The sequence below is a fragment of the Juglans regia genome, chromosome 16 (genome assembly GCF_001411555.2).
Source record: "Juglans regia cultivar Chandler chromosome 16, Walnut 2.0, whole genome shotgun sequence".
Lineage (NCBI taxonomy): Eukaryota > Viridiplantae > Streptophyta > Magnoliopsida > Fagales > Juglandaceae > Juglans > Juglans regia.
The window spans coordinates 17,967,046-18,039,134 of NC_049916.1; the positions used below are offsets into that span (position 1 = coordinate 17,967,046).

The 72,089-nt window shown below is 37.1% G+C and overlaps 1 protein-coding gene and 1 pseudogene across 2 annotated transcripts; both read right to left on the bottom strand.

Moving 5' to 3' along the window:
* Positions 1 to 18,085: 18,085 nt before the first annotated feature.
* Positions 18,086 to 23,450, bottom strand: LOC109019614 (annotated as a pseudogene).
* Positions 23,451 to 46,198: 22,748 nt separating this feature from the next.
* On the bottom strand, positions 46,199 to 51,009 carry LOC109018422 (aldehyde dehydrogenase family 2 member B7, mitochondrial-like). 2 transcript variants are annotated; one of them, XM_019000577.2, is made up of 11 exons: positions 50,846 to 51,009; positions 49,472 to 49,609; positions 49,198 to 49,340; positions 48,957 to 49,110; positions 48,619 to 48,848; positions 47,932 to 48,021; positions 47,552 to 47,725; positions 47,322 to 47,459; positions 46,882 to 47,019; positions 46,734 to 46,795; positions 46,199 to 46,629 (listed from the first exon to the last, which is right to left on the bottom strand). In XM_019000577.2, exons 1-11 carry the CDS (start codon positions 50,922 to 50,924, stop codon positions 46,356 to 46,358), a joined length of 1,620 nt encoding a protein of 539 aa, XP_018856122.1. In that variant the 5' UTR covers positions 50,925 to 51,009; the 3' UTR covers positions 46,199 to 46,355. The 2 variants fall into 2 exon arrangements, with proteins under 2 accessions (XP_018856122.1, XP_018856121.1); XM_019000576.2 differs by having other exon boundaries at positions 50,843 to 51,009.
* Between the last annotated feature and the right edge of the window lie 21,080 nt (positions 51,010 to 72,089).

Below are 72,089 nucleotides of genomic sequence, written 5' to 3' on the forward strand. Positions count from 1 at the left end.
TAGGAGGCCAAGACAATTAATTAATTTGAATTCAAGTTTTTAACAAATTATATATATTTATATAAATTATTTATATAAATATAAAAGATAATTTTTTATTTTTATTTTTGGGATCGTGCGGGGCGGTCAGCCCGCCCGCGCCCCCCCATCCCCCCCCCCCCTCGCTATGGGTCCTTCATGCTGACAGGGCCAGGGTAGCGAGGGGCGGGCCCCTGCTGCCCACCCCTAATCTTGGCTAGCAATGGGCCGCCCTGGGTGGCCTAATCTGGCCTAATATATATATATATATATATTAACTTTTACATCAAAATATATCTTCAATAGATTGCATTACTTTACAAAACCTCATTAAAATCTCCTGTCAAAATTTTTTCACTGCTAATGAATATTTTTACATTATTAGTGAAAATTTCGAGACGGAGCCAACTCTGGGTCCGCTCCACTCAATTGATTTCGGGACGGAGTTGATGTTTGGAGTAGGGATTTTTGTCCATTTTCTCGCACAACTATATTTTCTCAACATCCAAACAAAAAACAAGAATTTCTACGCTATTGAACAACCAAGATTTCATAGATTTGTGGAACAAACACAACAACATATTCACGGCAAGAATTAAACTATATCTTGTCTATCATTATTGTCACATTTTCGCTATTTTTAAACGATGTGGTTTTGAGTATTAATTGGTGAAAAAAGATGGAAACATTCAAACAAATGGTGCATGCTCGACCTCATTAAAGAATGAAAGACCAATTAAAGAATGAAAGACCAATCAACCGACTGGACTGCTCATGCGGTTATTTATATAACAAGTTTTTATTATTTAAATCGGAGTTTAGTTGTTTTTTGAAATTCCAACCAATTTCGAATTTTAACTTTGATGTAACAATCCGCTAGAAATTTAACGGAGAAATTTTTTTAAGCTTTAGGAACCTCATGAAAACTCTGAAATTTTTCACGATTCGGCTAATCGCATAGGTTTTAGTCTATCAGCATAGTCTGTTACAACTCACTATAGTGCCAGAAATGCGATTTTATTTATTTGAGGTACTTAGAATATTAGAATGAAAAACGGATTGCACTATTAGACTCAAATGATTATTTAAGATTTTATGGTGTAATAAAATAATTTTCGATTTTCGGAATAACGCTTGTTCGAAAATGTGTTTTGAGTTTTTCAAAGCACTTCGGAGTTGAATTTTGATAAATGATTTTCACTTTAAGGTTAGTATGATTATGTAGGATTTTTAGTGCAAAGTTTATTTTTCACTTTTTCAGAGTGAATAGTAGCCTCAATGTTAGCACCTAGACCAGTGTTTTCAAAATCATAGTATGAAATATCCAAATTAGGTTATAGAAGTTTTATTTGGACACTTGGCAAGATTTTAGCCACACTTGCTGAATAGTATTGGACACTTGGCATCAAGACGAACCATGAGATGAAAATGTGAAGGAAATCAAGGTTTGTGATCATTCCATCTAAGCAAAACTCTATTCCATTCAACCATCCAATTTGTACCAAACCGAAGAGGGTTTTAACTCTAGTGCAACCCTAAGCAATTAGAATCCAATTGAGATCTCAAAATCTTGGTAAAAATCGAAACCCCAAATGGTTTTCCCAAACTCCAAAAGTTTGCCCCCAAACCCTAATTGAATCTAGTTTTAGCTTAGTGTTTAATCACTTGATTAAATCACTTTCACATACTATTAACCACTCAAATTCATGTTATTATATCATTATTTATTCTTTTAAACCTTGGTAATTTTATTGAGCTAAGAAAAATTAGATTTGGGCTTGATAGTAAACCAAACCCCATTGAAACCCTAAATTGAAAGCCCACGAAATTGAGCCACTAAGGCAAAGCTTGTGGAGGAAGTTTCTCCTTGTCATGACAGTCCTTTCACTACCCAAGTCAGCCACAAATAGTGGTTGATAGGAAGGCCAAGAGCCACCTCACCCCTTCCTCTCACACTGTAGCAGTAGGCAGAAAACCATGGACAACAACATTTGGTTTTGGCTGACACCCCATCACTTAAAGTATCTTTCACACACCTCCTATCACCCCTCCAGATGCTTAAGTGTCGTCCTTGTCCATTACCTTTGCATTTGGTCACTTTTCAAGCCTTTTCTTGGAGAGAAAACCAAAGGAGCTCTTTGATAGTTTTTCTGGCCGAACTTGCTCAACTTGTTGGAAGCTGTTTTAAGTGTTTTCGTACAAAGTATCATTCACATATTGTTTTCCGCTTTGAGTCTAGTTTCTGTTAGTATGTTGTGTGTCAATTTTTATGGTCATTTGATGGGTGAAAAGTTGGTTTAAGAATGAAGAGGTCATTCTAGGCGATAGTTTGGACATTGTGTGATATTTTGATGATTTTGACCAAGTTATTGGCTAGATCTTGGTTTGATTTCTTTATGGTTTATATTTAACATGCTAATATAGAGGTTTAATGAAGATTCATTGCATGTTATAAGTTTTTGATGAGAAGGTTTGCAAAGATCTAAAAAGTTGAAAACTGGGAGGTTGAAAATAGATTCTGTTTTAACTAAGTTTGAATCTTTTGTTGTCAAAGCATGCTCCAATGGCTTTAATATTTACATATGATGTTCTTAAGACTTTGATTTACATGTTAGGATATTATTTTGAGGATTTATGGTGTTGGTTTTAAAGATGCGAATTTTTATGCATGCAAAGGTTCAGATAGGTCTTGTATTTGAGGTTTCCGAGTAGATCTATGTTTGATGCAAATTTTTCCATGTGATATTAGGTTTGATGCTTAGATATATTCTAGGACTTTATTATTAACCACATGATGTTGTTCATTCGCGATTTATTTCATGAAATGTTTCAATCTAATGGTTCGATCAAAACCAAACCACATAGTTTTTGATTTTGGTGAAAGTGTGAAAGCCGAATGTTTAAGTTGGATTTTGTGACTTTTTGTGGTTTTGACTTGATGATTCAAAGCATGATAGCTCTTAGGAATGCGTTATGAATGTATTGAGACTATGTTATTGAACTTCTGGAGTTCTTGGAGTTGTTTGAAAAGAGATAAAACCTTGACCATCTACTTAAGGTTAAAAACTTGAAGTTTTGTATTGAAGAAATTTGTGGTTTTTGTGATGTGAGTTTTATTGGTTGTTCTAGTATGTTATTTGAGCATAGGATATGATTTTTTTTTTTTTTTTTATATGTTGCATATTTCAGTTTAAGCATGAGAAATGAGGTTGGATAGAATTGCAACAAAATTTAGAGTTTTGGCCTATGCATGTTTGACCTAATTGTGATGTGTTTTAAAATTTTCTAATTAGATATTTAGATTTAGGACAAAATTTGTGAGGAATATAAATTTTGGTAAGTTTTGAAGTTTGTATGTGAAATCATTAAGTTAGGGATAAAAATGTTATTTTCCACATCTAGAGGGGTAAAATGGTCGTTTTACTCTTAATAAGTATTTTTATGTTTCTAAAATGTTAGTGAGGAGTTTTTGAAGTTTAGAAATATTTTTTTACAGTTTCTTGTAATTTATGAGTTTAACTCGTCACGCTACGCTCACTGTAAGTTAGCCTCTAACTTACTGTCAGGATATTGTGCATGCGTATTCATAAGAGAACAGTTGTTCATGTTCTTATATATGTCATGCTATTCCATGTCACAACATGTAACGCCCCAACCCCGAAGGTCCAAGGAGTTAACTCCTGTCACTTGATAATCAACTCCAACAATACTAACATATTTCCAAATCCAAAAATATATTTTTTCAAAACTCCAAATCAAAAGTAAACACTCCAAATTTAATAAACTACTCATACTCACGTATCAGATCCTCAATACAACAACCCAAATAAAAATATCAACTTCTCTTAATGTCTCAATTAATAAAATAGAATTGACATAAGTCTTCATAAATCGTCTAAACGTATTGAAATCAACCTATTAAATAAATAAATCCACCAACATCACTAGTACTACGAGGTACCCAATAACTATCTACAGCTAATCTTGCCCACAAACTCTAATACTGATCCTCAGCTGAACCATCAATGTCATCTGAAAAATATTATGAAGATTAAGGGGTGAGTTATCAACAACTCAGTAAGCAAAGAACATATACTAGTATATAAACATGAACATTTACAAAGTTCGGTATGCATAACAAAACATTTACTTTTAGAAACATAAACAACATATTTACTATCAGAATGCATAAACTGAAACACATTATCAAAAAGTCAGAGCGAAACTTTTATAAAAACTTTCTTATTTCAAAAATATCCCTTGGCATTTTACAGATTGAAACCTCATCTTTGTAGCATATCAGAGTATCACATTAGGACAAATACCATGTTTGACCCCCGTGGTAGGGTTATAAACCACCATTATACATGTGGCTGAGCCGTATACCATATTTCATATCGTGGTAGGGTTATAAACCATCATTATACCCGTTACTGGGCCATATACCATGTTTGACCCCCGTGGTGGGGTTATAAACTACTATTATACTCGTGGCTGGGCCTTAACAGAAACAGAACAGAGCATCATCGGAACTAGATCATATTCAGATACAAAATCAGAAGTTCATGCAAGATTTTTAGATCCCACATCATATCAAAACTGAATACTAAACACTTTTTGATAGACAAAAATTTTTTTCATTTAATCAAAGCAAAACTTTTGGGATCTTATATTCGCACTTTTTCAGAGTTCAGAAATAGAATGTTAAAATCAGCTCATGTCTGCACCAGTCATGAGAAAAATATTTTCTCTTATATAGGATTTATGCATATGCAGAACAAACATTTGAGGTTGTTTTTCAGATTTCTTTTCAAAAATAAACATGCATATTTTTAAAATCAACATCATTTCTTTTCTTTTGTGCAAAGCTAGTATAGGAACCTTACTTACCTGACTTCCGTGAATTATCTACGCCTTGATTTGGAACTCTAGCAGTAATACCACATAAACAAAACATATACCCAACATTTAATGAACCAATCCAGTAAGCTACTATTTATTGAGTAATAATCCAAAACAGCCAATTTTTACCTCAATGTCTATCATAAAATTGAACCCAAAAAGTCCCCTCCTCAAACCATTAACATTTAAACCCCAACACAACCATTGAAATCTCCACACAGTAGCCAAACACAACTCATACAACTTACCTCTTACCAACATGCATTTAATCAAAGACAACCAACACCAAAAACACCACTCCACCCTTGGCCACCGCTATTCCAAACCAGCTATGTAATTATAAATCCCCACATCCACCACATCAATTTTATATTATCCACATTTCAATCCAACCAAGTGATTCCAAAAATATCACACTCACTACACAACTAAACATAAAAGTCTTCACATAAAAACTAAAATACATATCATAATATCAAGTGTGTATACATATAAAAAATATATTATTGCTATAGATTAACTTACCTAAATTCACAAGTTTAGTACGATGAAAACAAAAGCGAGTGGACGTTGCCTAAAGATTATGTTAATGCCCTGTGACACAACGTCGCAGTGTTACTTGTGATTTACACTTGCAGTTAATGAACATCACTGTCAAATGTTTCGAAAGGGCATTACCTAATAAAGTCTCAAACGACTTTGCACAACCCCGATTCAAAGCAACCCACTGAATTCTAAGCCAAAAACTCACTGAAATCTAGTGAAAGAGATAGTGATATGCACAATAAGGGATTGAGGCTTCTAAGTGTGTGCATGACAAACCAAAACAAAGAGGGTGTGTGTGTGAAAAAATAAATAGAGGAAAATAATAATAATAAGGAGACTGAAGTCGGACGGTGGGAGAAGAGATTTTTACCAATGCTAGCACTTCCTATGCGAGGCTCGATGGCCACACTAGAATCTTGAGACCCATGAGCGGACTGTACATACGCCTAAGGAAAATTCATGAAAATGTCGGAAAGGTAAGAAAAGGAGAACAAACAAATTGAGAGGGAGAGAAAGAGAGGCTCACCATGTGGAACCAGTCAATGGCCACGAACTCAGCAGCCCAAACAATGATGAAGAAGAAAAAAAATCGTAGAGGGGTAGTTTGAGAGCAGTTAGATCTTGTTGAGAGGGAAAAACTTGACAGAAGAAAATAAACTGAAGAAAAACGTGGGGAGATGGCCATCGGAATGGAGAAGTTTTCGGAAAGCAGAAAATAGGAAAAGAAAATCGTCGGGGAAGATAGAATTCAAAATGGGAAGGAGACTCACCGAAACGACGCCGTTTGTGATGGGTCTTCCGGGCTGGGCTTCATTTGGACCTGGGCCTTGGGCCCGAGTTTTACACAACATGTATGTCTATTACACATTTATCATATCATAAACTATTTATCTGTTACATATTTTATCATGTCATGAAATGTTTATCTGTTATACATTTTATTATGTCACAAAATTTTTATTTGTTACACATTATGCCATGTCACAAAATGTTCATCTGTTAGATGCTATTTCATGTTACAAAATGCCATCTGTTACATGCTATGTTATGTCATGAAATGTTCATCTGTTCCATGTTATGCCATGTCACTTATCTCACATCCATGTCACGTTATGTTACGTCAGGTCATCTGTTCTTTCATTTCATGTCACGTCATGTCTCAAGTATAAAGTGTGTCTTGAAAACCATTTTTTCACGTAAAGTCAAGTCTGTTTATATTTATCACGACCCTAAGTAGAATTCCTTTGTTCATGTTGGAGTGTCTAAATTAGTGTAAAGTTTTATAGGTTGACAAAGTATTGATGCACACCCAAACTGATATGAGGTATCCAGGTCTAAATTTTACGTTGATTGCACTGAACTACCTTAAAAAGGTGAATTTGTGCAAATACGACAAGAAAAGCTTAATCTTCCTTGGATTGGGGCAATATCAGTTTTTTTTTTTTTTTCCCAAATCTTCTATTTACGTTCACTTTTGTATTCTTAGAAAATATTTCGTTTTAAGTTTTGGAAGTGATTATGATTTCAATTTTGCCCAAATGTTTAGTAGGATTTTTGTTTACTTACGTAGTTAATTTTCATGCAATAATATGGACTTTTCATTTCTAGAAAAATCTCCATAATTTCGAATTTTGCAACTATTTAGCCTGGCTTGTGGGCTTTATTTATTAATTTCAAATTTTATCATTAGTGAATATATTTAAGAGTTTTTCTCTATTTTAGTGTTTTGCAACTTTTTTCAATCTCAATCCCTAGTTTTGTTGATTAACTAGCCGTTAGGGTAATCATCATTATTCTGTCTAGCGTCAGTTGACATCAGAGCTTTAGTGTTTTCCTGGGGTGATTTATCATCAACTTTCATGGTTGGTGGTATAAGTCGTGGTTGGAGTGGGTAGGTTCCGACTTAGGAAGCCTGTCACTTTGATCATAACTTACTGGACATGATGATTGCAGATTTGCAGAAGCAGATATCAGAATTAACCCAACATCTAGAGGCGCAAAACTTGGAGGGTCAAATGTATGATCATGATTCTAACTCCAGTTTTGAAATCTTGTATCACAATCGTGCTCTATTTCAAGAGTACAATGTTTGGGAGGAACAACACGAAGACTAGGAGCATTCTTCCGTAGAGTGGAACTCTCCACCTTTCTACTATACCTATACCTATCCCAACGAAGATGATCTAGTTGAGGAGGTAACTATTTTTTTTAGAACATAAAAAATTTTGAAAAAGAAAATGGTGATGAAGTTTTGAAGTTTGAAGATGAAACAACTTTTGATACAATTAATTATGTTGATTTTCTTGGAGTTGAGGATTTTTTTTCAAATTCTCATATAAAAAATATTGTTTTTGGATTTTAGATGTTGGAAAGAAACTTGATTTTGGAGTATGAGATGTTCAATATTATTTTATTTCGAGCTAGTCAAATCAATTTTAATTTTGTCTTGATCTTTGAGATGGGACTACAAAAGAAAAGAAAGATGAGTTTAGTTGGACATCCAAAAAACAAAGGCAAAAAACTTTAGAATTCGAGGACGAGTTGTTTCCAACTTGGTAAGAATGATGCACACCCAAAATGATATGGGGTATCCAGGTCCTGATTTTACGTTGATTACAGTGAACTATCTTAAGAAGGTGAATTTGTGCAAATATGACAAGAAAAGCTTAATCTTCCTTGGATTGGGGCAATATCAATTATTTTTTTCCCAAATCTTATATTTATGTTTTCTTTTGTTTCTTAGGAAATATCTCATTTTAAGTTTCGGAAATGATTTAAATTTCAATTTTGCCCAAATTTCTGGCAAGATTCTTGTTTACTTAGTTAATTTTCATGCAATAATATGAAATTTCCCTTTTTGAAAAAATATTCATAATTTCAAATTTTACAGCTATTTAGCTTGGCTTGTGGGATTTATTTATTAATTTCGAATTTTATCATTAGTGAATACATTTTAGAGGTTTTTCTCTATTTCAGTGTCTTGCATCTTTTCTCAATCTCAATCCCTAGTTTTGTTGATTAACTAGCCGTTAGGATACTCATCCTTATTCTGTCCGGCATCAAGTACCTTCAACAGGCTTTGAATGAGGCTTAATTAACTAGTCATCGGAGTGAAGTTAGGCACTAACGCCGATGGTGCCTCCCACACTTTCAATTTTATGTTACACATACTTGTGCTGGTGCAGATACCTAACACGAGATACACACATTATATTTTTTTATAACAGGTATAGATACCTGTGTTGTAATGCGGTATCGGCAGGGACACATGGCTCAAGGGGAACCGTGTAATACCCATATGTTTACTTTTATTAATCATGTTTAATTATTGATCAGGATTCTTAATTCATATATTTCACGTTCACGTTCACATTATTTCAATTTCAATTTCAGTTTCAAGTTTAGTCCATGTTTAAGTGTAATTCATGTCAATCCAAGTCATGTCAGCACATGCCATGCTATTTATACGTCAAGCTTATTTATGATCATGTTATGCATTTATGCTTTTACTGGCATGCATGCATCTTTAAACTGTCAGTTTAAGTTCTTTGTTAACTAACTGAGATTTGTAATTAAATCTCAAAGTGGTAGTCCCAACTACCATCCCCCTGGAATGGTAGACCATGCGTCAGGACTAGGAGACGAACCAGAGGCATGACACGGAGCTCATAGTGTCCACAGTTCGATTTATCGATAGTATTATGGCATCCCTAATTGAGTTGCGCGAGCTACTCGATAGATTAGCCTAGTAGATATTTTATCCTACGCTTGCATTTAAGGAGCCCTTTCTCCCATACTCTTGTGTTTACAAACCTTTTAGACTTATGCTGTAATCTTGAACGCCTATCACTTTTAGTTTATGAATTATGTTTCAATGTTTTAGGGATATATCTCATTTGGTGCATAGTATTGCTTAAGGAAAAAAATTATCCACTGTAAATTTTGCATATTACTAGATGCATGTTAGGTGTATTGCATATTTAATTATCATAAACGAGGGCATGTAACCTTGTGTTACATATCTCGATGCTTCAAAGTCCGTTTGATCCCAAGCAGAATCTGGGGGCGTCACACATTCGACTACGTCAATTTTGGAGGGCCAAAGTTCCAACTCCAACTTCGATTATGATTTTTCCAATTTTGATTAGAATGGAGTCGGAGTTACCAAGTTTTTTTATCAACCCTAGCCACCATAGAAACATCCTTAGTGTGATATTTTTTTTTAAGGGTACCATACTTTGAAATGGGTAATGCAGATGTTATATTATAAAAGAAATAAAAATTCTAATTTAGTGAGTAGATTGAGAATTCAATTTTTGAAAGTGAATATAATCCTTGTGTGTTTGAAAGGAGGAAAAGAGAAGGTATGAAAGGCCCCTGCTCTTGTCCTTGTCAATGTTTGCTAAGAAAAAAAGATTCATCTCTTTTCTTATCATCCTCTCATCATCTCATGATGTGACATTAGATGATAGGCTCACAAATAAAATATAATAAATAGTCTCCAATCATCTAATACCACATCTTGAAATGATAAGAGGATGATGTGAATTTGAATGACGAGTAGAAAAACCCTTTTGCAAATATTGAGGAAAAAGTAAAGAAAAAAAAAATACAGTGAAGACACCAAGTCACAATGAAGACACCGATAAGGTAGACTACCTTCACCCTCACTTACGGCCACGAGGTGATGCCGCCAGTAGAGATCGGGATCTCCACCTACGAAGTTTAGTACTTTGAGCAAGAATCCAATGATTGACGACTAGAGAAACAACTTGATTTGTTGGAAGAGGTCAGACAGGAGGCAGAGATAAGAACCACCACCAACAAAAGGAGGGTCGAGTGATGCTTCAACAAACAGGTGCACCCAAGAGTATTCAAGGTTGGAGATCTTGTACTTAAAGAGACAGGAACAACAATGTGAGACGAGGGAAAGCTGGGCCCTCGGTGGGAAGGCCTCTACGTGGTCACCGCCACCAACCTCTTGGGCTTCTACCAGCTCCGAGACTCCCAAGAAAATGAGCTGCCTCACCCCTAGAATGCCAAACATCTACAAAAATTTTATTGCTAAACTAACTCAATTATTGTAAATTCATGTTTTCGTGCATATACTACAAATCCTAATGAAAAAAGTGTTGTATTTCAACTTCAAATTTTAGGGACACAACAAAGTCTCCATTAATGTAATCTTCATCAACGAAATATCCATCAACGTAATCTCCATCAGCAACTTACCTCCTCGCGAGATGAAAGGGATGAGTGTAATGCTTAAAGCTACTCTATAACTCTCGTGGAGGAGTGCGGGTCAGCCGTCGGGCACCCAAAGACAAAAACTTACCTTCCTCGTGAGCGACAACAGGCGGGAGCAGTTCTAGTTACAGACTGTCCGAATAACATACCTTGTGCGGGGCCAAAATGGTGGGATGAGCCAAAGGCCACATTGTCCCTCTCACGACGGAGAGCGAGTCAATCCCTGAGGCTAGCCAAAAATCTTACCCCGACTTCCGCCATGACATAGTGTGGGATCAGCACTAGCCTGACCCAAATTTACCCTGACCCCATTGCGGTGAATGAGTGGACCAACCACTTCGTTGTCTGAATTACCTCCCTGTAGGGTACCAAATGGACGAGTGTAATGCCTAAGGCTACTTTATCCTTTTTGCGGTGGAGTGTGAGTCAGTCCTCATCTACACGAAGGAAAAGACTTACCTTTCTCATAAGCGTCAACAGGCGGGAACGGGTCCATTAGTAGGCTACCCGAACAACCTACCTCCCCGTGGACCAAGGAGACTGGTTGAGCCAAAGGCTGCCTTGTCTCCCCATGGCGAAGAGCGGGACCAGCCCCACAACTACTAGAATAACTTACCTCGACCTCCACTGTGGCGAAGTGTGGGATTAGTACTAGCCTAACCCAAGCTTACCATTCCCTACGGTGTCAATGGGCGGGAGCGGATCTAGTAGTAGACTGCCTGAACAACCTACCTCCCGCAAGGAACAAAGTGAAGGGTTGAGCCAAAGGCTGCCTTGTTCCTCCTACGAAGGAGAATGGGTCTAGCCCCGAGGCTGCCCGAATAATTACCCCGACCCTTATCGTGGTGAAAGAGCAGACTGGCCACATCGCTATCCGAATTACCTATTCGGGGGGCAAAGGGGCGGTTTGGTTTGAGGCATTCCGACCCCTCATTGATGGAGTGCGGGTAGTCTTCAACTACTCAAAGACAAAAACTTACCTTCCTTGTAAGCGTCAACAGGTGGGAGTGGGTCCAGTAGCGACTGTCCGAACAACCTACCTTCCAGCGGACCAAGGAGACGTGTCAAGCCAAAGGCAGCCTTGTCTCCTTGCGGTGGAGAGTGGGACCAACCTCACGACTACTCAAATAACCTACCCTAACCTCCAATATGGCAAAGTGTGGGATCAGCGCTAGCTTGACCAAAACTTATCATTCCCTACGGAGTCAACAGATGGGAGTAAGTCCAGTAGCAAACTGTCCGAACAACCTACCTCCTGCGGGAAGAAAATGGAAGGGTTGTGCCAAAGACTGCCTTGTCCCTGCCGCGAGGGAGAATGGATCCAACCCCGAGGCTGCCCGAATTCTTACCCCGACCCCCTATTGAGGTGAAGGAGCGGACCAGCCACATCGCAGTCCAAATTACCTCCTCGGGGGACAAATAGGTGGTTCGGTGTGAGGCATTTCAACCTCTCCCCGACGGAGAATGAGTTGCGTCCTTCGACCATCCGAATACTATACCAAGGAACGTGAGCATCAACAATCTGGCAAAAGGAGTAGACAAATAGCTTCATAGACCAGAGGGCCCGGGTTTGCAAAGTCTAACTCCTACAAAGCTAAGGATAAAATTATGATGGCATTCTTATCTTCCAATTAGGGATCAAATGCACAATGCCAATGAGCAGGAGCGAGTCTAGTTCCAAACTACCCAGACAACCTACCTTCTCGCAGACCAAGGAGATAGGTATAGCCAAAGGCAGCCTTGTCTTTCCGAGGCGGAGAGCAGGATCAACCCCACCACCAGGATGCATTGCGGTCACACCACACTAGCGCACATCAAAATGAGCCCTCAGAAATCCCCTTAACATGTGAGCTAGAAAAACTAGCACAGTTTGAGCCCCAAGCACAGCTGGCCACTCCTTTTTCAGGCATTGCCTCAAGTACTTAAACGGAAACCACTACCACCTTTACTTGGAAGCAGAAACAGAAACCACCCCCAATAGCCAAAACAACTCTGGTCAAGCTTCACGAGTTGCTGCCATGCCAACCACCATCATCAAAGCCCAAAGCCCCACAGTGCGCCACTCACTACCTTCCACCAAAGTGCACTACGTTGAACCAGCACCACCTTCACTCCCTCCCATAAATTGCAGCCACCCAAACACATGGCAACAAGCCACCAGCTCGGCATCCTTTGAACCATACTCCTCTACAGCGGTACCTAGACAGGTCGAGAGAAAAGAAAGCCACTCACCCCAAAGCTTCCGATCACGGCCAAATTAGAAGCCCCCATGTCTCACGACGTCGCACCCTCACGGACTTCCCTCCGCCCTTGTCGCAAGGAACAGCAGCAGGCTGCTGTAGAGTGAGAAGACCCCACTGCTGCAATCCATTCCAGATGGTAGAACAATCCCACCGTGAGCCTCTGCCTCCACAAACAACCGACACTGCCCAGTTCCTCCAAGCATCAATGCCGACGACATGCCCTATTTTTTTCAACAAAAATAGAGCAAGTTAGGGCTCTAACAGGAACCCACGCTTGCTCACCGCTACTCGTCGGAAAGCAAGCCTCCACCATTGGACACCGCCCAATTGACATCCAACACCACTGCCCGTGAGCCTCTCTTCTTCCACGACCATGTTTGAGAACTAACCAACGTGGAAGAGAAGCTTGGTGATCCAGTCAGCCTTCCTCGTTATACCAGTATTGGAGACCCGTGACAGAGGCTCCTCCACTGTTGACCTAAAGCTAGCCACTACACCCCAGTTGCCAATGACGAGAGCTCCACCACTTTTCTAGGACTCACCCTCTCGGTTCCACCCTCTCTCTCTAGGTTAAAGTAACAAACAACTCTCCCTCTCTCTCTCTCTCTCTCTCTCTCTCTCTCTCTCTCTCTCTCTCTCTCTCTCTCCAGAGTTTCTCCACTATGCATGTGGGAAGCGGAGTGTGCCACCGTGATTTTTGGCTCATTCCACTATCCCTAGGCACAATGTCATTTCTCTCTCGGTAACCTCTGTTGCCAGCACTTTTTATTTTGTTTCTTCCTCGCCTGTGTTGCTCTCAAATAAAAAGGGGCTTATAAAACTTATTTTTAGAAAGGGTAAGGTAAACTTTGAAGTTTTAATTATCTTGCTCACTTAGCCGATTTCTTTTACTGGGCTGTTCACATGGGCTTTTGGTTTTAGGCTAGATGTAATATTGGACTTTTGTTTGAGTTGCATTTTATGGTAAGAGATTATTAAGTTAGGGCATATACTTTTAAGTTGGGCTTGGTTTTATATTATTTCTATATATCTTAAGTCGGTTGATTTTTTTGGTGGGTTATAATTTTAAGTTGGATTAATTTTAATTATGGCAGAACACCACTATAATATTTTGTAGAATTTAAGTGTGAATACCTTAAATAGGCAATGTTCGGAAAGTCACTTTGTCGTTTAGTAGTAGTTGGGTTAGAAGAATTGGAACTATGAAAATTAGTTTCGTGGAGATGTTTAATTGTGTTGTTTATTTTAGATGTGTCAATTTATTTGGGTTACTAGTTTGTATTAATTATGTTTAGGTGACGATCAATTTTGCTTGACACTATTGTGAAGAGTTTTAGAAAAAAAATTGAAGAGTCAGGTAAGTGGGGTTCCTATGCTAGATTTGCATAAAAATAAAAATGAAATGAGATTGGTTTGTAAAATGTGCATGTTATGTCTTAAAAGAAAATGTGAAAACAACATCAGTTATATGTTCTGCATTCACTCATGAAATCTGTATGAAAGAGAAAAATATTTTTTGACATGAATAATGTAGACATGATTAATATTTGACATATTTATGAAATGTGCAAAAGAGTGAATATGAAATCTGAGAATTTTTGTATATATTATGAGAAAATGTTTTGAATCTGGTTTTGGTCATACGAAAATGATATGAATATGTTGATTACTTTGTTTGATATGATATGCATCTAAAAAACCTTTGGCATGACTTTCTGTTTCTATTCTGATTCTGGTTTTGGTTCTGATATGATACTTCTAATTCTGTTATATGGTTGGTACCAACACTTCTGATATGATATGAGTGCAGCCACTTTGGAAATCAAGTGGTTTTTCTGGTGTTATTTCCCATGTGCACACTCAAGACTCGATAATGAATAAGGAAAAGTTTCACAGTTTGATACTGTCTAGTTTGGCCACCGGGGATAGCACAAACCTACCACGGGGGTTAAACATGGTATATAATATAATATGATATGATACGATATGATATGGAATGATATGATTAAATGAAGATGTTCAATTATATTATGCCAAATGGTATTTGAATATGAACAGTTTGAAATGTTACTCTGATATTTTGATGACATATTTTTTGGATATACATTATGAAAATGAAATGTTTTGTTTCCACATACTAAACTCTCTGAAAAAGCTCATGTTTATATACTAACATATGTTATTTGCTTATTGAATTGTTAATAACTCACCCATTATCTCCACAATATTTTTAGATATTTTGGATGTTTCAGCTGAGGATCAAGAACAGAAAGCATGGGTAAGACTGTATGAGCATAGCAGATTAAGTACAGAGAGGGTATTTTGATTATTGGAGAGTTTATTTAGTAGTTTTGTTTTGTTCTGTCGATTTGATATTCTGAAAGGTTGACGTTTATTTTAAGGCTTGGTGGTGTTATGTGTAATTGAGAAATTGGAGTTTACATTTGTATTGTGAGATATGATTTTTAGTGAAAAGTAGTAACTCTCTGACCACCGGGACTGGGGCATTACACAACACCATAGATAAGGACTCACCATCCCTGAACCTCTCAACCCAGCCACTAGGAACCACTAGGTGCCAGCCTAGCACTGCCACTTTTTAGGAACACACAGCCATAGATACGTTGCATGCCCTTCCCATAAGGCCTTTGATTTTTTTTACAATTTAAACTTGCGTGATCTTAATATGTAGAAATTACATAATTACCCCCATCAATAAGTGTTGTTCATAAAATTTATATTTTACCATATGATTGATACAAGAGAAATTAGGTGTTTGAAGGTGGAAAACAATTTAAATTTTTTATTATTTTTGTTGAAGATATTTGATGGATGTTGATTAATTTGGAGAGTGATGATATTTGAGGGTTACAAAAAGTTTATATTTTTAGAAAAATATGTTATTTTAGTATTTCAAGCTTGAATATCGAAATAAGTATTTAATTGGAGATTTAAGTAAGTTACGTGTCTATTTTATAGGTAATGATTACGATACTATTGTGAAAAAATTTAGAAAATATAAAAAGTCTAGGTAAGTGGGGTTCATATGCTAGACTTTACATAAAAGAAATGACTGGAGTTGATTTTATGAAAAACGTGCATGATATGTTTTGAAAAGAAATGTGAAACAACCTCACTCATATGTTCTGCATTACTAATGAAACTTTGTATAAGAATGAAGTATTTTCTGTCATGACAAATGTAGACATGAGCTTATTTTAACATTTTGGTTCTGAACTGTGAAAAAGAGCGAATATCAGATCTAAAAAGTTTTGCGTTGATTAAGTGAAGATGCTTTGAATCTATTTGGAATACGTGAAATGATCTGAATCTATTCAGTACTCTGTTTTGATATGATATGGCATTTGAAAACTTTTGGCATGACTTTCTAATTCTGTATTTGTATTTGTATCTGATTCTGTTATGTTTATGATTTGTCTCGTTAAGGCCTGCCACGGGTATAATAGTGGTATATAGTCTCCTCATGGATATAACGGTGGTTTATAACCCTACTACGGAGGTTAAACATGGTCTCTAACCTGATGTGATGTTCTGATATGATATGAAGATGACATTTCAGATTGTGATATGCCAAATTATTTTTGAATAAGAATATTTCTGAAAGTTTCGCTCTGATATTTTGATAACATGTTTTGATTCTATATACTGAAAGCAAATGTTCTAATTTTGCATTCTGAAAGTAAATTTTTGTTCTGCATTCTGAACTTTATAAATGCTTATGTTTACATACTAGTATATGTTCTCTACTTATTGATTTGTTGATAACTCACCCATTATCTTCACAATATATATTTTTTTAGATGTTTTAGTTGTTTCAATTGATGTTCAAGAATAGAGAGCATGGGTAAGACTATGTGAGCACAGTGGATTAAATATAAAGATAGTACTTTGATGATTGAAGAACTTTATTAAGTAGTTTTGTTTTGCTGTGTTGACCGAGTATTTTGGAAGGTTGACATTTATTTTGAGACTTTGTAGTGTTCTTAGTTAATTATTTTTAGAGTAGTTGGTTTAAAACAATGAGATCTGTGTTATTGAGAAATTAGAATCTATATATGTACTGTGAGATATGATTTTAAATGACAATAAGTAACTCTCCGATCCATTCGGAACTAGGGCATTACAAAGATAGGTAGAAGAACAGTAATCCCCCCCTAAATCAAAGATGACAATAATGGTGTCCATAAATAGTGTGGGTCGAGAATCTCATAGGAAAAAGCACCTACAACCACTCAAAAAAGTTGCGGAAAAATGAGCTAGTGACCAAGTGTAAAAATTAAGGTTGTGTTTAGATATTGGGATAATCTAAGATGATATGTGAATATTAATATAATATTTTGTGAGTTTCATTGAGATGTATTTGAATATAAATAAGTTGAGATATGTATTTGAATGTATGAAATAAGACGAGATAAATTAAACTTTTTTATGTGAAGTTGAAAAATTAGTTAGTCCTATCAATGATTAGTTTGGAATGAATTGAGCTCACTCCAACGACCAAAGACAACCTTAAGTGTCATGAGACTCACCAATGTACATAGTGCGTTCATTTTTGCACATGGATCACGACTTTTATGGAATCTTGTAGGACCTAGATTTGCACATATCTCTTCAAAATTCATTATAGAGTTTGAAAAAAGAACTATAAGAAATTACTAAAATTAATACACTATATATATAAAAAAAGAAAATAGAACAATAATATTAGAATATGCAAGCTGCCTTTAACAAGTGTATTATTATGGCAATAATAATAATAATAATGTGAACGAATGACCGATTTCATTCTTGTAAGAGCTTTACATTTACGGGAGATATATACTTACAGAAGTAAAGTTAGGATCATGTACAAGCTGCGCATTCATTTTGAAAAGAAGTCAAGTGCATTGTGCAAGATAAATGAGCATCAATTCCCATTTTTAAGGAGAATTTTCCAGCCAACAAACATGACCATTTTCCATCACCAGAGTCCAAATTACTTGCCTAGCTATCTGATTCTCTATTGTCTACATATAGCATGTTACCACATCAAAAGAAAATCAATTACAACAAGTTACCAACAAAATGCAATTCTTGTCCAAAAGCGAAATGAACACAGGGAGAAATAATAGTCATGCACATATATATGAGAGTTTACAACATAATTCATGAGGAGTACTACTGCATCAAACCATTACGTACAATGTTGAATTGTTTTTATTTTATTGGCATTCTTTCATGCATATATAGAACTTAGAAGCCACATATAATATAATAGATCAAGCAAGTACCATTAATCAAATATATATGTTTTATTTCACTAACAATTAACGGGAATATTGAAAGCTCTGGCCTGCCCGCCCAATTGACTTCAAAGGATTGAAAGAAACGTGATTATTGGTTCCACAAAGTCTACGTTGGAAAGCAACATGATTCCAGCTTCTGCATACTATGGCTGATGATTTTCTTCTTCGTCAGAATTCTCAACCTGGCTTCACAGATGATAAAAGCATCAAACATTATTAATGTATCAGTACTAAGGATGCTAGCTAGCTTTTCATAAAAGAATTATAGAAACAAAGGGTATTTGCATGCATATCTTTCTACACCACAAACTTATTACGATGAGAAGCTGGATTGAAAATTCTTTTTCTCTATTGATTAAGATCGAAGCCATATGCATATGATCTCTATACCAATAGTAGCTGTAATTGTTTACTACAGATACAATAATAGTTTCATTATCACCATTAATTTTGATTTGGCAAAATTTGATCTTTATCTTGCAGCTTCAGCTTGCCCTTATCTTTAATTTTTATCTGGGTGTGCATCGCTTTCTATATGCTTTAATAGTGTTTACTAGCAAATTAGTTCAGAATAGTAATATACTGATCATAAGATGTTACATGGTGTATATATATATGATATGGTTGTGTGGGAAATTGTGAATACGCTCGCTTACCTTTTGCGTAAATAACAATCGGGTATCGTAATCTGCCTCCCAAAGCCAATGTATGGTGGTATTAAGGTCATGCTCCCAATGCAAATCATCTTCATCTTCTGTTGCTTGTATGCCTTTCAGTTTTGGTGTGCTTAAGACTCCATGACAGAAAGTGTTCATCTCGGTGCAACATCTTATAACTACTTTCTCCAATGATGGAAACATTACAAAGGAATAACCTCCAGAGCAAAAGTTTGTCAGGTTTGGCAAGCGATCAAGTTCCAAGTATGTTAAGTTGTTGAAAGTAATCGTCACATTTGCTTCACCATCCTCCTCCATTGCTACTATTTCTGTAATCCCTTTGCATTCGCTTATAGTCATTTCCTTGAGTTGCACCAGAGTTTTGGCTGTTGAGGATGTTACTAAATCGATCAATCCGTGACAATTCGATATTTTCAGATTTGTCAAATTTTGAAGAGATGCCGAATGTGGCATTAAACTTTTCAATTTGGAGCATTGTGACACTTGAAGAATGTCCAGAGTATGAAAGATTGGGCATGGCTCATGTGCGTCTCCTTTCCACAAATGTGTTAACATAGGTAGACAATGGAGCTCGAGTTTTCTTAGTCGTGGGGCTAATTTCTCTCGAACAAGAAGTTCATTCGGGAATATTTCTTCCCATCCACTATAATATACTTGCAGTTCCAACAGATTTTGTAATCTTGCAAGAAAGGATGGTGCAAATCCTGAAAACTTTCTAGGCCAGACGGTACTTAGTTTGAAGTTCAATATCAAAACCTCCAAGTCTGGGAACGTAACCTATAAAAGAATCAGAACATTAATAAACAAATTAAAGAGAAGATGAGTAGTTAGTATTCCTAGAATTTATTGTTAAAATATGTATAAATAATTAAATATATATCTTCGCTTGAATTTTTTTAGACAAGTCGTGATTTTACATGCTATAAAAACTGAGGTCCTAAGTTCGAATGTCAAGCCCAAAGTTAAGTAGAGATTGACATTTTTTCCATATTGTAGAATTAATGATTGGGTAGAAAAACTCAATCATTCAGGGATTCTTGCTAGAGTAGTTGATTGGATTGTTACCTCCTCAACTACAAAAATTGGATGTTGTTGAATGCGAGTCTCAAGTTGGTTGATCCGATGACTTGTTTCCAAACATTTTGAAGCAAAAAAGTTAGCTTTATCACATCCCAAAACTACCAATTTTTTCAAAGACGGAAATTCCAAAGTATGCAGGACCCCTTCCAAAAACCACTTGAGTTTTGGCAAATCAGATAGAGTCATATCAGTAAGATGCTCCAATTGCGTGAGACTTGTAGCCACTGAGGCTGTTAAAGCTGCATCATGTCGTTCAAGTATAGCTTCCAACGAACCACAATCCATTATATGTAGAGAAGTTAGCCTTTGGAATGTTGTAAGCAGATTAGATTGAAAGATGTGCAAAAGATTTTCACAACCAATAACCATTAATTGATGAGTATTGGAAAAGGAACTCGCAGCGACTTGATCATGCCATAAAAATTCCAACTTATCCATTTTCATAAGATGCAATGTCTCCAAGCTCCGAAATGACATCTGTAAAATTCATGTAGTTAAGAAATACCACATCCCATTATAACAACATGACATGTTTAATTATTAGAATCTAACGCAATACATGATGGATTAAGATACGGTTTATAAATTTATTTTTATAATATCTTTTTGTAGACCAAGATGACAACTTCATTTTAGTATTATATTCTGTTGTTATAAAAAATATATATTTATAAATTAATCTCGTACCTCATCCACCAAGAAAAGGGGTTGTTTAATGCACATCTCAGGCGGGCTTTCTTGAACTGTTTCTTGAAAGCTCACAAGTCCAGAAGCCAATATCTCAACTTTCTCACATCCAATGACCAACAACGTTTCCAGCATTGGCAATTCTGAAATATGCATTCCTTGACAAAACCACTTGAGTCTCGATAATTGCATAAGATGCAGACAAGTTACTCGAGGAAAAACCAACGACCTTTCTACTGCTTGATCTCCTCCTCCTTCGACTGCCACTATTTCCTCCACCCCACAGTCAACAATCATAATTTCCTTCAATTGCTTGAGATATCTAACGATGGAGGCTGGAAATAAACTTTTCAAACTCTCACATTTCCAAGCATTTACTACTTGTAAATTTTGAAACATGGAAATTATTTGGGAGTCTTTACTCCATAGGTGCTTTATTTTGGGTAGACCATCTAGATGCAGTGTTTTGAGATTACGGAAGGCAACCTGCAGGATTAATGTCATGTCATGTATCAACCAACAACCCCAAAGATCTCTATGCTTAGAATTTGAAAACACGCATGCAAGACTAAACAGGGGAATAGTACAAAAATAGCACTAATTTGGAAACAATGATCCACTCAAAAAATCAATGTATATATATAATGAGGTGCAGTTGGAGGGTGCCTTTCGTATCTTTCGTATCTTTATAGAGTCCTAGTTCAAGTACTGATGTTGGCTTATAATTCGATTCGTATGCTCTTCTTTTCCCATGTTGAAATGAGTGCACCCAGAAATATTCATTATTTTCTTTTGGGTACAGAAGCTTTATGGTAAAGACTGAAAAATATGTCAAATTTCATAATTTCAAAATTATCCTTCCAAAAGTTCCCATATTATTTAACTTTTAAGTCAACTATTTTGTGACTTTGAAATTAACTGTCTAATGTAGTACCTGATCATGTAGAAGTGGGATGTCAGGATCATGGCTGATTTCTCCACCATCCCTCATGAATGAATTATTTGTGCTCAAGAAGCTCACAAGCTTTGGAACGTTTTCTAGCACTAAGAATTTTGAAATGTTTGTAGATTTCTAAGGAGAAAAAGAGACGAAGGAAGTGATGAAAGTTGCATTTTCGTCAAATCTAAAACTTCGAGCTTGTCCATCCCTTGAAAAAAAGTGTCTGGTATCTGCAAAGAACGATCTTCTAAATGAACATGAAAGAATCTTAATTCGGGACATTCCATTTCATTGGGAAGTTGATGGATATCTCCACCAAGAATAGAGAAAGCTTCACATCTTTTGAGTGAATCTCCATCCGGCCAAGTTTTTGGCCCACCATCGTCTCTGATGACAAACATATTACGATCCTCTGATGCAATAATTGTAGCAACATCACGAACAACATCATGCATTCGAAACATTCCATGATTGGAACTTTCTAGCAGCAGACAAGAGTCTATTAGTTTACCAAGTAGTGAATCTAGCATGTTTCTTGCTTCTTCCAATGTATCAGACAGTTGAGCACAGAGCAAAAGGAGGGATTTAAGCTGCTGAGACTCGAGATTCTTATAACTCAACTCTATAGGAGAATATACTGTTTTTAGCATTTCTGTGACGTGTCTGGGAGCCAGTCTTCTTAGCTGGCGCAGGGCATCCTTCCATTCACCTAAACTCTTATTTTTTAATGCCGTTGAAACTGTTACGAGTGCAATAGGAAGACCTGCACACTCTTTAGCTACCTCAGTTGCTATGCCTCTTACGCTAGGATCTTTGACAGACTCACCCGCCATCTTCTCAAATAAGTCCCATGCTTCTTCTTTCAATAAAGTATGAACTTCAAAATCTTTTTGGGTGCCCATTCTGCAAGTTAATACATCTCGATTTCTAGATGTCAGTACTATTTTGCATCTTTCAGAAGGAATAATTCCTATTTCCACCAAATCAAGTTGTTTCCATATATCATCCAGGATAACAAGTATCTTCTTGTCTTTCGATAGCCTGCTTCGTAGATGACTTGCTCTCCCTTTTTCAGTCTCTTGATCAAACTTTAGACCGAGCATGTCCGCAATCTCTCCTTGAATTCGCCTTAAATCTGGACTGTCCGACACGATTGCCATAGCCACCTCATCGAATAACTTTTCTTCATTAACTTTCCTGGCAATTTCTCTCATCAATGTACTTTTTCCAACTCCAGGCATCCCCCATACACCAATCTTGTTGATATTAGCATCTCCCAATGCCTCCATAATTCCCTTTGCAACTGACATTCTCGACTGCAAGTTCACGTAATCCATGTATCTTGTAGTCACCGACGTTCCAGCTTCTAAAGCAGGACGATAAGAAACTCTGTTGAAGTCTCGATTCTTAAGAAGTTCAGCAATATTTTCCACTATATTCTTTGCTTCTTGGCTTAACTGATGTCGTTGCTTCAAGTTCAGGCATGCCGCAATATTAGACCTCCTCGTCTCTACTTCTTCTTCTTCGCCTTCATGAATTTTCGTGGTGGCCAATTCTGTAATCGCACTCGCCTTCATCAGCCACGTTTTGACATCATCTTCAATTTCCTCACCATTTCTTATAGCAGCATAAATGGAGTGTTGCACCTTATTTTTAGCATCCTGCAAACACTTTACCTGATTCTTCAGATCCTCCATGTTGTTGCCATAGCGGCATGAATAACATAGCCACTTTCCAACTGGTCCAACAGTGTACTCTACGATTGCCGATGCAATTGCGCCAACGACCTCCATTTTTGTTTCAGTGTTTTTTTTTTTTTTTTTGGAATTCAAAAGAAAAAAAAAAAAAAAAAAAGAACTTCAAAGAATTTTGCGCGAGTAGACAAACTCAAAACCAAGGAAGATAGAAGTTGACACTAGGATGACAAGAAAGCACATGGAAATACAAGGAAATAAATTCTTGCAGAAAGGAACATATCAGAAATGATGATGTGGTCAAGCACGGTGGGTTACTCTATCGATCATTCTGTACTCAATACATAGCTTTCGATCTTCATCAGGCCCGACCTCCAGTTACGCCTTGTGCTGAACATTCAAATGTGTAAACATGAGGTGGTAAGATAATTACTAGAATATGTTGTGAAAACCGCATCGGAGATGGACACAAGAAGCGAGCGACTACGAACCTCTGTTTTAGCGACATCATGATCATGAGCATTTCTGCAGTGAAACATTAACAGAGTGCGGCGGAGAAGGCAATATGACTGACTTTATGTGGTGTAAATTACAGTGAATGATGGAGGGAATTAAAAGCAGTAATTAGAGCAATCAATCACAATGGAAAAAAGAAAGAAGCATATAGAGAAAGCAACATTCTTGTAATGCAATCGAACATGGTCTAAAAAGTTCAAGTTGCTGATATTAATGCTTAAGCCATAAGCTAATTCTGTCGATGCCTAGCCATGATTGAGACTTGATGAGATATTCGAACATGATGCCTCTTTTTGAGATCGAACGAACATGGTCTAAAAAGTGCAGCCTCTTCATGCTTAAGCACTAAGCTATTTCTGCATGATGCACGACGTTACACTCGCGGTTGGTGTCAGTGGAATTTATGGTTGTTGCTGTTTACAAATTCTAAAAAATAACCACGAAATTTCTTATTCACATTGGGCTTTTTGAATTTAGCTAAACTTTTAAAATTCTTCCTTATGTATATTTGGGTCAATAGTGACGAAAAAACAGCAAATACATTTTGTTGGGGGATAGCTGGGTCAACCCGTTGAGATTTTACACCCTCCAGACTTTAAAAAATTAGTTTGGATGAAATTTAAGGGTCTAGATTTTCTGACTTTAAGCCATAATTATTTTTAAAATCTAAGGTTATAGACTTTGCAGATATTAGGCAATTGATTGTATTGGATATGGGATTATAAGTTCAACAGGTTTTAAGAAATGATTCTTTTCAATTTTAAAGTTATTTGTTGCAGCTGAGAATGAAAGAGAGTATTTAAGAGTACAATTGAGTGTGTATGGATTTGAGAGACAAGAAGTCGGATTGCTATCAAAGTTTGATAAGAGTCATTTTGGTAGGTATTGAAATGGAATAGACTCCTAGTTTAGACATCTTGGCAAAGTTATGAGTGCGCAACGGAAGCGTGGATTTTAGTTGTATAATGGTTTGAAAGTAAACTTGGTGAGGGTTTAGAAATTAATAGTTTATTTTTACTATTCATATGACGTTAATATCTATGTTGAGAGTGTTTTATTTACTATTTCATATGGGGTTAAACTAAGAATTTGTGTGAAATTATTATTAAGCTTTTTACCAAGCACGCAGTGGAAGTTTACACCTTGAATTGGATTGGACATCTAAGTGTATGATAATCGATACAATGTGCGCAAGAGTTTATGTCTAGGGGGAAATATGTGAAGCACGAGGCTAAAATATTGGAGGGTTAAGATTTTGGAACATTAGGATGGGGATTGTAACAACTCACTATTTTAGACTTTGCTTTTGGAGCAGCAAATTTCGAGGACAAAATTTGTTTAAGGGGGGAATGATGTAACACCCGGGCCTAGCACCATGCTTAGACAAAGCCGCGATCTATAAACTTTTTTTAGGTTGTTATTTATGGGAAGCTCATTTGATATTTATTGGGTAATTTTTTAATAAGTCATGGATCCAAAATATTATTACAATTGAATTTGAATTTTATTGGACTTGATAATTAGGTTAAAGCTCATTTACTATTTATGGACCAAGTGAGCCCTAAATAATTAAAAATTGACCTAAGAAATTCTTCTAGAGGCTCGAAGATATTATTGGAGGATGGTTTTATTTTGGACATGAAGATTAAGGCCAATTTAAATATTTGTGTTCAATTTCAAACCGAGTAGGGTTACAATTCTAAAGTCTCATTCTCATTAAAATTCTTAAATCGACTACTGATATATATATATATATATATATATATATATATATTTAGCTCCATACATCGTAGGTGGATCTTATTGTTCTTCAAAACCCTAGTTTAGTTTTCTAGTTACTTCACCCAAATTCACCACTCCAGCAACACGATTCTCTCCCACGTTGAAAACTTGGGCTACCCGAACAACTTACAACTCCACGACCACAGTGCTACTCGGAGGGGCATAGAGACGGGTTAGCAAGATGCTTCCTGACCTCTCCCCCAAGGAGGCAACATGAATTCCCATGACACGGCTTAACTCTTAGGGGGGATTTCCATCCCCCCAAGCCGACGGCTGCGGATGCAAGCCAACGAACACTGACAACACTTCTCTTCTTTTTCTTTCAATCACATGCCAAAACAAAGCACAACAACGTAGAATGGAAGAACCAAAAGAACTAGACAAGATAAAGTGCTTTCAAGAATATAAGCTAATCTCATTAATGATCACAAGTTACAAAACGAACCTGCGGAGTTACAACATGAAGTCGTTGAGTTACAAAGAACAAGTTATAACACGTAGCCATAGGGTTACAAATGTAAAGCAGTGAATTACAATGACCTACAACATAAGTCAACTAAGTACGATAGAAAGTTGTGAAGGTGCCTCAAACCAAAGACTGATCAGATCATATCCCAGTAGAAGTGGCAGACAGATATCTCGATCACTACAATATGCCGAGAACGCCTGAGGTTACCTCTAAGAAAATCAACAGGGATGTAATGAGGCAATTAATTGAGTCGTATGGTGACAGAAACTGCCAAGATGCCGCCACGGGCCGCTCGCCTACCCAGGAGTGTTTTATGCTGGAGTGTGGGAAAATGAAGGCGGAAGGCAAGGTTGGGAAGCAGGACAGAGGTCACCTTGAAGACGAGCTCAGATGCAGGATATGAAGAAAGAGAATGCATTTTTGTATGAACAAGATGAGGTTGAGCTTTGGAAGAGGAGATTTGAAGCCAAAGTCTCGAATAGTAGAGAAGAGTAAGACCCATCAGAGGAGCCGCATGGAGTGCAGCCGAGGAGAAGCAACCATCAGCGGGCAAGATTGTTCCCGGCAGGGTAACCCTTAAGGGCGCTCGAGATTAAATCCCTCCTAAGGAGAGCTGCCCGCTCCTTGGACACTTTATGCGGGGAAGCTCCCGCACACCCAGAACTCGCAGATCACATTGGAGATTCCAGAGGATATGTGTTTTCATCCGTTCCAATAGGGGTGAAAACCGACCCCTTTGGTTATGTTTTTGGGAAAAATCGACACCGACCGATGCTTAATTTTTGGGGGACAAAACCAGGCGAAACCGGTCAAAGGGGAGGAGAAACACTGGCCAAAACCGATGCTTCATTTCTTTGGCAGTTCACAGTCGATTCTCAGATCGAGCTTTGTCTGAGAGAAAATGTTGAAGAGGAGAGAGAGAGAGAGGATGAGAACTGGGAAGACGACACCAGGAAGAAGATGACTTTATTTCGAAATGACTTCCGTTGTACTTAATTTTTTTTTAATATGTTATGAATTGAAAGACACATTTTGGTTTAATACCAAACGGGGTCATTTTAGTTGTGTTTAAAACACAATTATAGGTTTAAAATGATGCCGTTCCACTTCAACTTAAGTAGAACGATGCATTTTGAGTACAGAATATATAAAAAATAATAATTTCTTTAGTCGGCCGGTTCAACAGTTTGAACCAGGTTCGAACCGATGTCGAACTAGCCGATATTGGTTTTCTCTATTTACTGCTGCACATCGACCAGTTCTCCACCAGTTTCGGCCTGTTTTGAGCTCCGACATCCAGTCTGAGTTGGTCTAGGTCGGTTTCTTGGTTTTTTGTACAGCCTAATGTTCCAAGTCGTCGTTGTAACCGAGGTACCAGGCTTTATTCCAAACACCACGGACATATGACAGCTCCTCCTGCAGACCACAGATGGTAGCATCATAGGGCTCTAAAGCGCGCTTTGCCTCTGCCTGATCAGCTTTCAAGTCCTTCCTCTGCTTCCTCTCCTCTTCCAGGGCCTTTCTCTTGTCTATCAGAGACTAGGAAGCCCCCTCGAACTCTTTGTCATCCACTTGTACGACCGACTGTCAAAGTCTTGTCGCTTGCGCAACTCCCTATTTTCGGCTCGCAACCACTCAAGTTCCTGTTGATAGTCGTCGAGACTTCTGCAGCACCTCCCTTGCCTTGGAAGCAAGTGCTGCCTCAAGGCGAAGAATGCCAACCTCATCCTGGGACCTCGACATGTCAACGAAGGCCTCCTCAACCTCTTATCTCTTCTTCTGCTCCACCATGGCACAACATAAAGCCAGCTATGAGAGCGAACATAGTGCTCTATTCTCGCTAGCCATCTCCTCTCGGCCGTCCAGAATGAAAGCTGCCAGACGCTCCAAGCCCTGCCACATAATTCCAGGTCAAAATCAAATAAGGAAATGAACAAGAAGTGCGAAGAGTTTGCAAGCAAAGATCTTACCCCATCAAAGAGCCTCTTGAGCAGGCTATCTATCTTATGCATGCGGTCGGCACGGCTCGCTGCAGCCGTCGGCCGAAAGTCCGCTGGGAGCTCGTCAACAACCTCCTCACCAACAATCTCCTTGACCAGAGCAATGACGACTACCACTTCATTGCCAGCCAAAGTGACCTCGACCTCAGGAGAATGTAGTGGATGGGACTCCAAGATGGCAACCCGCTCAGGGGACCCCTTGTCCTGAGCAAAATGCTCCACGGGTAGGGGTGAAAGTGCCCGCTCGAGAGCCATGCCAAGGGGTTGAGCGACTACTAAAGTCCCTCTCGCTATGAAAGGGCCAGACGGGGTCGTAAGGATGGTTTCAACAACAGACTTGCAAGTCAGCGTCTCAGGTTCAACATCCGTGACAACTCCTCCAGCTAGTAGCACAGCACGCGAAAAGTTCACGATCATCATCATCTTCTTGGACAACGACTGCTCAGGCCGAATAACAAGCACCTCCGCAGAAGGACCTCCAAGAGGAAAGGAAGACCTTCGGAGTCATATCTGACTGGGAGATCATTCGAAGCTTTTTCCCTTTCCCCTCTACCGATGGGCTAGGAGAGCGGCTGCGGGCCCGGGCCATGACCTCCCTTAGCGAAAAGCCTACGTCAGAGAGTAAATTGGTCGCTGGGGGGGTGGGGAAAATATCGACGAAGGCTGTCCTCGGCCAACAAAGCCTCTGAAGAAATGTCTTCTGGATGGGCCTTCAGCAAGGCACGGACAACCTCGATCCTAAGCATCTCGTCCGGGGTCGCGGTGGGACAACGACCCTTTTCACTGCCCACGGCCCTCCATATGGCATGAACAGGGAATAGGCACCAATTGGCCTGGCCGATAAGAAACTCCCATCCCTCACTAGACAGAAAGAAGAATTGATAATCCCATCCCTCACAGTAGTATTCTGCGGCTCCAGTCGAGCCAACGTCTGGACTGGTCTGAAGGCATAGGTGTGACGACCTCTCCTCAGAATATTGTGGGTGAGGAGAAACTCGCACGTCGTAAGATCTAGGTAGTCAACCCTGGCCTCCTCCAAAGCGCGGCACCAGATGATGCAACACAACACAATAATCCTCCCCACACTAGGAGGGGGCTGAGCAGATGCCAACTAGAAGAAACCCAACACTTATCGCACTGGACGATAGAAGGGCATCCTGAGGCCACAAGAGAACATGGCGGGGTACATCGCAACCTTGGTGGCATAACCTTCAGAATCTACCTCCCCTTTGGTAGGAAGAGGCACCACGAGTTCCACCATCTGAGGAACCTTATAGTTCTCCTTCAACAACTCTAACTTAGCAGAAGTCACTTCCAAAGACTCGTAAGAAAGGAATTGGCGGGGTAACTATAAGGGGATTTTTCCCACTTCACAAGCCCACTGGGCTTCAACTCGATACCCGACCCCAAGGCCCAAGGTTACCCATGAACCAAGGCATCCACAAGAAAAGGCAAACAATGATGGCTGATGGGATGAGCAGACCTAACATAGCTCAGCCACGCTCCGCTCATGGGAACTTGTACAGGGCAGAACGAGAAAAATGGAGAACCCTTGATCCTCTGACAGGGGGACATCGACAAACCACCAAAGATAAATCAAATCAGGGAACCACGCTGCATTAATGACACCACTACCTGAGCTACACACCATATTAATGACGTCGTCGTAGAGCCACGCTGCATTAAATGAGTCTGACAAAAGGAATAGTACGAAGGATACAGACGCCATGGGAGTAGACACGATCTATCTTCTCTCTAAGATTGTTCATCCGGGTCGCGTTTTTTCCCTGCCCGATCCAGAACCAAAAAAACAGGGTTCCGGTTCCGGGTTTCGGCCTAGATCAAACCCGGGCCATAACCCGTTTGAAAAACCCAGACCAACCTTGTCCGGGTATGGGTTTTAAACCTGGGTACCCGGGTCTTTTTTTAAAAAAAAAATAGGTATCAAAAGGACGTGGTTTTGACACCGGTTATTAGTTATGGACTTCCCCCCTCCCCTTCATGCTCTCTCGCTCTCTCTCTCTCTCTCTCGTTCTCTCTCTCTGTCTCGTTACATTGCTGCTAGAGAAAACTAAGAAACCCTAAGTCCCTACCTCCATCATCATGGCCTAGTGAGTCGTGACCCCATCACTGTCGCCGCATCATCATCCCCCATCTCCATCACCACATCTTCGTTACTACATCTCCATTGCTACATCTCTGTCATCATTGGCATTTCCCTCTAGGCGTTATTCACTTATTTGGGTACTCTCTCTCTCTCTCTATCTCTCTCACTCTCTCCTGTAGCTATGATTCTATCGTGAGGAATGGATGGGGTAATCAATTGGTTTGGGTTGTTTATGGATTCTGTATTGGTTGATAATCGGAGTTAATTGGTGTTGGTTTTCGTGGCTTGTGAACTCTAAGCCTTTGCTTTTCCTTTTGGATTTGTGTTGTTTTGTATATTTTTTATTTGTTGTTGAGTATAGTATTGGACCTCTATTGGATTTCTGGATTTGGCTTTGCTGGTTTGGATTTCTGGACCTCCATATGTGTATTTGCTTGATTTTAGAATGCAAAAAAGTTTGTTTCATGACTTATGTTTAATTTCCTCTATTCTGGGCATCATAACAGTACTGTACTGAAGAAGATCAGAGAAGAAAATCGGCTCAACAGTTGTAAATAAATGAAAGGGTGTCAAATGCATTGTTTATTTTTATTTTTCTTGGCCTGGATTTTGTTCTACATGACCACATGAACTGCAGGTGCATGACATTAGGCCATGACCCATCAACATGATATATTCAAATTTGATTTGGAAAACTTGCTCGATATATTATGATCAAAACTATAGTGTAAGAGCATCTTTAAACAGAAATATTTCTTTAGTGGTTTTTCTTTTTCAAGTTGGTGAAGCCAGTTAGGGAACGTTTCTGGTTTGTGTTTTTTTTAAAGGGTTTTGGTTTCATTTTTTTTTTTTTTTTCATCATGGAACCCAGTGATCTCATGAATTCATGAATACATAAATATTTTTTTATATGAAAAATACATGAATATCTATAGATTGTGAGCATTGTTTGACAGCCTGGATGTTGAATTTGTATAATGTCAGTCCAACCCAAGGGATTGGTGGTGACTCCTCGTCTATTCCAGTGGATGTGGAGGAGTGTGGGAGTCTTCCAACCTTTTCATCCACATATACAAAACAGCCTACCCATTCCATCTCACCTTTATCAAGCAATAAAAAAAAAACACCTACTAACCAATCAGTGGTTTGGGAACAATTTACTAAAGTGCAACCTATTGACCATAATAACCCAGAAGCTCAGTGCAATTATTACGCTAAGCTATATAGTTGCCACTACAATAATGGCACTTCATCTATGATACACCACCTCCAGAATGCATGTAAAATTTTCTCTCTTAGATTTAAAGGAGTTAGAAAAAGTCAGTCATCTAGTGTTAAGAGAGATGCAGAGGGAAGAGTGTGTAGCCCACAAAGTCTAGTGAATCATGATGCAGAAAAAGTTAGGGTGTCAACCGCTAAGTTTTTTATTAGGTGTGAATTTCCTTTTAGGCTTGTGGAGAATGAAGGGTTTGTTGAGTACGTGGCTGATTTAGAGTCTCGATTTACTTTTCCATCACAAATCACTTTAAAAATGGATTGCATTAAGCTGTATAACAAAGAGAAGATACAGCTAAAAAAATTCTTGGATGGTCAAAGAATCTCTCCAACCACCGATACCTGGACATCGGTGCAAAATATGAACCACATGTGCAGTAATGCACATTTTATTGATTGCAACTGAAAATTGCACAAAAAAATAATAAAGTTTTGCCAAATTCCCAACCATAGGAGCGAAACTATTGGGAGGGTATTAGACTTGGGATTGCATGATTGGGAGATTAATAAGATCTTGACCATCACAGTTGATAACGCCCCCTCCTCTAATGATGTTGTTGATTACATGAGGAGGAGAATAAAGGATAGTGATTGTACTATATAACGGGGTGAGTTTCTTCACATGCAGTGTGCTGCCCATATATTGAATTTGATTGTTATGGACGGCTTGAGAGATGTGTAAGAGTTTGTAACAAGGATTAAAGATGCCGTCAGATATGTGAAGTCTTCACTGTCGAGGTTTGCTAAGTTCAAGGCTTGTGCAGTAAAGAAAAATATTAGTGGGAGGATGATTTGCTTGGATGTTCCTACTAGATGGAACTCCACATATTTGATGTTGAGTACCGCTGAAAAACACAAACAAGCCTTTGAACACTATTATATTTGCGTGGATAGTGAATTCATGAACCCCACTATTGATGATTGGAAAAAGACACATATTTTTATAGAGTTGCTGAAATTATTTTATGATGTTACATTGAACATTTATGGTTCTTGGTATGTGACGGCTAATGTATATTTTCAAAAACTCTGCACAATTAAAAATACATTAAATGATATGTGCAATAGTCATGATATTATCACTAGCACCAGGGGCATAAATATGAAAAGTAAGTATGAAAAGTATTGGAGTAGCACAGATAGGTTCAACTTGATGATATATGTTGCTTTTGTACTTGATCCACGATATAAAATGATAGCAATGAAGTTTTGGTTGAAATAGTACAAAGGGGTTGGCGGATAGGATAGAAGCCAACATTAAACTCTTGTTAAGCTGCTTGATTGAGAAGTATAACAAATTTCGTGTGGGTAGTGGGGGGAGTTCTAATGCGGCTCAAGGGAGGCCAAGCACCACTTCTACTTCTACTTCTACTACCATCTTGACTAAATTTGATATCAAGTTAGATAAATATCTTCAGGAGCAAAGGTTTATGAAGTTTAGATCAGAATTAGATCGGTATTTGTCGTAGGGGTGTGCAAAAAAATCACCTAGTTTTGATATTTTGGATTGGTGGAGAGTTAATGTCACCAATTATCCTGTCCTTTCTATGGTAGCATGTGATGTGTTAGCCACCCCCATTTTTACTGTTGCCTCGGAGTCCGCATTTAGGAGTTCATTGTCTCTAGAGACTGTCGAATCCCTCATTTGCACTCAAAATTGGTTAAGGACCAAACCTGTCGACATCCAAGAGTTGGAAGAATACGTACAGTTGATGGACCTTGAAGGTAAGTTTGAAACTTGAAATATTTTTTTAATATCTATCTATCTCGGTTTATTATCTATCTAACTCATTTTTAATATTTTTTTAGATGATTATCTAGCTTCATTTTCAACAGAGTCTGCTGAGTCTCTCTTCCCATTCATGCTGAAAAAAATCTAGAGTAAGTGATTTCTTCTTGCATAATCTAGAGGCTACAACTATATATGATGTTTAGAAAATGATTATCATTGCTTCTATTTTGTTCTTTCCCGGATCTTGAATGCTGTTATTTCTTAGTTTTGCTGCCTTCTGCCAACCTAACTGCTTAAATGAAGGAAAATGGACTTGAGAGAGGTTTGATTGAGAATCCATTCATGCATGAAACTGAGATGCCATTGTCATCATGGTTCTGTCCAGATTTTTAGAGTTTTACATGGTTGGGCTTGCTGTTCCTGTTTGTTTGATACTCATTAATGCCACCATTGGCAAATGTTATGTCCTCCCAAAGCTCAAAAATTGGCAAGCAGGCTAAGATTTGTTCGATTAGCAATAATATATACATGGTAGGGCTTGTTGTTTCCTGTTTGTTTGGTACTCATTAAAGTGAAATGTTAATTTCTCTTACACACACGTCTTTGTCATGGCCAAAACTTTCAAGCTGTCAAAAGGTATGTGCAGTGTAAGGTATATACGACAGTGCACATCACTCTTAGCCATATGCTTTAATTGACTGATTCACCGAATAATGCCACCATTCTAGTCTATAGGCTCATAGGGCATGGATTTTGGCTGGTTTTTTGAACCAAGCTGCAATAAATTAAGGGCTGCTGCCAAAAGATTTATCAAAACAGTGGGATCCTTCTTCTTCTTTTTTCCCAAGTAGAACAACAAAACCTTGAGAGAGGTTTGACTGAAAATCCATTCATGCATGAAACTGAGATGCCATTGTCATTGTGGTTCTGTCCAGATTTTTAGAGTTTTATTTTTGTCAGGTTTATGTACACCTATTATATTGCTTCTAGTTTGTACAAGTTGTAACAAATGCTCCTTTCCCATATGGCGTGCAACAACATCAAATACTAGTTTCTGATTCAGCCAAGAGAGCTATCCTATGATTGTTGGAAGAAGAGCTAATTAATGGAAATTTTTTTTATTTTTTGCAAACAATTTGTTGTGTATTAGAGTTTGATTAAAGCAATGTATGTGGTCTGTAGTATTCTTAGCAAATCAGTTCAAACAATGTAATATGTAGTTGATTACATCTTGTATGTCGCATGCATTTTACATGATGAATATTGATTTATTTATTTTTACATGCATTTAGTTAAAAAGTTAATTAATTGTTTATAGGCTTATGTTGTATTAAGAAGTAAGACTAAAAGAGATTTATATTAGCTTTCTATCGAGAATATGATTTGAAATTCTAAATAGAGACAAAATATTTGAAATACAATTAATAATAAAAAAGCTTTTGTAAAAATAAATGAATAAATAAAAATCCGGGTACAACCCGAAAGTCAGATTTTCGGGTTTCAAAAAACCCGGATCTACCCGGGTTCCGGCCTGGGTCTGACCCGAACCAACCCGGTCTGGGTATACCCGGGTTCCCCGAATGAACACCCTTACCTCCCTCCCCAGACTCCTCATATAAATAGCGACTCCCAGGTATGAGAAACTCTATTTGATCCCTAGACTCTTTCAGTTATTTAAAAACTTCCAAAAGACGATACTAACTTTGGCATTGGAGACTCCCCGGCCCCAAAGCCACTCTCTCCCAACTTCCTTCTTCTCTATTTTTGCAGGCCCAATTCTGAAAACTTGAGTTTCTAGAACCTGGCCTAAATGCGTACGAAACACAATGTTAACGGGCATATTCTTTCAACAAAACTTAGTAAACTTCAATCTTAAATGGTTGGTTTTAAGTTTACTTCAAAATTGATTAAAAATCTGAAGAATTAGAATGTGTTAAGACTCCCACAATATGTACGGTTGATTGAAGTTTTTCACTCGACGCTAGCCTAAGCAAGCCTAGTGATTTCACATTGGCTAAACTTGTTGTGGGATGCTTAGTTGAACAAGAGGTCAAAATTGACGCTTTCTAGTCACACATGAGACCTCTCAACCAAGCGAATTGACTCGCTAGAACCACCGATGGGAGCTCTCCTATCTCTCTAGCATGTATTTTTTTTATGCGTTTTTTTTTTTAAAATTTTAACTATTTTAAAAAAATAAAAACAAATACTTCATGATTAAGGAAGTATTTTTTAATGATTGTTTTTTCAACTTTCTGATTAAGGAAGTATTTTTTAATGATGTTATAATTTTTTTTTTAAATATTAAAAAGTGTTAAAAAATCTATGTAAAAAATAACTTTAAACAAACACATAAAAAAACACCAGCTAGAGCCAACGGGAGCCCCAAGCGGTGACTCTAGCATTGTCCAACTCTCATTAGACAAGTGCGGCACATCCTTAAATAAGCGAAAGGACCCGAACTTGACTGAAAGAAGTTGAAAATAATATGAACTAGCGGGAGGGAGGGAGGGAGGGAGACAGAAATTTGAGATTAATTGTGTAACACCTGGACCCAATCAAGCTCAATTTTTATTTATTTATTTATTTTATTTTTCACACGTTAACTTCTCCGTACGCTTTTTTTTTCGTCTATTTTTTTTTCACCCCTAAGTCTTCCTCTCGTCCACGGCATGCATGGTCTTGCACATCTCTAGTGTATTTTTATCCACTCCTTGCACACGCACGACTCTGTTTTTCATCCGCACGCATGTCTCCCTCATATCTCTAGGGTTTTCACGTCACATATATATAGACACACATATATTATTCCATGCTATTAGAAACTACCCAAACACTTGCCGCCGCACCGCCTTAGGGTGTTTTTTGCCTAGCCAAGCGTAGCCAGCCACGGCTTCCCCTCGTTGCAGAATCGCAAGCCCCGGCCTCCATCCCCTTGGTTTCGTGCACCCCATATCGAGAGTCACCCCACGAAAGCCCAGCCCTTCGTCGTCCGTACTGCCACCACCAATGCACCCCCTCGTAAGCATCTGATCAACCAACCCATCTCCACCATGCACCGCCCAAAACTCTCACTGCTCCCACACAAAAATCGACGCAACCATGCATGCACTGCATCTCCAAGGATAGCAACTCCACCTCGCCGTGCGTCATCTCCACTTGACCATCATTGGAGCTCCAGCTCCTCCACCATACACCACGGCACCACCACCATATTGCCGAGGACAACCACCTATATAGTGAACCGAAAACTCCCCCAAAAATAGAACAACACATAGCTGGTGCCCTTGTGGCGCCCTCGACCCCCACGTGTTATTTAAGTGGAGTTCGTGACACCGGGATGATGATCACACGGATCACGCACCCCATCGACCAGTGCTCAGAGTGTGTACAACATGCAATAAGTGTACAAAAATATACGCAGCGGAGAAATAAAAAGTCTTTCTTTATTCAGTACCAGAATTTGTTCAAAAACAGTAAAAATAACTTTACAAGAATTATACAGTCATCCGACAGATAAATTAAAGACATGAAGTATCAGAAGGAAAATAAATCCCAAAACGCTGAACAACAAATCAGCAACTTATACATCTGGCGGAGTCGGCCCTTCAGGTTCAAACTCGGGCTCTGCGTCAGACTCTACGGCACCATAAAACGGAACCGTAGGGTAAAACACCACAATGAGATTATGACATCTCAACAAGTAATTAACCGAAATAACATCCAAGAGATATATAAAATCATGCGTCCCTATACGGACATAATCCACATAAAATAACAGCACATGTTCTTTTTCCCAAAATACCATTTTTAACCACTCACGCCAAAATCCCATTTTGGTCCAATCATAACCACTATTTTATTAAGCATGCGCCACGGTCTCCCCTATGGACCGTCCGCACAACCTGGCTCTCTTCATCACATCACGGGTAACGTCCGTGCATGAGACTTCGTAACGAGCGATGCCCAGTTCCGCGCTCAGCGCGTACATGGCCAAGCATCCTCTAACCTCGCCAGCCAAAGGTCACGGAATCGGTACGAGAGCGTTACCGTCTCGTCCGTTCCCGTCGTCGCCCTGCGACAACTCAGGGGATGTCACGTCAGTCTGTTACGTTCCCGAGTGACCAGAGGAGCTCCACCGAGATAATGCCCCATCTCGGCTTGGGGTCGTGAAACACACGCATCCACGCAACAGTATCAATATCCAACAGACTTCGTGACATCACCGCACAATTTAATAAAACGATAAATATGCTTTTCAACAGTTTATTAGAATACGCATTTAAATACTTTATTTACAAATTCTCAATAAATATCGAAATACAGTTTCACAACCACAAGCATAATCTCATCCTCCAATCCGGCCCAAGACCCAATTTTCCACAATATCGTTTAAAGCCCAACATTTCAACAAATACAATATATTTCCAATAAACCAACAATTTATAATTAAACAACAGTTATAAAGCTAATTAATATCACTTGATAGAAAATTACATACATGACGAAATGGACAATTGTACAAGCGGCAGCGCAACAATGGTACACGGCAACACAGTGCCCGACAGCCCTCACACTCACGGTTTTGATTCACGGAAACAACCAACAAAATTCCTCAATTTAGAACAAACACCAAGCACGGCCAAAAGCAGCCTCAAGCTTTCGGATTCCCAACAAAATCACAGAGAAATAATCAACCCAAAAATGATAGAGCTAAAGAGGAAGTTGTTCTCGGATCCCCCAACAATGGAGATGCCGAGGCCTATAAATAGACCAAAGTGGCGGTTTGCAAGGCACCCGTGTCACATGGTGGAGGAAGGAAATAACGGCAGCATGTCGTGGAGAAAAAGAAGTCCTCTCGCGGACGCGTGGCATGGCGGCACTCACGGAAGCCATGCCCATCGACACCGAGGAGCTTGCGGAAGGACAAGGGACCGTGCGATGCCACGGGTTGACAGCAAGCTCATGGGGTGCATGCCGAACGACACAAGAGAGAGAGAGATGAAGGTGGAGGTGGCTCACGGCTGGGATCCACTTCGGCAGCAGCTGCGTGGAACTCGGATGGAAGAAGAAGAAATAAAGAAGAAATGAAGGAGGAGGAAGAAGAAGCAGCAGCAGCATGCGGCGCAGAGGAGAAAAAGATGGAGCCCTAGCTCCATCCAAAAAGACGCCGTTTCTTTTAGTGGGGGCTGGGTTCTCGCGGGCTGGGCCGGGCTACAGGCTGGGCCGGTCTTCGGCTGGGCTTCAGCAAACACACACAACACACACGGCCCAACAATCTAAAACACTACTAATTAAAATAAAAATCCCACAAATAAATAAAATCCACTACAAATAAAATACTACAAAAATAACATCAATAAAATAAATAAAAATAGCAACGAAATAAAAACTCAATTTAAAACAGACCAAAACAATAAATAATTAAAATACAACAAATAAAATAACACATATAAAAATAATAATAATAAAAACCCAACATACCAAAATAAATAATAACACACCTAAATAATAAAATACCAAGAGTATAAACAACATAATAACACAAATAAAATAACACTATAACTAATAAAAATTGAGATCTCACACCCTTGTCGTTCAAAGCCACCACACACGGTGCCAGCGCCTCCACGTCGTTACCACCGGCACAGAGAACTCCGACGGTCACTCCACCCCACTCCTTTTTTCATGCGTCCCTCTCGGTAAGCCACCAACAGCACCTCCATGTCACTCTCTCTCGGCTTACTCTATCTCTTTCATTTTTTTTCCTCATTTGTTGGTCTCTCTCCCTCTCGTCCAGTGCATAGCCGCCGAGTTCGCCACCTCCCATTGTACCCTGCGCCGTCGCAAGTTACATTCTCGGTGAGTCCCTGCCGCCGCTGCACTTCTTTCATGCATATGTTGTTATTTATGTTCACCGCTAGTTTTTTTTTTTTTTTTTTTATCATAAGGTATATTTATATATATATATATATATAGACGTATATATATGTAAAGTTTTAACCTAGGTTGGATACTTACCAATTTTAACCTAATATATATATATATAGAAAGTTTCAAATTCATGTTTTCGGGTGAGGTTTTTTTTTGGGTTTATGTTTAAATAGGTTTTGTTTTAAGTCTCATTAAATATTATATTTGTATTCTGATAATATTGTTAATTAAGTAAACCTATTTTTCTTAAGAGATGAGTTTTTCATGACTTATTTTATGGAAATTTTAGTAGCCAACGTATTCTATTTATTTATAAAATGTTGTTGGTATTTTAGATATTTTAAATATTAATTTTTATTGAGTTATGTAATTATCTTAATACTTGCTCGATTAAATTCTTATTCGGTACGAATTCGATTAAGTGGATATTGATGGTTTTGAGAAATGATGGTATTTGAGAATTATGAGAATTTTAGGTTTTGATGAATAAATAAAATAGGTCATTTTAGCATCTTAAGCTTAAATATTGAAATATGTGATTAATTGTAAATGTACGAGAATTACGTGATTATTTTATTGGTGATGATTGATTTTTTTTCATTACTGCTGAGGAAAATTTCTATTAAGTTAAGAAGTTCAGGTAAGCGGGGTTTCTATGCTAGACTTTACATTAAAATAAAATTAGCTAAGGTTGACTTTTTGGAAAATATACATATTTGGTTATGAAAAGAAATTTGAACTATCTTAGTTATTTGTTCTACATTATTCACGAGATTCTATTTAAGAAGAAAGTATTTTCCATCATGACTGATGTAAACACGAGCTTATTTTTAACATTCTATTTCTGACCTATGCAAAAAGAATGAATATGAGAATTTGTGCATAATTATGTAAATATGTTTTGGATCTGCTTTGATTACGAAGATGATATGATTTTGTTCAATACTCTGTTTGAATAAGATGCGATTTCTGAAAACCTTTGGCATAACTCTCTAATTCTGAATTTGATTCTGTTTCCGCTCTGTTCAGTTACGGCCCTATCACGGGTTATAATGTGGATACGGCCCAACCACGGGTTACAATAGTGGATACAGCCTAACCACAGGTAATAATAGTGGACACGGCCCAACCACAGATTATAATAGTGGATACGGCCTTGCCACGGGTTATAGTAGTGGTCTCTGTTTTGAGTGCATACCTTGGTGACAGAGTGATTTAGGTTATGCTTGGCTATCCGCAGATGCAGAACCCTACCACGGGGGTTATACATGGCTTTTGTTTTGATATGATGTTCTGATGATGATCATCATCATTTACGCTATGCCAAAGGATATTTTTGAATGAAATTATTTCTAAATCTTCGTTCTGATATTTTAATAACATGTTCTGCTTCTTACTCTGAAAATGAATATGTTTTGTTTTGCATTATGATCTCGGTAAATGCTCATATTTACACACTAGTATATGTTTTTTGCTTACTGAGTTGTTGATAACTCACCACTTTTCTCTAAACATTTTTCAGATAATCTTGATGGTCCTACTAGAGAGCAAGAGTAGACAGTATTAGAGAGGTTTGATGTTCGCAGAGGAATAAGTACCCGAGGGTACAAGTATTTATTTGAGTGTCTTAGTTAATGATTTGGTTATTTTCAGTTATTTTGATTTGATGAGTTAAGGATATTTTTTAGTCTTTTGGAGAGTTTCAATTTATTTTATTAAGAATTTATGTATTGTCCTTATGAAGGAATATAGATATTTGGTTTGAGCAAATGAATATTTTTATGGAGTTTCTGGATTATTTATAGTTGTGATTTTTGAGTTGATATTTAGGTTACAAGAGCTAACTCTCCAGACCTCCGGAAATAGGGCATTACAGTTGGTATCAGAGACAGGTTTGAATTCTGCATACTATAAACCTTGGAGGTTTAGATATATGTGGGTTTAGGACGAAATGATGATGTGGATAGCTAAGGTTTTGATTTTGCAAGACTTTATGATTAAGTTTTGAGATTTTGAGGTTTAGGGATTTTAGATCCGACAAGCTTAATTTGTGGAATATATGAGATAATATTTATAAAGATTAATTTAAGGTTTAGATTTTTTAGGTTTATATTCTAAGACGTAAGATAGTTTAGAGCGATGTTGGGTTTACAATTATAGAGGGTAGGAAAGACTATATGAGTTTGTTAAAGAAATGGCTAAGAATGGTTAAAACAAGTTCAAGATTTTATTTATTCTTTTATTTATTTTTACTTGTGTTTAAATATTTTAGCTACTATTTATATTTTGTTTATACATGTTTTGTTTTCTTTCCCTAGAACGTTTAACTGAGTTTGAGATCCCAGGATGGCTGCTCGTCATCGAGTTCGAAACCTTGGAAATTTGAACTAAAACAACAATGGGAGTGGCTGCACATTCAAGCAATTTAATCGCTCATCCGCCCACCTTTGGTGGAAGGGGAGATTCCAATGCAACTGAGGATTAGATTCAGGACATCAAAGACATATTCAATGTTTTGGAGTGCACCGATCAACAGAAAGTTCATTTTGCAGCTTTTAAATTGATTGGAGAAACGAAGAGATGGTAGAACTCTAAGAGAGCCATCAGAGAAGCTGGTGGAACTGGAGAAGTGAGCTGGCCTCACTTTAAGCAAAACTTCGTCGACCACTTCTTTCCGAAAGTCGACCGGGAAGCTAGAGCCCAAGAGTTTACTAACTTGGTGCAAGGGACCATGACGGTACGCTAGTATACTGCAAAATTTGCAGAGTTGTCATGCTTCGCCTCATATTTGATTCCCAACGAAGAGAAGAAAACCTGGAGGTTTGAAGAGGGTTTAAATCACAGGATTTACAAACGAGTTATGGTTCTACAAATTCAAAACTTTTCAGACTTGGTACATAAAGCGATGCTAGTGGAGCAGAATCTTAAGAGAAGCGCTGAGTCGCAGGAACAGAGAAAGAGAGCTACTCCACATGGACCCTCTAGTATGGATCAAGGGCCATGGAAGAAGAGAAACGAAGGTAGCAACTCAAGTCAGAGACAGGTGCAGGGATATCAATCAAATAACCCCTGCAAGTTTTGTAACCACGTACACACTGGGGAGTGTAGAAGGGAAAATGGGTCATGTTTCCGATGTGGAAAGATTGTCCATTTTATAAGAGAATGCCCATTACTGTCAGACGATAAGAATATGTCTAATACACCTCCAGGTCCCCGACAAGCGACACATGGAAACAATCAACATAGAATGGGACCAGCTCGAATGTTTGCACTGACATCTGAAGATGCTGAGAATGACAACAATGTGATCACAGGTACCTCACCCTACTTCTCCTTGAAATCTTTTTATTTGATTCGGGGTTAATCACGCTTGCATGGTACTGTTTAAATAGGATAGCTTAGAATATTGAAGTTTGGTTGAGAGTAGATTTTCTAAGGATTTGAAATTTGTGAATCGAGGTTATTCATAACTTAAGCTTGGAACTTTTGATTTTACTATATTCATGTTGGGGGGTTCTCTGTTAGTTAGTTGTGACCTTTGAAAAAAAAAATGTACAGACTAGTTAAACGTGGAGGTTAGTTCTTTTTCGATGTATATGATTGAGATTCGATACTTTTAGGACTATAAGTTGTTAGAGTGAGCAGCGGAAGCGTGGTTGCAGTGATATGATAGTTGAGAGTTTATTTTGTTATTTTTCGAGGTTTTATATTAAGTGGAGATTTTAGAATTTATTGTTTGGTCTTTAATTGCATTAGGGAGGTTTATATTCTAGACTTGAAAAGGCAGTGTGTGCGAACGTGTATGACTAGGAAAAATATGGGAGAATACGATCGATAATATTGGAGGGTTAGAATTTGGAATATTAGGTTCGACAAATCTGGAATATTAATTAAGTTCGACAATATGATTGACAATCAGGGTAGGCATGGAATGGTTCTAGCGGATAAATATTTAAGCTTTGCTTGTGGTACTAGCAAATTTCGAGGACGAAATATTTTTTTAAGAGGGGGAGAATGTAACACCCGGACCCAATCAAGCTCAATTTTTATTTATTTATTTATTTTATTTTATTTTTCACACGTTAACTTCCCCGCACGCTTTTTTTTTCCGTCAATTTTTTTTCACCCCTAAGTCTTCCTATCATCCACGACATGCATGGTCTTGCACGTCTCTAGTGTATTTTTATCCACTCCATGCACACGCACGACTCTGTTTTTCATCCGCACGCACATCTCCCTCATATCTCTAGGGTTTTCACTTCACATATATATAGACACACATATATTATCCCATGCTATTAGAAACTACCCAAACACTTGCCGCCGCACCACCTTAGGGTGTTCTTTGCCCAGCCAAGCGTAGCCAGCCATGGCTTCCCCCCATAGTAGAATCGCAAGCCCCAGCTTCCATCCACTCGGTTTCATGCACACTATACCGAGAGTCACCCCATGAAAGCCCAGCCCTCCGTCGTCCATACTGCCGCCACCAGTGCACCCCCTCGTAAGCATCTAATCAACCAACACATCTCCATCGTGCACCATCCAAAACTCTCACTGCTCCCATACAAAAATCGACACAACCGTGCATGCACTGCATCTCCAAGGATCGCAACTCCACCTAGCCGTGCGTCACCTCCACTTGACCATAATTGGAGCTCCAGCTCGTCCACCGTACACCACTGCACCACCACCATATTGCCGAGGACAACCACCTATATAGTGAACCGAAAACTCCCCTGTTTTAGCCCCCAAAAATAGAGCAACACATAGCCAGTGCCCTTATCATTCAAAGCCACCACACACGATGCCAACGCCTCCATGTCGTTACCACTGGCACAGAGAACTCCGACAGTCACTCCACACCACTCCTTTTCCGCCGCGTCCCTCTCGGTAAGCCACCGACAGCACCTCCATGTCACTCTCTCTCAGCTTACTCTATCTCTTTCATTTTTTTTCCTCATTCGTTGGTCTCTCTCTCTCATCCAGTGCATAGCCGCCAAGTTCACCACCTCCCATCGCACCCTGCGCCGTCGCACGTTACCTTCTCGGTGAGTCCCTGCCGTCGCTGCACTTCTATCATGCATATGTTGGTATTTATGTTCATCACTGGTTTTTCTTTTTTATCATAAGGTGTATTTATATATATATATATATATATATATCTATATATATATAAACGTATATATATGTAAAGTTTTAACCTAGGTTGGGTACTTACCATTATTAACCTAATATATATATATATATATATATTTTTTTATATATATGAAAAGTTTCATATTTATGTTTTCGGGTGAGAGGTTTTTTTAAGGTATATGTTTAAATGGATTTTTTTTTAAGTCTCATTAAATATTATATTTGTATTCTGATAATATTGTTAATTAAGTAAACCTATTTTTCTTAAAAGATGAGTTTTTCATGACTTATTTTATGGAAATTTTAGTAGCCAACGTATTCTATTTATTTATAAAATGTTGTTGGTATTTTAGATATTTTAAATATTAATTTTTATTGAGTTATGTAATTATCTTAATACTTGCTCGATTAAATTCTTATTCGGTACGAATTCGATTAAGTGGATATTGATAGTTTTGGGAAATGAAGGTATTTTGAGAATTATGAGAATTTTAGATTTTGAGGAATAAATAAAATAGGTCATTTTAACATCTTAGGCTTAAATATTGAAATATGTGATTAATTGGAAATTTACGAGAATTACGTGATTATTTTATAAGTGACGATTGATTTTTTTTTTCAGTACTGCTGAGGAGAAATTCTGTTAAGCTAAGAAGTTCAGGTAAGCGGGGTTCCTGTGCTAAACTTTGCATTAAAATAAAATGAACTGAGGTTAACTTTTTGAAGAATATACATATTTGGTTATGAAAAGAAATTTAAACTACCCCAATTATTTGTTTTGCATTATTCATGAGATTTTGTTTAAGAAGAAAGTATTTTCCATCATGACTGGTGTAGACATGAGTTTATTTTTAACATTCTATTTCTGACCTATGCAAAAAGAACGAATATGAAAATTTATGCATAATTATGTAAATATGTTTTGGATATGCTTTGATTACGAAGATGATATGATTTTGTTCAGTACTCTATTTGGATAAGATGCGATTTCTGAAAACCTTTGGTATAACTCTTTGATTTTGAATTTGATTCTGTTTCCGTTCTGTTCAGTTACGGAGCTGCCATGGGTTATAACAGTGTATACGGCCCAACCACGGGTAATAATAGTGGATACGGCCTAACCCCGGGTTACAATAGTGGATACGGCCCAACCACGGGTAATAATAGTGGACACGGCCCAATCACGAGTTATAACAGTGGATACGACCCTACCACGGGTTATAGTAGTGATCTCTGTTTTAAGTGCACACCTTGGTGACAGTGATTTAGATTCTGCTTGGCTATCCGTAGATGCACAACCCTACCACAGGGGTTATACATTTCTGTTCTGATATGATGTTCTGATGATGATGATGATCATTTACGCTATGCCAAAAGATATTTTTGAATGAAATTATTTCTGAATCTTCGTTCTGATATTTTAATAACATGTTCTGCTTCCACACTCTGAAAATGAAAATGTTTTGTTTTGCATTCTGATCTCTGTAAATGCTCATGTTTACACCATAGTATATGTTTTCTACTTACTGAGTTGTTGATAACTCACCATTTTCTCTAAACATTTTTCAGATAATCTTGATGGGTCTACTGGAGAGCAAGAGTAAACAGTATTAGAGAGTAGCAAAGGTATAAGTACCCGAGGGTACAAGTATTTATTTTAGAGTCTTAGTTAGTAATTTGGTTATTTTCAGTTATTTTGATTTGATGAGTTAAGAATATTTTCGAGTCTTTTGGAGAGTTTCAATTTATCTTATTAAGAATTTATATATTGTCCTTTGAAGAAACATAGATATTTGATTTGAGTAAATGAATATTTTTATGAAATTTCTGGATTATTTATAATTGTGATTTTTGAGTTGATATTTAGGTTACAAGAACTAACTCTCTAGACCTCCGAGAACGAGACGTTACAAATTGCAAAAGTAGATCATAAAGAAACATCTTTATCGTCATGCAATCACTCATGCCCTCCAACTTTGAGGCCTTGGTTCTCTTTATTTTTGAAAACTCCATTAAAAAAAAAAAACTCCATTAAAAAAAAAAAAAAAAAACATAATCATGGATTCAGAGCCATGCTGGGTTCTTCAATGGAGTGACAACAGCTTTCACTTGCAAGTAATTGGAAAGACCGTAGATTCCCTTTTCTCTGCCGTGCCCACTCATTTTGTACCCACCAAAGGGAATTGCAGCATCGAATGTATCAAAGCAGTTCACCCACACTGTCCCAGCACGTAATGCCCGTGTCAAAGTGTTGGCAGTGTCTATGTCCTGTGTGAACACCCCAGCAGCAAGCCCATAGGGTGTGGAATTTGCTCTATGTATCACCTCGTCAAGGTCCCTGAAATCAGCCAAAATACCTTATTGCACATAAAAAATGCAAGGCCACCACAAATGATATTTTTCAGAAAAAAAGAAAAAAAAAATAAACGGTTTGTTTCTCACTTGTATTTCAATATGCTCTGCACGGGGCCAAATATCTCTTCCCTTGCTATCAACATGTCATCCTGATATAAAATTACAGTTAGTTGCTTTGTAACCCTATATATTTCAATCTTCGCGGTGAAATTGATGATATAAGTAAAAGATGTACCTTAACATTCGAGAATACTGTTGGCTTAATATAGTAGCCCTTGTTGCCAAGTCTCCCACCCCCAGCCTCTAGGGTAGCTCCATCTTCTACACCAGATCTTATGTACCCCAGGATCTTCTCAAATTGTTCCGTATCAATCTGGTTTATTTGAGTAAGCAAGATACAATCAATGTTACCAACATCAAGGCCATAACTGATATAATTGGGCATTATAATATCTTTTGTGTACTTGTAGTACATAGAAGACATAATCGGTTTTTTCCCAAGACGTCCTATAGCATTCTAACATCTTTTGTATAATTGTTTTGGACAAAAAGAATAATAAATATTAACCTGGATATGAAAATGTTGCACCAAAAAACCCATGAAATATATAGCAAAAATTATAAATGCAAGCTTTGAAGTTGGGTTTATTATGGGAGGAATTGGTGCTCACTCACCTGAGGACCTTGTTGAGTGCCCACCTTGAATGGGTCACCAACAGCACGTTTCAGAGCAAGTGCCTTTGATTTCTCTACAAACTCATCATATACACGCTCATGAACAAATGTACGAGAGCCAGCACAGCAACATTGTCCCTGCAGAATGAACAAACAAAATCATGATCAATAAAATGGATTATAACTTCCTTAGGACCCATTATTGGGTCTAAACAATTTCTTGAACAAACCTGATTAAAGAACAAAGCAAAGTGGGCAAGCTCAACAGCCTTATCTACATCAGCATCCTCACATATAATAAATGGAGATTTCCCTCCAAGTTCCAAAGTTACTGGCTTAAGATTGCTTTTTGCAGCCATTTGAAGGACAATTTTTCCTGTACTTGTTGATCCAGTGAAAGCAAGCTGCATAGAAATTACTATGATTTGAGTAGACATATAAGCGGAGATTAGTACAGCATGAGAATGTTTCCTACATTGTAGTATGCTCCCTAATCATTTCACCAAAGAAATGCCACAGCTTCATGCTAAACATCCTTACGATAAATTTACTCTGTTGAGAGGCATATATTATAGCTACTAAGAATGCAATATAAGAGATATCAAAACACCTTATCCACATCCATATGACTAGAAAGAGCTGCACCAGCAGTTGGACCAAAACCAGAAATCACATTTAGAACACCAGGAGGAAGTCCAGCCTGTCACAAAGATTAGGAGTCAGAACAAAAATTAGATTTAAAACAATTTATAGTCAGGTACGGTCTAAAACAAATCAAGTACTGTCTATCTGAAAGGAAGAATGAAAAATACAATACATATAAGCTTGTGCATGGTATCAGAACAAAAGTTTCAACAAGAGCTTCAGACATCTTTGTAAAGTTGAAATAATTACGAGATGTCGGAGATAGATATTCAATCAAGAAGTTTCAGGTCCATTTCTTGTGAAACATTATTTCAAAGAGAGAGAGAAAAAGAAAAGAAAACACCGGACATTTAGAGTATCACATAAGTGCTCATATTTTTTTTAATAAGTCAAGCGCTCATATGATCATGTAAAAGAATTTATCAACTCAAGTATAAAAAATTAGGAGGTAGAAATATAACATTTTTTCAGAAAGAGGAAGACACACTTTATCACCCCAAGAATTTTAAAATTAGGAAGTAAAAATCTTACATTTGGTATGTGGATAAAAAATTCACATGTTTTGAGCCGTAAACAGCCTTGGAACCCAAGTACGTCAGACACCAAACCCCAATGTGAAAAGAAGAGACGAAATTTTTTGTTCATTATCTACCTCATGCAAGAGATTTGATGCAAGGAGAGCAGACAATGGTGTCTGCTCTGCAGTTTTCAGAATGATAGTGTTGCCACATGCTAATGCTGGCCCGACCTTCCAACCGTACATGAGAAGTGGAAAATTCCATGGAATAATCTGACCTACAACACCAATAGGTTCATGCAAGGTTTGCACATGATATGGGCCATCAGCTGGGACTGTTAGACCATGAATCTTATCCGCCCAACCTGAAAGTTATGTTATATAAATCTTAGATATCTCATAAATATAGAACAGAATGTTAGGAACACTCTAAAGCTATAAGCAGAAGAACTATATTCCTTATATTTATATACCAGCATAGTATCGCATTAGACGTGCCAACATTGGAACTTCAATTTTAGCAGCCTGTTCAAATGGCTTGCCATTGTCCCAAGTCTCAAGGGCTGCAAGCTCATCATTGTGCTTTTCTATCAAATCAGCAAAGCGCAAAAGTATCCTTTGCCTTTCCTGGGTATATAAAGAAATCAATTGTAAGTTTGGAGACATTAAATTGTTGCAAATGAAAAATGAGATGCACAGATAAGGTATAGTTACATATGCAGGCATCTTTGGCCATGGTCCTTCATCAAATGCCTTGCGAGCAGCAGCAACTGCTTGATTTACATCTTCAGAATCACCTTCAGCAACATGAGCAATCACATCCCCTGTCCTGGGATCCAATGTTGGGAAAGTTTTTCCTGAGGACAAAAGAAGCCATGGCATAATATTCAGTATATGTCAAATAACAGCATAATTTGTCTCCGTATGTCCCATTTCCTAACAATTGATGTTGCAAGCACGTGATACATCTACACCTGCAAGATCTTACCTGATGCAGCCTTGACAAATTGTCCATTAATCAAAAGCTCGGTATAATTTACTTGAACAGGTGGACTGACTGGTTCCTCAATAGCAGAAGCAGTGCTATATTTACTTATTCCTTTGCTCAGACTAGAAATATTACCACCTGAAGAAAATAATATTAAATCAATGAAGACCATGAAGATCTTCTGGAACCACCTAACTAAATCCAAAGAAACAAAAACAGACAGTCTTTGTTCAATACATTTACATTCCCCATTTTATGTATTTTAAGAAATAATGACGTTTTCTTTACTTGAAAGCATTCAAATTGATTTAGAAATCTAGATATCCCTAAGTTTTAGAAATTAAAAGCAGTACAGAACCAATCTGCATAGTCCATTACCATGCTAGGAAAGCACAGTTGGAGAGCAAGAAAAAGGACTAGCAAAAGTAAACGAGTAGATATAAATGAGAGCAGTTTGGGAGAAACAAAGCAAATGAGAGAAGGAAATGGATATAAACATCCCTGCCTTTTAACATCGAAACCCTGTTGGTCCTTTCAACCTTAATCTCATTGGCACCACTCTTTAATCATCTTTATCATTTATTCTTCCAAACACAGAAAACATCAAAAAAATAATTCAATACAGTGGAATCTTTTCTAATCTTTCATTCAGATGCTGAGAAACAGAGTGTTTTTTTTTTTTTTTTTTTCAATCAGAACTAAGACTTGTCGTAGTAGACAAGGCTGATATTTGGCTAGCATTTTTTTTTAATTTAAAAAAAAAAAATCAACTTCAATTTAAACGTCTTCTAATCTCGTAAAGAACTTTTCTGTTTCTATCTTTTTATCCAATCATTTGCTTAAAATCTCAGTAAAAAGTTACAAATACAAAAACCAAAACAAAAACTACCCTTAAAAACCATATTCAATAATTTTTCAAACTCTATCTCTATTTTCACAAGTCCAAAAAAAAATATATATTTAAAAAAAATTATTGAAATGGTTCTTATATATTTTCACAAAATCCAGTAAAGAACACATCTTTAAAAAAATTCTGAAGACTTCTCAAACATCTCAAAATTTTTCTTAACCAAAGACACCTAGGTGTCTCGAACATGGTTGTACAGATCTTTTTCCCTTCTGGTTGTTCATAAAATTCCGTCTCCCAGGAAAAAAAAAAATCAAATCTTATATCAAGCAATGTAAATTGTAGCGTTAGGCAAACCAGTCTTAGAAACATCGGATATAACGATGATCCGATCATTAAAAAAGCCAAAAAATTATGATCAATCACAAGAATCCCCACAACAACCAATTAACAAACGAAGTAAACGAATTAACGAAACAAAAACATTATAAATAATCATAAACAACTCGAGGTAGCGATACAACCACCTCTAGAGTGCAAAGCAGCAGAAGCAGAAGCAGAAGAAAAAGGGCGAGAGAGCAGCCAACACTTCCTCAGACTCGCCATTGAGTGCGTAGTCTGTTTGCGTGCTCTATCTTCTCTATATATGCATCCAAAAAAACATGAGAAACGTACCCGCGACCAACCAAAGAGATCCAAGTTCGCCGCCACCGAATTGATAGGAAAAGCTGACGAAGAGCTGATAAAAGAATTGATAAAAGTAAATTTATGAATTAACGTAAGTTAGATGATGTAATATGTTAAAAGATTGTAAAATTATTTTTATTATAAAATATATTAAATTTATTATATAAAAATATATTAATTTATAAATTTATTTTTATAAATAATTTTTTAAAAAATAATTCTACCATTTTTCATAAATAAATAAACCAAGACTTCTGTTATTTATAAAAATAATATTCAATTTATACAAAAGTTCTTTAAAAAAAAAAAAAACTTACAAACTAATAAAATGGAATACATCACATCTGTATGGTTGTGTTTGGATGTTAAAATGAATTGAATTGAGTTGAGATGATCAAATATTATTAGAATATTATTTTTTAATATTATTATTATGTTGAAATTTAAAAAAATTGAATTATTTATTATATTTTATATTAAAATTTAAAAAAATTATAATGATGAATTGAAATGAATTGATGATTCAAACAAAACCTTAATTTATCAAACAAGAATATTGGAGATTTTTGCATCTATCAATTTTGTACCTCCTTGACGTATGTCTGAAGTTTCCTTTTCAAGGCCGAGTTTGAGTATGGATGAATCGATGATGGCGACGTACTATTTTGGCAATAGTTCTCCTTCTGGATAATGATTATTGGACATGATTCTTCTAGAAATAATTGATAGATAAATAATAATATTACTCTTTTCTTGATTTTATTATTTTTAAGCGTATTGATTGTTGTTAAATAAAATTTATTTAAAATATATAATATATTAATTTTTGTAATTAAAAATAATAAGAACATCAATATTATTTGTCATGAATTATAAATTACTTCATATCGATTGTAAAGGAGAAATGGGAATATTAGTATTCAATTGCAACTTGGATATGTGAATTAGTCAAATTATGACTTGTTTCCTTAAATAATTTTCTCGATTGATGTTTAATCTTAGCCGTTCAAAAAGTTGACGATTGATAACTATAGAAGCATTAGCTTTTGACGAATATCGTCACATGATTTGTTCTTCCACGTCAGCTCATCTTATCTTAAAAACACTATTATGATATTCAATTTATAATTATATATTAAATGCATGTCTTTTGCTTTCTAACGCATGCCCGTATATATAGTTTTTTTTTTAATTAATATATTCATAAAAAAACATTAGATTTTTATAAAATATAATATTACTTTCCCCGTATATAATAATTTATTTTCACCGATTTTATAAGCTCTTTTAACTTTCGAGCTCATTAAGGAGAGATTTAGATAGTAAATTAAAATAAAAGTTAAAAGTTAAATAAAATATTATTTTTTAATAATATTATTATTTTGAGATTTAAAAAAATTGAATTGTTTATTATATTTTATGTAGAAATTAAAAAAATATAATAATTAGATGACATAAGTTGAAATAAATTAGAGGGATTTCTGTATCCAAAGTAGATTACGTTTGGATAGCAAACTTTTCTCAACAATCTTCAAATATTCTCGTACTTATGAAAATACTTCACATGCCAAACAACTTAAAATACTCTCAATGGAATTCACAAACTCACTTCAATTTCTACTCATAACTATTCACAAATATTTTATAATATTTATCACTATTATATATAAAAAAAAATCATCATTAAAAAAAATTAATTATTGATGGGATCCATACTTTTTTTAATTATTTATCTAAAAGTCAAAAACTCAATATACTTCATACATCCAAATAACTCAAAATACTCTCAATGAGATCCATAAATCCACTTCAATCTTTACTTATAACTATTCACAAACATTCTCAACACTTCTCAAATTTTCCTACTACCCAAACGTAATTCTCACTACACAACAATATTTGTACACACCATTCACCTACATTTTGTATTTTTCCCCAACTCAATAATTTTGTGAACAGAAAATATTAAATGCAGCTAAAAAGAAAAACACGTTCTTGATAACCACGTGAATTCATTTTGTCTTTTATTAGCTAGTTTGAACTTTGACGCATCCTTGAGCCAGACATACATCATCTGATCATGATCTCTTTTCAACATATACAGTTATTTTTTATATTTATAAAATTATTATTCTTGATCTTAAACTGAGTCATCTTTAATCACATTAGTTGACACGATAGATTTTAAATAAAATTTTATTTAAAATTAATATTTTTTTATTTTTTTTCCAGCTATGAGCGAGGCACCTAGTAAGCTATATATTTGAGCAATTTCTCCACTGTTTATTTTTCTTTCTTGGCTAGCTGCTTGTCTTAATTATGAAAGCGAAAACTTTGAAGAAATCTCAGTTTTTCAGTATTTAAATATTTCTGCCAATGTCGATAATTCTTCCCATGTACTATTCTGGTCCCTCAATTTTTCCAATCAAAAGTCATACCCATGTCACAGTTTAATAAAGAGTCCTGTAACAGTTATCGAAAAAATAATTCGAAAGAGTTTATTAAATAGTATATTTTATTTTTTTATATATTTTTTATTATTATAAATATTTTTTAAAAAAATAAAAATTCACAAAATTATTAAAAAATACTTTCTTAATTATTAAGTAAAAAAAAAAAAAACTCATTCAAGATACTATTTAAATTCTAAATTTGAGACCTAAAGTATTTTTGTTTAATAAATAGATATATTAAAGGGGGAGGATTTTTTTCGTAACTTGTAGTCTTGTGATAATTATAGAGTAATTAATTGTTGAGAAGATTAGTCTCGTTTGATTATATAGATGAGATTAAATAAATCAGTACAGTCAATACATGCGGTAGGATAGGTGGCTTAATAGTCTTTGGATTACTTCTAAGGGGTTTCGTATGTACTAGCTAGGCCTTTACTTTGAACTTTATGTTAGAATATTAGTATTAGTCGTTTAAGGTTTCATTGAATTTCTAAGTGGGAATAAAGTTTAAACTACAGCTCAAACACGGATTGAGGAAGCGTATGCAGCTTCCTGTCGTCTAAAGTCCATTCTCTCTATTTTTAGCGGGTGGAACTACAACATATTTGAGTTTTCGTATCGATTTAAAATTTGTGACGGTCATTAAACCATCACAAAAGATGTTATTTAGCAAAAAAATATTATTTGAACAACGTTCATACGTATAAAAATTACGTTCAAACGTCCATAATATGCCGTTGTTTTGGAATTCAATATGCTTGAACGTATATCGCGAACGTAAATCATAAGTTTCAACGTATATTTATACGTGTGAATAGTGTTAGAAACCATTTGGGTGCCTTGTTAATCTCTTCTCGGGCCACATGCAAACCATAAACCGGCCTTCCGAAGTAAACCTTGCATCTTCTTTGGTTATCGCTCCGATCAACGCGCGTGGATACAAATGCTTTGATCCTCAATCTCGAAAGGTCTATGTGTCTCGATCGCAAGGTTGTGTTTAATGAATCCCAATTTCCTGCCAATTAGACTGGTTTCATTACACAGGGCTCAATATGCGAAGTATCAACCAACTTTGATAGTCTTCACTTTGTGATCTCAACCAATGTATTAAATATTGTTCCGGTGATTATTATTGTTTAAACATTGGAATAGAAATATTTCGGTATCGATGTGTTCCGATATACCGTTTCGAGATTAACTATATATATATATATAAACTAATCAGTAATAAAATAAATACATGTATATTAAGTGTGCATTATGTATGTGTATACGAAAGAATTGACAATTTATAAAATGAGTGAAAATATTAAAAAAAAAATTAGAAATATTATTGTCCAAAGATAATATTAAAATAATCATAAACTTGAGTTGAGATACAAAAAAATAAAGAAAAAAAAAAGAGTAGAGAAATTATTAAAAATAATGATATTTAAGAAAAGAAAGAATGAGGGGACTTATTTGAAGTTATAAAATATTAAAATTATATGAATACCTTTTAAAATTTTTAAAATTAATTAAATACCATCTAGATTTAAAATTTACAAAAATGTTATCCAAACTCAAGAAAATTACAAAATTTCCATTAAAACAGTCCAAAATGGAATAGGGTCCAAAATGCCAATTTCAATTGGAATGGGGCCGAAACTTGGAACGAAACAGAATTAGAATGTAACACCTCATTCCCTAGGGTTAGGGATGTCACATGCTTGCATAAAAATAGTCGGGCATAATCTACTCTTTCTAAGCTTGGTCCGCCTACTCGTACTGATCATCATCCTTACCTAGGTAGTTAAATACTTAAAATAAAATTAAAATGAGTGAAAAACTCAATAAGAAACTCATCACAACGTAAATATAATAGACATAAGGTTTTCATAAAAGTTTTCATACTGAGAACTTAAAATCATAATTGTTCATATTCATGTTAATGTTATGCATAATTTGCCTTAATTTATCTGAATTAACTAGCCCATCTGATTGTTATGACTTATCTGACTGGCCAACACACTAACCCTATGTTTAAGGTTGTGCACCAGCTCCACATCCTATGATCGTATGGGGAGTCGCTGAGGTAGTATTCTTGCATACTAAAGTGGACTACGCTTGAATCTGTGGCTTACACATCCACCTTGAATTTGCATTGATATCATGCATCTGTCCATCTTAATAATTGATATTATCTTGCAATTGAACATAATAAAACTTACGTGTCTTATGTGACGTGAGATGTATGACATACATAATATGTATATAATTATAAAATATTGAACTGAACATGATGCAAAATTAACATGATCATGTAATATGATGAATAACATGCTTGTATAAATCATGACATATGTGGTACATACAAAGTAGCTATCAAGAACGGGCTTTAATAATAATCTATCTAAACTAACTAATATGTACTAATCCTAATTTATGATCAAGCTACATTGACTCATTGCGTTACTTCTTAAATTTTACTTCGTAGCTTATTACCTATGAGAAGTATGAATCATCACTAACATTTTTAGAAAAACGTGTCGCTATACTTAATTAAATTTATACTAGAAAATTTAAATTAATAAAATATTCAATCATATACTAAAATTAATAACTGCTAAAATCATATAGTTATTTAAATACTAATATAATATCTATTCAAATATACTTACATAAGGAATATATATTTTTATCCAAGTCTATAAAATAACGGTGAAAACATTCGGTTATTAATACTTAATATTAAAATTCTATCGGCTAATCATACTTTAATACTTAGTAATATATTTTAAATTTTTTAAATAGTTTCCTAAGGAAAAATAAAGTTTTTGGGCTAACATAAAATAAACTAAGCCCACTTAAATAGTTTCTTAAATAATTTATTTAAGTCCATTAAAACTAAAGTTGAAATTGCAATAAGTCCAACTACAACAAAAGCCCACGTGGATTCAGCCCATCTAAAAAGGTTAGGTCGTTGTGGTCATAATACTTAAAATGCTTCAAAGGCTTTTATAAAAGGACGCCTCTACAGCCCCCGCTCCGAGTCCCGCTTCCCGGTCCCGCTAGTGTAAAATCTTGTATTTTTTTATTTCACTTTTTTGTATATGTATTTTTTTAACATTGTAAAATATTTTTAAAAAAAATAAAAAAAAATTATAAGATTATTAAAAAATACTTACTTAATCACTAAGTAAAAAAAAAAATTAAAAAAATTAAAAAAAAAATTTAGCGAAACCGGATGCGGGACCGGGAGCAGGGGCTTTAGCTTTATCCTTTATAAAATGGCTACACGGCAATGGGATTTTAATGGCAATCTTTGTAATTATACTAATATATGTATGTACTTTTCTAGAAAGCTGAAGACTTAAGATCTCGTTTAGTTACACAAATGAGATGAGATAAAATGAAAAATTTGTGAATAGTAGTGAGATAATTTGTGAATAGAAGTGAAATGATTTAAGTTAAAGATGTTTTATGAGATTTTGAAAAATGAGAGAGAAAATGTTGTATAAAAATATTATAAAGTTAAAATATTGTTGAAATGACGTAATTTTTTAATATTATCTTTATTCTGAGATTTGAAAAAATTGAATTATTTTTTGTGTTTTGTTTGAAAGTTTGAAAACGTTGTAATGATTAGATGAAAATATTAAAAATTTGAAATTGAAAAATGTTTGTACTTATGATGTTTGGATATTGAGATGAGATAGAATGAGATAGCCTCAAAGATCTGTGAAACCAAACTGGGCTTATTCTAGAACTAGAGGGTTGTGCGGCATAGCTTCCAAGGAAAAGCAAGGACACCATGCAGAAGAAGGTAGGGCCCGGCGGAGATGGTGGTTGAGGCGAGAACCACGGCGGCACTACTCGGCTTCCCACGTGCGTGGTGGAGGAACTTGGGGCGGCAAAAGGCCGAAGGAGTGAACCATTCGGCAATTTCTAGGTTGACCCAGTGGTTTTCCGACGTTTATCTTAGGTTCACGTGTATGGGCTCTCCTTTTGAGGTTCTCAGCGTGCAAGTTGGCACGAGGTGGAACCTAGGTAGCTGCCCATTAGCTTACAGTGGTTGGACGATGTCGGCTTGCTTGTCCGTGGTGGAGGGAGTGAGACGTGGAGGCTATCGTGCATGGGACCAATCACTTTGGGTGGTTTTTGTTGCGGTTTGGGTTGCTGTAAATGGTGAAGGGTGGCTAATGTTAACGGTATTATCGACCTTTCACCCAGTACCAGCACACAGCCTAATGACCACAATGCAGTCACGTAACAAACTCTGCCACACCCTGCGATGCCATCCTCTGTATGAGCTGCATCATGTAGCAACATTCCTTTTGTAACAGTATTTGATTCTTTCAGAATATTCTTTTATAATCTTGTATATAAGGCAAATGATTGTATTAGTTTCAGAAGATGAATGAGCATACAACCAAGTGTTTATTCAACATGGTATACAGAGCCACTAAGGATTAAACTCCAATGGCATCGTCTCCTTCCTCCCCATCTTCTCCTACAAATTCCTTTGCTAATTCAAATCTCTTTGCTTCAAATCCCAATCCCAACCTCCCCACCCAAATGTCTCTCATACTATTTCTGTCAAACTTACTCCCCATAATTACCTCCTGGGAAAATTTCAATTGGTCCCCTACCTTTGTGGCCAAAGACTTTATTAGTTTGTCGATAGGTATTTTCCCTCTCCTAAACCTCTCCTAGACGACTCCACCCATAATCCTGCCTATGAAACTTGGTTGCAACAGGACCAACTGGTTATGCCAATCCTCATTTCATCTCTTTTTGAGCCTCTTATGGCATAGGTTGTTGGCTGTGCTTTAGCTCGCGTTGTTTGGCTCTCACTTAAGTCAACTTATGCTTCGGCATCCCAGGCTTGCCTTCTCCAAATTCAGTTTCAACTAGCCTCCCTCAAGAAAGGCGGTGACTCAATCTGTGTATTATCTTAAAGCTAAAGCATTGGCTGATACAATGTCTGCTGCAGGGCGACCTCTGCCTCCATCAAAGTTTCTTCCTTATCTTATTGCTAGCCTAGGACCTGATTACGATCCTCTCATTCCATCAGTCACTACCCGAATTGAACCAATCACTCCTGAGGAATTGATGGGTCATCTCCTTGCTCACAAAGCCCGACTCCAGCACCATTCTCATACAAGCCTTTTCTCAAACGAGGTATCTGCCAACTATATTGTCAAACAACAACTTGCACAACGTGTTGGTTGAGGTCCTAATCGTGGTGGACGAAATCATTACAAAGGACGTGGTGGTCGCAGCAATCGATGTGACCATGGTTCGCCGACAGGTAACAATGATAATGGTTCCTCTCCTTCACCTACTAATCGTGTTGTCTGCCAGGTCTGCAATCGGCAAGGGCATGGTGCTCTCACTTACCTCTACAGGTTTAATCAAGCTTATACAAGCCTTGCTCCCATCTCTGCCAATTACTCCTCTGCAAATTATGTCACGGATTGAACTTGGTATCCAGATACTACTACCACAAATCACATAACAAGTGACTTGTCAAGCTTGAATCTCCAAGTGGTTGATTATCAAGGCGAGGAGAATCTGCGTGCTGGTGATGGTAGTGTTGTCCCTATTTCCCATTCTAGTTTCGCCTCTCTCTCTTCTCCAACAACTACTTTTCTTCTTAATAATATCTTATGCGTTCCTACCTTTCAGAATAATCTCATTTCAGTTCAACAATTCTGCACTGATAATAATGTCTTCTTTGAATTCTTTTCTGACTCTTTTTGTGTTAAGGATTGCCACTCGGGGAAGACACTACTTCGCAGAACCATCAATAATGGCATCTACTCCTTCACTTCACCACCTCTTTCAACTCTCACCACTGTCATCTCAATCCCCACATGGCACTCTCGACTTGGACACGCCTTTCTAAAACTTGTCTGTTCTATCTTGCAATAGCATGCTCTACCTTTTGATCCTTCAATAACACCTCTGTTTTGTGATGCATGTGCCAAGGCTAAGTCTCATCGTCAACCTGTGCTTCCATGGCTTCAAAAATCTAATGAACCTTTGCAATTGATTTTCTCTGATTTATGGGGACCTTTCCCACATGAATCTCAAGATGGTTATCAGTATTACATTAGTTTTGTTGATGACTACACTCCCTATTCTTGGTTGTTTCCATTGCAGTCTAAGTCTCAAGCCTTTTCTGGTTTTGTTAAATTTAAAACTGATGTTGAACTTTAATATAAAACTTCTATCAAACAATTTCAATTGGATTTGGGAGGGGGGTGAATTTAGACCCTTCTCTCAATTTCTTGCATCCCATAGAATCTTCCACCGAATTACTTGCCCACATAATCATACTCAAAATGGAATTGTAAAACGAGAACATCGACACATTGTCGACACTGGATTATCTCTCCTTGCACATGCGTCTATACCTCTTATTTTCTGGCCTCAAGCTTTTGCCCATGCAGTTTACTTAATCAATATTTTACCATCCGCCTCACTGAACAATGCCTCTCCATATTTCTTGCTTAACAACAAACATTCAGACTACAAATCATTAAGGACTTTCGGTTGTGCCTGTTGGCCACTCACCGCTCCCTAGAACTCTCAAAGGTTCAATTATCGATCCATTGAATGTGTCTTTCTGTGCCTCAGTCCAGGCATAAAGGCTATACTTGCTACCACATTCCCACGGGCCGAGCCAACACATCCATTGATATTAGATTCAATGAGTCATCTTTTCCGTTCAAAAAGTCTAATATCTCTCAATTCACGTCTGAGCCCACTCATGTAATGCTTCCTTCTCCCTAATAGTCTATCTTATCACAGCCTACTGGCCCATCAACTTCACCTTTTATCTTAGGCCCTCCTCCCTCTTTTCCAAACCTAAGTCCATCCTCTTCATCATCTCCAACTCAGTTATCACCCATGCAGACTTCTTCCATGCCTGCTTCTCAGCCACCTGCATATTCGATGGTGACAAGATCACGCACAGGTTCCATTTGACCATAACAATTTACTAATGGTACCATTAGGTGGCCTCCACCGAGAGCATTTTTTAGTGACAAATCTGCAGTGCCCAAAACTCCTACATGTTATAGTGTTGCTTAAAAATATTCTGAATGGCGAGAGGCAATGGCAAAAGAGTTTCATGCCTTAATTGCTAACAATACTTGGTCTTTAGTTCCTTCTTCTTAGGCCTCAAATATTGTTACCTGCAAATGGGTTTTTCAAACAAAGCGGTTGGCTAACGGTTCAATTGAACGATGGAAAGCCCGCCTTGTAGCAAAGGGATTTCTTCAACATTCCGACATCGACTTTGAAGAAACATTCAGCCCAGTCGTAAAGGCTACCACTGTCCGATTAGTTCTTGCTCTGACTGTCTCTCATCACTGGAATATTTAGCAATTTGATGACCAAAATGCATTCTTGCATGGGCCACTACATGAAACAGTATTTGTGTCCCAACCGCCAGGCTTTATTCATCCTAACGTTCCCTCTCATGTTTACAGGTTACATAGAGCCATTTATGGCCTTTGTCAATCACCAAGAGCCTGGTACTCCAGATTGAGCTCATGTCTAATTGATCTTGGATTTTATATTTCTTTGGCAGATTCATCTCTTTTCATAAAGTCATCAAAGACATGCATCACCTTTGTTCTGGTATACGTGGAAAATCTTCTCATCACTGGGTCATTAACATCGTATATCTCTGAACTCATTACTATCTTGTGGGTTGATTTTCCCATCACTGATCTTTTGCACTACTTTCTGGGTGTTGAAGCTACATTTAACTCTAGTGGTCTACTTCTAATACAACATAAGTATATCACGAATCTCCTTTTGTGAACCAATATGCATCTCGCAAAGCCAGTTAAAATCCCAATGTCAACCACAAATAAATTAAGTGCATTCTCAAGTAACTTGTTTGAGGATCCTACTCTCTATCGAAACACAGTTGGTTCATTGCAATACCTCTTGTTCACAAGGCCTGATCTAGCATTTGCGATGAATAAAGTATGCCAATTTATGCACTCCCCTCATGTTCCTCATTGGCAAGCGGTGAAGCAGATCCTACACTATCTCAAACATACCTCAACACTTGGTCTGCAAATGTCACCATCTTCAAGCCTCAATGTCACTACTTTTTCCGACGCCGATTGGGCAAGATGCCCTGACGATCAGCTTTCTACCAGTGGATATTGTGTGTTTCTCGACAACAATTTAATTCCTTGGTCATCCAAGAAACAACCAACGATAGCACGTTCGTCCACTAAGGCAGAATTCAAGACAGTTGCAAATTCCACAACTAAAGTAATTTGGATCCAAAATTTGTGCCGTGACTCAGGTGTGAATCTTCCTCAAGCTCCTCTAATCTACTGTGATAACATAAGCACCATTTATCTGTCATCAAACCCAGTGTTTCATGCCCGCACAAAACATGTCAAAATCGACTTTCATTTTGTTCGTGATCGAATCCTCAAAAAATCACATCAGGTGGCATTCATCTCAGGTCAAGATCAGCTTGCAGATACTTTGACAAAGCCCCTATCATCTGTCCCATTCATCAAATTGTGCACAAGTCTACGCCTCAAACACTTGCCGCTTGACTTGAGGGGGGATGTTAAAGGTATTATCAACCCTTCACCCAGTACTAGCATGCAACCTAAAGACCACAATGCAGTCACGTAACAGGCTCTGCCACACCTTGCGATGCCATCCTTTGTGTGAGCTACATCAGGCAGCAACATTCCTTTTGTAATAATATTTGATTCTTCCAAAATATTCTTTTATAATCTTGTATATAAGGCAAACGATTGTAATAGTTTCAGAAGATGAATGAGAATACAACCAAGTGTTTATTCAAAAGATTACGTCAGTTTCATGGTGAAGGAAGCTTGAACATGGGATTGTCATGTGTGTGCTGTGCTTCTTTCCTGTTGGTTGCGGCAGTTTAGGTTTGGCCCCCATCAATGGGTTGGATGGCGACTTGCATGGGGGAGGTGCTACGTCGAGGAGAGGTGAAGGGTCTGTTGAGGTTTACGAGGGACTTCCTATGGTGATCTCCATGGTTTCAGCTTATTTACTTCTGTTTGATAGTGGCTTCATTGTAGTTTACGGCAAGGCGAGGGCTAAGACATGGGAGTGGCTTGTTGGACATGGAGGAGATAGGGTGGCTAACGTTGGTTTCATGGTGAAGGAAGCTTGAACATGGGGCAGTCGGGCGTGTGCAGTACTGCTTCTTTCTCGTTGGTTGTGGCGGTTTGGGTTTGGCCCCCATCAATGAGTTGGACGACAGCTTGCAAGTGGGAGTTGGTACGTGGAGGAGAGGCAAAGGGTCTGTTGCAGTTTGCGAGGGGCTTCATATGGTGATCTCCATGGTTTCGACTTGTTTGCTAGTATTGGACGGTGGATTCACTGTGGCTTACGACAAGGCAAGAGTGGGAGAGGCTTGTTGTTTTGTTGTTGAGGGCAGAGGAAGGAATTTCATGGGGAAAGGAAATGAGAGGATATAAATAATTGAGAATTCTGTCGTGTAAGTCAGTTACGAAATTGCCGAAATCTTTAGAGCCAAGAAATCACCTGATGGCAGTGTCTGCAGCTGGTGGAGGTAGAGATGATGTAACGACCCGGTCCATTATTATAAAGATGATTTTATTGGGACTAGATTACGTTGATGGGCTATGTTGGAAAGCCCAATTGCAAATTATTGGATAACCATAGACCCAAAATTTCTTTTTGGCGATAATAGTTTTGTGGGATTCAATAATTATTTTACAAGCCAAAAAATATTATTGGATGAATTGGGCTCAGTTTCAAACTTAATATATCGGGTCACATGTTACTAAAGCTACTGAACCCATTAAAATGGACCTAATAACCCATGTTTAAATGCGTAAAGACGACGCAAAGTCATAGAAAAATCCCAAGCATTACTTAACATCTAGCCACTATTTTAAGTCGTTGCACGTCTCATCCTCCTTCATTGGAATTTCTTCCTTAATTCCACCGGTATATATTTATTATTATTATTAGTTTATATTTAAATTATGATTTATTGGTGGGAGCTTCCATTCTTTCTAAATTGCCTTTAGCTGATTTCTTAGACTCAAGCGTCGAAACCTTCCTATATTTATTTATCTCTTCCACCAACCTTTCATGTCAATTACTCCACAATAACTACGCCCAATAACTACGTCGCAAGAAAATCGAAATCCTCTTTGTCGTAGCACTCCCACAAGTTAACATTCATTTCGGATTGGCTTCACCACGTACTGCCCACGTCCCACGTTCACCACACCAAGACCACGGCCAGTGTCAAGCCGAATACATTGAGACCCTCACATAAATCCCTTCACAAACCGAAGCAAAGAACTGAGCACAACCATGAAGGCAGAAGCTCAGATCGCCTCCACCCAACACATAGAATCAACTACTGGAAACCACTGTTTAGCCATTAGCCACCCAATGCACCACCTAAGAACCTCTTTGTTTTAACACACCAAACTCAGAGCAAACTCAGAGCAAACTCATGGTATGGCATCGGGAAACATTTCAAATTGGCACAAAAAGTGCCGACCACTACATGGGGTTACTTCCTCCACGTTTCAACAGTCTTCCGCTGCACTAGTGAAGCATTGAAGATTTGCCGCATTGTGAAACTCCCTCTCCACCCTACGCACGACCAACTACCTCCACGAATGGCCCAAGTTTCACCTAATTCGTTGATGCCGCCGTTGGAAGTAAGTTCACTCTCGTTGCTGCCATTGATCCCAGTTTGGACAACCAGAACTACTGTTGCACTCACCCCAACTTCGTTGTGTTCTTCCCTCCCTCTCGGTAAGCTCTGCCGCCAACACATTGCTTGAATGATTTTCTCTATTTAGTCCATTTCTATGTAGTTCCTTACGTAAAGCATATCGAAGACCATTTTTAAATTTTTTTCCCTTTCTGCCCCTTGGTACGTAAGCATTGTAGAATGATTTTTTTTTAAATTGTGTTTACTATGGGCATGATGACTCTTTTATTGAGCTTCATTTATATGATGACTTTATTTCACACAAACTTTATATTTTCTATAGAAAATAATTAAGGAATTTAAAATGTATTAGTTATTATTAATTTTGCAATTTGATTTCAGAAATAAATAGTAAGTGTTTAATCTTTTATTTTAAATACTTCAAATTTATGATATGAAATGAATCTTTAATGTTATTTTTATAGATCTTGATATATTTATGCTATTAAAGTTTTACATTTAAAATAAAGAAATATTTTAAGAATATTTAAATGATATTAGTATTTATTAGATTTCTTGTGAAATTGAATAATTATGTTAATTATAAGAAAGTAAATATATTTTAAGAATTGAGGTCTCCACGACTTTTTTATTAGAATTGAATATAGCCCAAGTATTATACTAAATTCTAATTTGGAAGTGAAAATATATTATTAGTATTTTAAATAATTTAAGATATCAACATTCATTGAATTTTATTTTAAACAAAATATTTAATTGATTATTTTTTATAGTATGAATTTAATTAAGTGAGATATTAGTACATGTTTCTGAGACAAATTAGTGACATTTAACGCTTTGTATAGGTGACGAGCTATGAAGTGAGATTCAGCAAGCAACGCAAACAAAGTAAGTAATTTGATTATAAATTAGGATCATCACAATTCAACTTATATAAATTATTATTAGAGGTAATTCTTTGACAATATTTTTGTGTACCACTCATGTCATATGTAAGCATGTCACCCAGCACAACATACGATTATATCATTTAGCATCATGTTCAGACTTAAAAATTTACAGTTATTTATATCAGTATGTATATGATATATCTCACGTCGCATAAGACACATAAGCTATCTTAAGTTCAAGTGCAAGATCAGATCAGATCAGTTAATCAGTAAATCAGATGGTTATTCAAATGCATAGTACTAATGCAGTTTAGATCAGGGTGGGCGTGTAAGTCACAGACTCAAGCGTGGTCCACCATAGTATGCCAAACTACTGCACAGTTGGTTTCTTTGCTGCAACAAGGGAAGTTAGTGCACAACTTTGCACATAGGATTAAGTGTGTTGGCCAGTCAGATCAGTCAAATAAGTCCAATCATAAATCAAATATGTTAGAATATTCAATTAATTCAGATAAATTAAGACACGTCATGCATAGTATAAATATCAGTATGATCAATCATGATTTTAAGCTCAGCATGAAAACTTTTATGAAAATCTTACATTTATTATGTTTACGTTGTGATGTGTTTCTTACTGAGTTAACAATTCATTTTAATTTTATTTCATGATTTTAAACCACCCAAATCAGGATTATGGTCAGTTCGAGCAGGCGAACCAAGATTAGATGGAGCAATTGTATTTAGGTCCAGACTTTATTTATTTATTATTTAGTTAAGTTAATATATTATGAAATGTCTTGACTAGCTATTTTTATGTAAGAACGTGACATCCCTAACCTTGGGTAAGAACGTGACATCCCTAGCTTTAGGGAATGGGTGTTACAGGTGATGATCAATGTACGTGTATGGTTTTATACACAAGTTTGGGATGTCAAGTAAATGGGCTTGGCCCTTTTCGTGGGTCTTTAGGTTTAGGGTTGGGTCCATGTTTTGGACTTTAACCTAATTATCGAGCCTAATAAAAAATTCTCAGATCCACCGTAATAATCTTGGGCTTGTGGTTATCTAACAAATTGCAATTGGGCTTTCCAATATCGCCCATCAAACATACTTTACACCCAGTAAATTATCAAAATCACTAATATCCTTGGATCGGGTTGTTACATTGAAGGTATAGTGTGTTGAGTACTACAATGAAACGGAATGGAATTGAAAACTATGATCTCAACTCCATCACTGCCAGCTCTAATATCTACAACAACTCCACCTACAGGAATCCACCTATACCTATGTTATCCTTACTTACTGCACCAACCGAGCCAATCAATAATCCTCAAAACCTCACTCCACAACCTTTAACCTCAACATCTCCTTCCTTACCCAACATTCACACAGTCTTCGCCTTTTAGTCCATCTTACCCTCCACCAAGAGTAATTACCAAATCCCAAATAGATATCTCAAACCCAAATCCTTCCTAGACTTCGAACTCTATCACACTCCCAAATAGCCTCTTTTGACTCTCTAAGCTACAAATCTTCCACCTGAGCCACAAACTTATCATTAGACTACTTCAAATCCAGATTGGGTTGCTGCATTGAGAAGTGAGTATGAGGTTTTTTTGTCAAAGGATAACTAGACCTTGTGTTCTAGACCATCCATGTAAAACCCTGACTCCGGTGGTCTAAGGAGTTAACTCCTATTACCTGATAATCAACTTCAACAATGCTAATATATTTTCCAAATCCAAATATATACTTTCAAAGGCTCCAAATCAAACATAAATACTTCTAATTTAATTAACCACACATTATCATTTATTAGATCCTGAATACCATAAGCTAGATAAAATAGATCAACTTCTCCACATGTCTCAATTAACGTAATAAAATGAAATAGGGTTTACATAAGTCTTCATAACCATCTAGACATAATGAAATGCGTCTACTAAATAAACAAATCCACCAATAGCATTAGTACCCCGAGGTACGCAACTACTATTCTCAACTAATCTTTACCCTGTACTCTATTACTGATTCTCAGCTGAACCAACGAAGCCATCTGAAATATTGTGAAGATAATGGGGTGCGTTATAAACAACTCAGTAAGCAGAGAATATATACTAGTATGTAAATATGAACATTTACAAAGTTCAGAATGTGAAACAAAATATGTTACAAAATATCAAAGCGAATCTTTAAGAAAACATTCTTATTTCAAAAAAAAAAAAAAAAAGTCATTTGGCATATCAAAATCTAAAGCTTCATCTTCATATCATATCAGAGCATCACATCGGGAATAATATCGTATTTAACTCTCGTGGTAGGGTTATAAACTATCATTATACCTGTGGCGGGGTTGTATATCTTGTTTAACCCCCGTGGTAGGGTTATAAACTATTATTATACCCGTAGCGAGGTCGTATGCCACTATTATACTCATGACGGGTTCGTATGCCACTATTATATCCATGGCGGGGTTGTATACCACTATTATACCCGTGGTAGGGCCATATACCACTATTATAATCGTGACAGGGTTGCATACCATGTTTAACCTCCATGACAAAGTTATAAACCACTATTATAAACCAACATCTACGTCTTGAGTTCGCACTCTAGCCATGTCACAGTAACCTAAATAAAAATTTAATCACTTGTAAGTTAAATACTAATCTCCACACAAAAAAATAAAATAAAATAAAATTTGCACAAGCTTACACCAACATAACACAAGCATCTAACTAGTTTATTTATAAACCACCCAAACAACCATATCTCTTCATTAACCAGCACATAACCTTTCACACTCACTCCCTACATTTCACAAACAACCAAACCTGCAAATACTTTAGTCCTGAGCATCCATACAACTTGCCATAGTGCAAATACTGCCAACCCATCATGACCAATCCAATAACAGTCATATAGTAACCTGGCCAGCCCCACGTCTCAACCTAAACCGCCATGCTCATCAACCCAACTGCCCATTTTTAACCTAGTAAAACACATTAGCTCAACAATCCACCACTCAACTTCAATAACATCTTATAGCTTCACCACAACCAATGCTAGCCAACTCAAACAATTACTACTCAAACTCGGAACAACCAACAAAGTACATAAGTATCCTGGACAACCACATAACTTCACCCCAATTAGCAACAAACAACCTAAACCTTTACACCTCAATTCAACAGCAACCACAATAATCCTTCCAACTACTCAAATAGCCTCAATCTCAACCCAATGCAAACAGCAACAACACAACCACAAATCAACACCATAATTTTCCATCATTCAAAATTTACAAAACTACCATCATAGTAGTACATTGTAAAAAGGAGAGAAATTACGATACCTAATTTCGCGCAATGATATGTGGGGTTAGGGAGTGACATCCACTGCCTAGAGATGCGATTACTTCTCTACTATCATTGGTAAAAAGGAAATTGATCTCATTCAGTGGGGAAACCACATTGTAACATGGCTAACTTGAATTCTCTTAAGAGAGAGAATTACCTTGGCAACAAGAATCAAGGAGGTTCACACTATCTGACTAGAACGCGACAACCAATACCCAACGAGAGTAGTGTTGCACAACTATACAACAAAGGAAATATACACATAAAATAAAATAAATAAAAAAATAAAAAAACATTTGTAACATCTCGAGTGGATAGATGAACACCCCGAGAATGAGAGATTCAGATTTAGAGAGAGAGAGAGAGAGAGAGAGGGCTATACTTACCAGTGTTTCACACACGGTGGATCACGGTGGCTGAAATGGATTTAAGTGAAGAGGAACTCTGAAATCTGTGCTAAAGTTTTTTCATAAATCAACAATGGGAAGGAATGATAGATGGGGTGAAATAGAACATAGGGTATGTGAGAGTCTGTGTACGTGTGAGAGTGAAAACAGAGAGTGCGTGAAGATTCGAATGTGTGCTTTAGAGTTTGAACCTTAGAGAGAGATATATATATATATATATATATATGAAACTTAAAGAGAAAAAGTGAATGAAAAGTGGGTTCACCGGCGTGGAAGGCATCCTACAACAGTGCTAACTGTGGTGGGTGGCACTGCGGGAGGGACAATTAGCGTCGACGAGGGCCACTTACGACGACGCCTTGATGGTGATGGTGGCGACAGAGAGGAGGAAATTTGTAAGGATGGAATACCAACCGCAAAGAGAAGAGAATAGGTAGTAGAGAGAGAGATCTGAGTGACTGGGGAAAGAAGAGGAAAGGGAAAAAAAAATCAAAACCATATAGATGTGGAGGAGTTGGAAATCGGGGTGGAGGGATTTTCAGGTTGAAGGATTTGAAGGGAAATGAAAAAAAAGCCAAAATCAAGAAACTAAAATTGGGGAGAAAACTTACCTAAAATGCGTCGTTCCATCCTGAAGGGCTAGGCTTCCATTTGGTCTGGGTTTGGGCTTTGGGCCCAGGTATTACAATCCAATCATAACATTGTTCGAAACATGTAGATATTCAAAATCAAATAGAAATCAGATGGGATTGTGGACCGCTAAAAGGTATGCCTTGTAGCAAAGGGCTTGGATTAGAAAAGTGGGGTAGACTACTATGAAACGTTTAGTCGAATGGTGAAGTTTGCTACTATTTAACTAGTACTTGCAATAGCTATTAACTTTGGTTCCCACATTCGATATTAGGATGTGTCAAACGCCTTTCTACATGGTGCCTTGGCTGAAGAGGTGTATATGGAAGTTTTGAGGATCAAACTAACCTTCATTATGTATGCAAATTACACAAGCCCATCTATGCACTTAAACAAGCACCACATGCCTGGTTTATGCGACTGTCACAATTACTCTTAAACATTGGTTTCATTGGTTCAAAGGTGTATCACTCATTGGTTATCTATCAAGTTGACCATGTTCATGTTTTCCTACTTGTGTACGTAGATGGCCTTATCCTCACTAGAAATGAACATGCTACCATCTCTTGGTTCGTCTCTCGATTCATGACTAAATTTGCAATGAAAGATCTCGGGTACCTTGGCTATTTTTTAGGCATACAAGCATCTAGAGACTCTAGTGGCCTGCATCTCTGACAGACCAAATATGTTGTTGACCTCCTTGCATGAGCTAAAATGTGTGAAGCCAAGCCTTATAGAGCACCTTGCACAACAGGCTCCAAATTATCAAAATTTGATAGTGAACCACTACAAGATCACATTGTTGAAGTAGCGCAGTATGTTACTCTCACCAAACCAAAAATAGCATTCTCTGTCAACCAGTTTTGTCAACATATGCAATCTCCAACTAATGCCCACTAGATTGTAGCCAAGTGTGTACTTTGCTACTTGAAAGGATCACTAGATTGTGGACTCCTGTATTGCAAATATGACTTAACATTCACTGCATTTTGTGTCTTTGACTAGGTAGACAACCTTGATGATCGTCGGTCTTCCAGTGGCTTTGGCATATTTCTTGGAAGGAATCTAGTCTCTTAGTCTAGTAAAAAGCAGCATACAGTCTCTCGATTTAGTACCGAAGTAGAGTATAGGGCTTTGGCATGTACAACTGCTGAGCTCTTCTGGTTGCAAATTTTGCTTCAGGAACTCCAAGTACCACTTCATGGTCCACCTATGTTGTGGTGAGACAATGCAGGAGCCACTCAACTAGCCTTCAACCTGATGCTTCATGCTTGTACAAAACATATTGATGTGGACTTCCATTTTATATGTGAGAAGGTGGCTAACGGTGACATCCAACTTCAACACCTCTTTACTTTAGAACAACTTGCTAATATTTTCACTAAATGATACTCAAGACTGCTTCTATTACCTAAAGGACAAACTCATGGTTGTTCTATCCATTAATTTGCAAGGGTGTTAAGGAACAAGATAAGATAATATCTTTTGAACATTAGAAATCAAGTGTGGATAATTATGCATGTAATCAAGTGGATAGCCTTTGTAACTGGTCACACTTATCATGTACTACAGTGTAGCTCAATAAATAAATTAATCACACACCTGATTAGGTGGCTATTGAAATCAAATCAATTATGTTATTTTCAAAATGGAAGAGAAATGAGACCATATATACTTTTGCAGCAAGCTAGGGGATTGTCATGAAAAATGTAGGCCAAAGATTCTCAGTGCCTAGAAGAGCAGCAAACACGCTTTGATGCTAATGGGATTCCACATTATGGTATTCTCTCATCATTTGGAATAGCTTTGTTCTATAACTTCCATATGAAAACAACAATCTTCAAAGGAAGAATAGAGTTTCGAATACATCTTGAAAATAGAAAACTTGGTGCTGAACTTTTTAAGAAATTACAAGCTAAGTTTGTAGTATATATACCATCATTAGTAGGCCGTTTCCATATGTGAGCATCTTGCCCCACTTGCAATTTGACACAATAACTACAAATTTCACCAATGAAAGAAGAATCCCCCAAAATAACAATTTTTTGAAAAAACACTAGCCTGAAAATCTCCTGTCCACCTATAAAGGTGAGTGTTAATAACATGCATGCGATCGGGGGACTAACACTCACACCTTAGCAACACGATCGAGAATGCCTCTCACCATAGTAGCGCGGTTGAGAAAGTCTTCCGCCCACCTACAAAGCTGAGTGTTAGCAACACGCATGTGATCGAGCCTAAAATTCTCGCAATTAGCCATAACTAGCTCGCACGGCTTGCTTTTAGGAACAAGTTGACAAGCTCGAAAACCACCTGAGATAGACCCACGGGGTCAACGAGCTCCCTGACCACTTAGATGCAGATTACAACAAAAAACTCTAACCTTAACACCGAAACGACAACATCAACGTGAAATCGCCTCAAAAGGGCTAAAAAAAAAAACATTGGTGCCAACAAAAACAAAAATTATTGTCAAATACATAAATATGCACTCTTTGCTAAAATAAATAGTCATATGCGACAACCAGTACACTCGATTATCAGGCAAATGCTCAAAAAAACAAACTTCTCTGAGGCCTATCCTCAAAGACCTTTACTATGAATTTTGTAAAT

Coding starts and splice junctions, on each gene's coding strand:
- LOC109018422 (XM_019000576.2), bottom strand. CDS start 50,924: ATGGCGAGTCTGAGGAAGTGTTGGCTGCTCTCTCGCCCTTTTTCTTCT. Junction 46,796..46,881: donor CAGTATTCTCGAATGTTAAG/GTACATCTTTTA, acceptor ATTTTATATCAG/GATGACATGTTGATAGCAAG. Junction 46,630..46,733: donor CAGAGCATATTGAAATACAA/GTGAGAAACAAA, acceptor GGCTGATTTCAG/GGACCTTGACGAGGTGATAC.